General features: G+C 31.1%; 2 protein-coding genes across 15 annotated transcripts; one reads left to right on the forward strand and one right to left on the reverse strand.

The window, feature by feature from the left end:
* Positions 1-7,983: 7,983 nt before the first annotated feature.
* Positions 7,984-35,208, reverse strand: LOC143048438 (centrosomal protein 43-like). Of its 14 annotated transcripts, none has more exons than XM_076222117.1 (17): positions 35,096-35,208; positions 29,289-29,342; positions 28,580-28,634; positions 27,696-27,784; positions 26,463-26,597; positions 24,149-24,205; positions 23,250-23,320; positions 22,765-22,826; positions 21,406-21,515; positions 20,735-20,910; positions 18,144-18,212; positions 15,581-15,705; positions 15,320-15,337; positions 13,737-13,805; positions 11,979-12,012; positions 11,411-11,555; positions 7,984-10,373 (listed from the first exon to the last, which is right to left on the reverse strand). In XM_076222117.1, exons 1-17 carry the CDS (start codon positions 35,174-35,176, stop codon positions 10,296-10,298), a joined length of 1,428 nt encoding a protein of 475 aa, XP_076078232.1. In that variant the 5' UTR covers positions 35,177-35,208; the 3' UTR covers positions 7,984-10,295. The 14 variants fall into 14 exon arrangements, with proteins under 14 accessions (XP_076078232.1, XP_076078235.1, XP_076078230.1 ...); XM_076222120.1 differs by having other exon boundaries at positions 13,764-13,805; positions 18,135-18,212; XM_076222115.1 differs by having other exon boundaries at positions 18,135-18,212.
* Positions 35,209-35,573: 365 nt separating this feature from the next.
* Positions 35,574-48,908, forward strand: LOC143048437 (importin subunit alpha-1-like). The gene is made up of 11 exons (XM_076222114.1): positions 35,574-35,648; positions 38,664-38,750; positions 39,001-39,132; positions 39,619-39,806; positions 40,611-40,783; positions 42,000-42,082; positions 42,968-43,178; positions 44,665-44,951; positions 45,160-45,342; positions 47,010-47,159; positions 47,578-48,908. The coding sequence occupies exons 2-11, from the start codon at positions 38,691-38,693 to the stop codon at positions 47,671-47,673; spliced, it is 1,563 nt and encodes a 520-aa protein (XP_076078229.1). The 5' UTR covers positions 35,574-35,648; positions 38,664-38,690; the 3' UTR covers positions 47,674-48,908.
* Positions 48,909-51,141: the final 2,233 nt, after the last annotated feature.

A 51,141-nucleotide genomic window follows, 5' to 3' on the forward strand; every position in this document is an offset into this window, starting at 1 on the left:
GGGTGTTTTTAGGTGGAAAAAACAGGGAATCCCCCTAGAAGGACATTTCAAACCAACAAAAAGTTATGCTTTTTATGACTGTTGTTATTCATACTACTGTTTCCCTCAAAAATGAAATTGGTTTAGTGTGTCCTTATAACATAAAAAACAACACTTTGAAGAAAAAATTGTAAGATCGATAAATTGTACCGATATAGCTTTTTAATAAGTGTGATAATGATAAGTATCGCGGTAGCTCCATCAGTAGAGCACAGAACTATAAAGATAAAAAAAAAAAAAAGAGCACAGAACTATTAATCAGTGATGGTTTTGAAGAAAGGGTTCGAATCTCGCTCAGAACACTTGCATTTTTTGTGTTGTTATATTAAATTTTAATGTTTCTATTATATTTTTTCGAATGTTTGCTTAATTCATAGAGTCATTCTGGTTCATTTTGACTATATAGTTTACTAGTATATCATTTTACATGTATCAAAGAAAAAATAATGTATCGCTTATTGTGTGCAATCCTATGACTTCCATACTCTTGACTTACTTTCTGTTCATGTGTTTACATTTATTACATATATTCAAGGAACAACTGCCGTCAAACTGATGTAGGTGCCTATACATAACCAATAACACGAGAATTAATTCTATAGAAATGAAGCCTACATGTTGCGGGTGTAATATACACATAACTTAAAATAAGGCCATTGTATACAAGTATCAAAACAACAAAAAACAATTTTCGAAACCTTTTTTGAACATGGTATTATATGTAACAAATGCAGCCAACAACAATTTTGTCGCCAATTTAAAAACTGTATAGATAATATATATAATAGTACTGAATTTTTTACCACCGTCCCTACACCGGTACCTAAGTCATCAGAAAATAAAACAACACAACAGAACAATTAAATCAGTTACACTACAAATAGTAATTGTAGATAAAACATCAAGAAGCTGTTGCATCTGTATCAAAACGAAGGGCCGATTTGTTAAAATGACAGAAAAGGCAATATAACATGTGATAGTAACACAGGGTGATCTATGACAAACTGATGTAAGATGTTCTCCGGTTAAAATATATACATGTGTTATCTTATCTTATCTTATAGACGACAAATTCAGATATACATATATGGCACTGGCTACGGTTACATGGAAATGTAACAATAATAAAAATATTATTGTTACATTGGAGACTAAATGCCGGAATGCAAAGTCGGGTAAGGAACCGATTAATTACGAATGTAACAATAATTATTGAGGCTACGGTTACATTGCGTTATGGTTACATGAAAAACAGCAATATACGATGGGTCTATTAAAATGTACTAGATAATAAAAACTGAAGACATTTATTTTATATTTATAATACATACAATTATTAAATATAAATTCTTTAATTATTTATTTGCATGACATTTTCTACATATCCAGTAAGTGTTTTTTTGGAGCATTTCTAAGTCCGACACATTTTTGGTGAAACCACTCCAAGCAGCCATCACACCAGTGATGCCGCACTGTGAACGTCCGTATCACATACTGTACAGTTCCATTCTGCGATATCCCGTTTTGATGATAAGGCAACCTTTAATGTTTTCCATGCTTCCGGTGAGAAATACTTTTTCACTCTAGCAATGTTTATATTCTCATCTAATATTTTGGTTGGAAGCATGTGATGTAGTTTTATGTCATCTTTCAGTATGGTCACATTGCCGTCCATTACGGATGTAAAGTTTACCTCGGATTTCAGTATCCAACTTAGCATAGCTGAAAAAAAAAACAATAAATTATAAAAATGCAAGTCAAAAGTCAAAAGTTCATCAACTACTAATCAATAGTGAATTATTTTCCATTATTCAAACTTACATCGCCATGACATTTAAGTTTCAAGGACATTTGGCATTTCATCTGGAAAGTGCTAAAAATATAAAAACAATGCTTTAGAGCAGGTTTTAAGAAATAATTTAAAATTTCACAACAAAAACGAGGCACGAGAGGTCCAAGAGGCAGAGGCATACATACTACATTAACTGAACTACTCTGTTAAAGAAGATGTGAGGCTGTGTTTGAATGCTATTTGGGCATAGCTAGTCACAAAACAAACATTTGATTTTAATTTCATATACAAAAATGTTTTTAATGAGCACAATATTGAATGACTTAACTTCCGTAATTGGTGTTAGACCCTTTGCATTTAAATGATGTAGATGTAGCAAATATGTCGTTGGAAGATGGAGAGAAAAAGTTGGACACTTGGTCTGTGTCAATTCAAACTTTGAATTATGAATGTAATTAAAATCTCGCATGAATATTATGACCCATTGATATTCGTTTATAGGTTAAAATAACTTACCTTTGGTTTGGACGAACTCCATCTGATTTTGAAACGAAATTACGTCCTCCGTGGATACATGTATACAGAAGTTCACAGTATTTTACTTCACAGTTGGCAAACTTTGCTATAGATGAATCAATTTTTTTAGAACTGCGTTTGTATAGCTGAATGAAATTTGTGTCTTGATATTGTTTCAGTTTTGTTTCAAACGAATCCCAAGTTTTAAATTTTTCACCCAAAACAAAATCGGCCGCAGGAATCTCTTCATCCATTGTGCAAAGTATAATGACAGTAATACGAGTAGGTGTGCAGTTAAATACTTAAAGTGAACACTTTTCTCAGCCCGAGTTCTCAACAACAAACCATTGGACTATATTTTCGCCTTTGGCACTACTTATCTAATATCTTTGTAGGCACTGGCTACGGTTACATGGAAATGTAACAATAATAAAAATATTATTGTTACATTGGAGACTAATTACCGAAATGCAAAGTTGGGTGAGGAACCGATTAATTACGAATGTAACAATAATTACTGAGGCTACGGTTACATTACGTTATTGTTACATGAAAAACAGCAATGTACGATGGGACTAGTAATATGTACTAGATAATAAAAAATGAAGACATTTATTTTATATTTGCAATACATACATTTATTACATACAATTTATTTACTGTAATATTTTATTTACAATGACAATTTCTACAAATCAAGTAAGTGGTTTTTAAAGTCCGACACATTTTTGATGAACGAAATTGCGTCCTCCACGGTTACGTGTACATACAGAAGTTCTTAGTATTTAAGTTACAGTTAGCAAACTTTGCTTTGGATGTATCAATTTGGGTCAAGTTGTATAGCTGTATGAAATTTATGTCTTGATTTTGTTTAGGGTTGACATCAAAAGATCGATGTAGGATAAAAAACTTAAATCAAATAGTTTGGGGGTGGGTGGGGTCAACATTGCTGCAAGTTTTGTTTATCTAAAATCGATTTTACATATATCCCTATTGGTCAATCAATTTTTTCCAAATTAAGTTAAGAGGGGGGTGTGGGGGTCAGTGAAAAAAACTATGTGAATTAAGTTTTTTATCCTTCATTGAACTTTTGATGTCGTCCCTTAAGTTTCGCCGGTTTAAAACGCATCACAAATTTTTTTTAAAGTTTTTCACCCTAAACAAAATTGGTTCAAAGTATAATGACAGTAATAAAAGTAGGTGTGCAGTTAAATACTTTAAAAAAGAATAACCATTGAACTATATTTTCGCCTTTGACACTCCTAATCTTGAGTAGTATCTTTAAGAACATCAAAAACATTAATACGTAAAACTATTCAAGTTAAACACCATTTGATTGTTGAATAATAATATTTAATATTTATCAGTATTACAAGCATTGTTTAGTACATATGAAAGAATTAAGCAAAACAACTATAGAAGATTCAAGTTTAATAAATCTAGCGTACATTGCTGTTTTTCATGTAACAATAACGTAATGTAACCGTAGCCTCAGTAATTATTGTTACATTCGTAATTAATCGGTACCTCACCCAACTTTGCATTTCGGTAATTAGTCTCCAATGTAACAATAATATTTTTATTATTGTTACATTTCCATGTAACCGTAGCCAGTGCCATCTTTAAAACACCAAACGTGACCATTTATACGTTAAAAAACCCAATTTAAACACCATTTGTTAATCGATAATATTTATTATTTATCAATATTACAAGTATTATTTCGTACATATGCAAGATTAAGACAACAAAACTATAGAAGATTTAAGTTTAATAAATCGCGCGTACATTGCTGTTTTTCATGTAACAATAACGCAATGTAACCGTAGCCTCAATAATTATTGTTACATTCGTAATTAATCGGTTCCTTATCCGATTTTGCATTCCGGCATTTAGTCTCCAATGTAACAATAATATTTTTATTATTGTTACATTTCCATGTAACCGTAGCCAGTGCCTACATATATTCAGAATGAGAAAATCACTATTTGAATTTGTTCGATATTATTTGGCTCCTTGACAAGTTACGTGGTATGGCGATGTTAATAATAAAATAAAATCAATATTAAATCAAAGAGCAGATTGCTCTGAGGGATACGATTGCTATTGTTTTCATTGACACAAGTGTACATGTAGCTGGATAATATTATTTTCAAAACTAATCCAACTGCACATGTAAAATGTAATTTACGTAATCTGAATAGTAACAAAATAGCCAATCCCGGTTAAAAGTGTATGAACAATGTACTTAGGCCTATTGTGTTTTATTTTTGTGCTATCAATTCCAAGTTTACTTTCCACAGCAGTCACTGAGACTCAGAGTGAAAGAAGTATTTCACTTCGTATATTATCACCTATTTTCCTACGTTAATTCTAGGAGGAACCCCATTCCTAACTCTTTAAATATTTAATTTCCTTTGGGTCAGTGATCATGACTCCTTCCCGTACACATTCCTCGGTTTAAATTGCGATCGTTTTTGATACAATACGACGTTTATCGATAGAACGAGTTAATTTTTCTCAACGTAATGTTTTGGTTGAGAATTCACGGAAGTGACTTCCGGAAGGGAGACAACTCGAAATGATAATATGGAAGACTCCATTTCGCCTGAAGGGGTGTTGAAAATAAATCTTAACGATGTGGACTAATTTATTTTAATTTAAATGATGCATATGATTTAAAATTATGCAACAACAATAACCTCAATAGCAGACATACATAGAAAGGATCCCATGATTTATAAATTAATCAATCGAGTGGGGAATCCAGAGCAACCATTTAACCTAGTACCCCTTGAAGTCAAGAAAACTGTCAGCATTCACGTTGATGAAAACATCTCAAAGGCAAGACGAACTATGTATAGCCTGATGGGGGCTGGTCTGCATGGAAAGAACGGGCTAAACCCACTAACATGTCTTCACATTTTCAACGTTTATGTTCTTCCAGTTCTTATCTATGGAATTGACATTCTTCTTCCAGACAATAAACATTTAGAGCCACTAGAAGTATTCTATCGAAAATCAATCAAACAAATCTTGTCGCTTCCCAATAACACTGCGGATGCAGCAATTTATACTATAGCAGGAGTTATACCACTCCAAGGCATTATACACAAAGCAGCCTTAAACATATACAACAAGATTTGTGGTATGGAATCATCCGTCGAAAATGATCTGGCAGAAAGACAACTCTCGATATCCGGATTTAACTCCAAAAACTGGTTTTCTAAAATACGTTGCTTACTTGCACAATACAATCTACAATCAGCTCATGAACTTATACAGAACCCAGTCAGTAGATACAAATGGAAAGCAAATGTTAAGAAGGCAGTGGACAACGTTTGGCATGAACAACTCAGGACAAAAGTATCATTATTCAGCTCTCTTCGCAATTTATCTGCAAATAATATTCTATGGCACAATACTCATCCATGTCTTGCAAGTGTTGGTACCTCTGCACAAGATATTAGCCGCCTACAACCAAAATTAAAGCTATTAACAGGAACTTATTACCTGCAAAGCAATAAGGCTGCATTTAACCAAAACTCAATAGATCCAACTTGTCTTCTCTGCAATGAAAATTCAGAAACTGTTGAACATTTTATTCTAGACTGTAAACCTCTGAATAACACTCGTATACCATACTTGCATGAATTAGACTGCTTTCTTCGTAGCATTAAAAACTGTGATAAATGCTTTAACCTAACCAGCTTAGTAATAAATAAACAGCTTATTTTAGATCCAAGTAGATTATTATGCGCATGTGGCTGTAGATGCAAATGTATGGACAACTGCTTCAAAGTAGAGTATATAAATAGAAAACTGTGCTATGCTTTACATACCAAAAGAAATGAACTTTTGAAAGCTCTACCGTCAAACAAACGAAAGGGCCATTGAATGTAGCCAACATTCACCCCACGGGCGTAGATTTTTGCTTTTCTTGAATACCGAAGACCCCTGTAAATATAGTCCTGTAAATATATATTGTGAACTTTTAAACCGATTCTGAAAAGAAGTGCTCCTTTAAAGGAGGGAATTCCTTACACAGATACAGATACGCATGCGCATAATAAGCTAAACAAACCCTGTAGTAAGAACGTATATTAAACCTAAATGGTTCTCTATTTTTTATGGAAGTACAATATCAAATATCAGTTTAATAACGGTGACATATAAGTAAAACTCCACTTCAGTTCTTATATGACAGAAATAGATTCATCGGAATTCAGAGAACTCTCGCATTTTTATCACAACTGGGGAATTCCCTCTGACGTGTTTCTAATTTTATAAAAACACTAAATATAAATACTGCTTGATTCTGATTTTCCGTGTTGTTAAAAACACGCATATAAGTCAAGGGAAATATCAAACATGAAGATTATGAAAAGAACATTATAGGAAAGTTGTTTAAGTTCAATCCCTTTGTTTGTTTTTACCTTTTAAACCAAGACAATCATAAGAATCTGAGACGGTCCTTAATGTTTAGAATAAAACGGTTGATGTGAGGGCATTGTCCTGAACCACTGGTATAAGTCTACAGATTGCTTGAAAGCAATCGTATCCCAAAAATCAATAGTCTTGGCCTTGTTTTTGTAGGAATACCTGTTCAAGGTATGAAAATAGATGATGTGACGTATTTTCATGTACTATAATTAACATCTATCGGGCTATTTTAAACATGATTTTACCTATCTTATCGAATGAAACAAATTGCAGGCAAATTGGCTCTACCTCTTTCAAATAACTTTTAATCTAAATTTTCAGATTTTTTTTTCAAAGAAACATGTTTTCAAGCTAAGAATATTTTGCTTTTGAAGTTATCTTCATATAGAAATATCAGTATACTTCAAAAACATAACGACCTGAACATAAACTGCTGAAAACATGGAAAGTAATGGCGAAAATGAGCACCACACTCTCATTTGGCCTTATATAAATAATATTGTATATTTGTTTTAGCTGTTGTAGACCAGGCCTAATGTGCTAAAAGATAGAGCACTACTATTATATTAATACCTAGGGGACAGTGTAAACTACAATGAAACAGAGGGCCCTTCAAAAAAAGGTATAAATATGTAATTTTATAATCTATCAGTAAAACAGCCATTTTCTGTAATTATCTTGATTTTTTTTCTCAGTATAAGCAATAATGTTAAAAAGATAAAGTTCAAGGTGAGCAGAGGCTTAAATGGACATCAGCAAACATCTTAATAAATACTAAAATTAAAACTTCCCTAAAAAATGTTTTCCTCTTTTCCAAAAACAAATGATGATGGATAGGTTTAATATTCAGTGACATATTACATACATATTAGGACTAGAACCTTGGAAATGAATCTGAACACTGCATTGCTCAAAACACTTTAAGCAGTATTCTTAAGATGTTAGTTAACAAGACAACCATCTGCACAGGAAGACAGGTATCCTTTCCCAGACAAATTATTTTAAATCTGGATCAACCATTCTTTGCTCATAATTTGAGCAGAAGCAGCAAAGTCCAATTTTTGAGTCTTTGGTTTGAGTTGGACTGGCGTAGAACCAACTACCTCCCAAACTCAAGGTAAGCACCTAACCATGAAACCACCAAGGTGTGCCAAAATTGATAGTGATGGCATATGCAAATAGTTGATTGAAACTAATTTGTGTATATATTTTATTATAAATATATTCTCATCATAAAATAGTTAACAAATTAAAATGAAGACATATATACAAAATGTTTAAAATCATCTGACACACTCACACACATCTACTCATGATTGTGCTGAATGTTAGTAAAACAGGTTTCTGAAGTTTTTATGCTTAACAGAACAACAAATTAACTTTAGAAAACAGTTCTACAAAAAAATATCAAGAGTTTAAGTATCGTTATAAGTAAAAACATTGTACATCAATTCAATGTTTACCTTCTTAAAAATTCAAACTAAAAGACTGGCATTGCTCTCTGATATCTAAGGGACGACATAAAAAAATCAATGAAGGATAAAAAAATTAATTCAAGTTAAATTGGGGGTGGAGGTCAAAATAGCTGCAAGTTTTGGTTAAATAAAATTAATTTTTATATATATCCTTTTGGTCAATCAATTTTTCCCAACTAAGATAAGAAGGGGGTAGGGGGGTCAGTGAAAAAACTATATGAATTAAGTTTTTTATCCTACATTGAACTTTTGATGTCGTCCCTAAGACAACATGCACATTGAAATTTCTAAAATTGAGTTACACAGATGACTGTTGTTCATTATCTTATAAAAAAAGTTCTTACGTATCACAATTAGAAAAAAAAACTTAGCATAATAGAATGAAACAAATTTGAAAATTTCAATACTTTTACCTGATGTAGAAAACTGATAATTTCAAAAAAATCTACAACAAAATTTCTGTCTCAGCACACAATTCTCCCTATATATTTAACAAAACCAGAGAATGTAAAATTATTGAAATGTACACTATACATGTATATTCATGTGTTGAATATGTGTGGACGGATGAAATGCATGCATGAACATTCTCAAATAAATAATGTAATTATGGCATTTATTTCTCAGCTGCACAATACTCCATTAAAGATGGCATCATATAGAACGTTAGCACTTTGATAAAACTATGTGAAGTTATTTGAAAGATAGCTGATTATTAGTTATAAATCATACAATTTCTAAACTAAACTAAAGTTAATTCAAAGATGTACTGTTTATTGAAATGATTAAATGACACAAAAATAACTGATTTATATCTGGTTTGTGAGTTTTTACATTATCAAAGTCTTCTTTTTAGAGAAATGAGTGCAATTTTGACTGATTAAAGGACTTTAAGTATGCTAATAAGAATAAGATGCTACGTTGAATGAAAATTTCCTGAGTATTCTTTTGAGTTTCACAGATGATTTTTTTGTATTTATAAATATAAATAGCAGAAATGATTCAAGAGAAAAAACAACAACAATTGTACATGTATGAGAAATAAAAAATAGAGAAATTGAACTTTGAATGACAGCTATAAATCCTTTGTTAATTTTTTTCCTCAAGACAATCAATATGCGTTCACATTTTTTTTTAAGTAAACATAATTTTATCTCAACCAAAAGCTGACATTTTACTACAATGCAAAAATTGATAATCATAGAGAAAACATTATCTTCAGTGGTAAATTCCAAGCAGGAAATGATAATTATAATAATTGATTTATAGATTGGTATACATTCACCAAAAATTCTACTTATTAAAATGAATTATATCTTATAATTGTATAATTTTCTATTGCTGACAATGGATCTAAGATACATAACTTTGGCTATTGACACTATGTTAATGTACTGGCCTTCCCAAACATGAAATAATTAGATATCAAATTATGATTAACAAAGATGTCTAGTCTATTACCAAAATAGGATAATTTTTCTACCTTATATCATTTTCTAGTTATGTCAGGTAAATTTATACTACTTAAAATTTATTAGTAATACACAAAAATAAAATCAATATTTTCTCCTTAATTGTTAAATCTATCACTAATTTTTCTCAATTTATATAAATATTTCAATTCCTAATCCAACTGCATAGACATATTTACACTTGTCTGCCACTTCAAATAATCACACACGATTCTGTAAAATTTGACAACCTAATTAAAAATGATTGTTTCTTGATGTCAGAAGGTTATTGCTGGACAGATATATATGAGGTCAGTAGGAGATAAATTTGGAAGTGTTAATACGTCAATTGAATTTCATTTATGAATCATATGTTGCTAATAACCAAATCAACAGAAAAAACTATATTAATGTATTAACCATCACCAAATGGATTCATATGATGATAGTTTTCTTACATGTAAAATGTAGTATGATGTCATACAGGGCAGAGTGGCTAAGTTACATTAAACAATAAGTCATATTTTGGCCCGTGTGTTGAGACGTTATAATAATATCACAGATTGTAAGACTAGTTTCTCAAGGTGATTGGACGTCCTCCATATAATCAAATCCATCATGTTGAGATATTGTTCTGTCTGTTGTTAAATCATCACACTGAAAAATAAACAATATTTAATACATATTGAATTTTGAGATAATCAGTGGTTTTGTTTAAGTGATGGTGAACAAAGTGTATACTTTCTGATTGACCAATGACCTATCTGTTGAGGCAAGCCCATTCTCATGATTTTTATAGTTTGTTCACATGTGTTGTTATACTGTAGTCCCATGTTCAGGGGAACCCACATGCTCTCCCAAACATGATTAACACCACAACATTTTATATGTGCCTGTCCGAGCAAAGATCAGCATCCTGTCATCTAGTAATTGTCTGTGTTGATGTCTGTCTTAATTATTTTTGTTTATTGTTTATTGTTTAAGTGTAGACTAGGATGTTTGTTAAATATCATTTCAGTGTCTTTAATAACATGATACACTATGATTTATGCTCATTGTTGAAGGCCATACAATGATGTGTAGTTGTGAACATCCTTGTACAGTAGTTTTGGTAACCATCTCCTTAATTCTATATGGATTATAATTATGATTAATACTTTTACACATGTTCATACTCAAGATAAATGATATCTTTGGCAGGAATTACCGAATGATGATATTGAACAACATAAAATTTCTCGTTTAAAAAGAAAATACAGAGATCTTCTGTTGTTTTTTTTTAAAATGTATGACCCCTGTTTATGACCTTTCTTTTTCTAACCTTTCTTGACGGTTTCATCAGATGAATTAAACAGTCACTGTAAATTATATTTTTGTTTGTTTGAAAAATAAAAAGTAAAAATATAAGTGAACCATCACCTTGAGTGGTGATTGTGCAGTAGGGTAAAAACGAATTTTGTTTGTTTGGTATGAATCTTTGTGTTTGGGTAGTACTTTAATGCAGAAAATCTATCATTTGCTTCTACCAAGGTATTTATAATTTGTATATAATCAAATCTTCTTATTTGTAAAATTCCAATAAAATGGTTTCATGGGATACTGTTGAAAACACAGTAACTCAATATCAAATGATTAAATGATTTAGGACAGTTTAAATTGATCATAATTCCAACTACATCAACTTTTTTCCTTACCCCACTTCTTTCACTTCTTAATAAATCATCAGCTTCAATAGAGACGTCATCATCATCATCTATCTCTTCCTCTATTTCCTCTACAATACTACCACCATTCTGTTCAGATCGGGCTGTACGGGGACTATTCTTACTCATACTATGTCTGAAATCATATAAGTTATATTAATAAACATAGTCTTTCTACAATACTACCACCATTCTGTTCAGAACGAGCTGTACGGGGACTATTCTTACTCATACTATGTCTGAAATCATATAAGTTATATTACATGTATTAATAAATATAGTCTACCACCATCCTGTTCAGATCAGGCTGTTCTCAGACTATTCTTACTCATACTATGCCTGAATCATAAGTTATACATTTTTAAAATCAATTGAATGGTTGACCCAAAGACATGATCATTTTAACTTTACTTTATGTATTGTATGTTGGTCACTTTGTATTGAAATTTAGATCTTAAAGATCATGAATCTCCCTTTTCCTTCAGTTTGGATATCTTACCTCTGTTGCTCTTTAAAGCTCATTACAAAATATACATTTGTTTAATTGGTTAATACCTACCCTGAGCTTTGGAAGTCATCATCATAATCAAAATCTGAAAAATATATATGCATATAGTGAAAATATGAAACCAATAAAAAAAAACATGGATGTCATTGCCAAATAATTTAGACCAACCTATTCAGAAAATATTCAGAATACTTGTCTTTTATTACTTTTAAACAGTTTGAGGAAGGTGCTTTTCTTTTTCCAATTTACTTGGCCACTTCTATTACTGGATTAATGCATTTAAGAAAATTTGCTCACATATTGTCCTTATAAGCATATCCCAACTCATAATTCAAAGAAATGGAAAAAAGGAATTTTAATTTGATGTCTGAGAGATTCTTAAAGTAGTCATTCCTATCAACCTGCAGACGAGATATGTGAAGTTATTTTGGTCAATGTTAGACATGAGTATTAAATTCTGTTAACATATTGAAAAATTTCAGTAATCAGCTAACTGAAAATAGGTGTCTGATGGATCAGAAAAGGGCTGTAAGGGGACTTATAGTTGTTTATTTCTGTATCATTTGGTCTCTTGTGGTTAGTTGTTTCATTGGCAATCATGCCACATCTTCTTATTTTCATAACACATTACAACTCATCACAATCAAGCTGCTGGCCAAATATGAGATCATTTTGTTAGATAGAACCTGAGAAAACTGTTACTAAAATATGTGACAAACTCACTGAAAAAGGGATTGCAATTTAATCTTTTGCATAATCTTTTTTTGTGGTGTAATTATTTTGACTATTAAAGTTTTAGTGCCAGATTAAAGTTATTTCTTTTGAAAGAATGGAAAAACATTCAGAAATTGTTATATTGAGTGTCAAGCCAATTTTGTTGATAATCTTCATACCATTTGTTCAATTGAAAAGTGGGACAAAGATATCTTTGAAAAAGACTTTTATGGTATTCAAACATTTAGAAATAATGCACACAGCATAATTAAATTTAAAGAAAAGCTAGAGAAACAAACAATTATAATAACATTATTATTGACCTTTGAAATAATTTTGGGCTGACCTTTCACACTAAATATTTCATAGAAAACTATGATACCATGACAATCAAGGGTGTGTTAAAGAAGGTGGAAGAGTGAACAAAAAAATTCCTTAATTACACAGAAATGTTAAGAATAAAGAAATTAGGTTCAAATTGTAATAGAAGTTCCATTCAATGTTTTTTTATTCAAAGTTCTTCATGAAATGGTACAATGGATAAGTTACCGAGAAAATTAAGTGTCCTTTTATTAACACTAAAAGCTAGTGAATCTTCTAAAAATAGTATGCAATATGAAAATACTAAATGTTTCAGCAAAGTTTTTTTTTGTTTTTTCTATAAGCCCTGGTTTTCTACACTACTTTGCCATTGGGTCTGTAAAGGTAAATTTCTAGGAATGGAAATATAACTAATAAACTACCTAAAAATTCAGGTCAATCTGATGACTTTTGTTTTAATACATTTTCTGAGGATTTAACATATTTAGGACCATACCTCTCTTCTTTGCTCATATATGTTGAAATTCAGAATGGTAAAAAATTGATTTAAAGAAAGAAAAGAAACACAATCAGATCTTTTGTTTGATTAAATTTCAAGTTATTACAAGTCATATCAATTACTTTTCTTAAAAGACCAGAGTAAGCAACAATAAATAATAAGATATTTTGTATCAGCGATCATTTTCATAGGTTACAGGTGTGCCAAACAATTTGGGTGAATGTTTGTGAATTATGTGTGCTATATTAGAGGCTAGACAAGTTAAGTGCACCCACCACCTTCTAATCCCAGATCTGCCATACCCCGATCCATAGCACGTAAGTTTTCCTCTGTGTCACTCTCCACTGCAAAGAGATACAAAAAACAGTGCTACCACTAGCCACATACCACAACTCTACTCATACAATGTGATCTACTCATACAATACAATGTATGAGCAAAAGCAATATGTTTTACCATTCTTCCATTTCTAGTGCAGTCAGTCTTTAGCAAACCTCTGCATGAATGTTTTTTCTCACAAAAGATGAATTAGAATTTTTAATCAATACTTCTTTTATAACCAAAATGTTTTAATATAGTTAATATTTTCTGGTTAAGTCTCAATTAATAAAACTTTTACAATATCATAAAATCTAATACTAGAATCATCATATTTTCCATATTGTATTTTACATTGATCAAGTTAAATCAAAGAGCTGTTAACAGAGACATGTTACACCTGACATGCCTGATATGCAGCAAAATTAGAACTAGAAATTTATTAACTGCCTTATTACTTTCTTCTGGCACTCATTTCATTATAAAACATAACAATGAAATAACTTCATTGTAGCAGGAGCAACATGCAGTTAAGCCTCACAATCTCCCATAATATTGTTGTTCTAGGACTTCAAATAGCATTAAAGGTATATCAGAAATTATTCTTCATAATTAAGAATTTAAACTTCATAATATAAGTTCTTGAAGTTTATATATTGTTTATACTACTATGTATATCAATGCTTATGTAACCATATACAAAATACCCATGGTTTGTAATAAATCTTCCCTCTAAATCAAACCATACTGGAAACATTACATTTTATGACTTTATCAAATTCAATTTGTTTTAAATTTCAGTCACTGAAGATATGTGGCCTACTGAATCAATAGTTAACTTAATGTACTGAGCTGCTTGAAGCTGAAATACAGGAATTGCAACCAAATTCCAAGTATCAAAGAACTGCATATAAATCAGAATCCTAGAACATAATTAAGGGAACTTGGCCTTCAATACTACACGGAATTGTGTTACATTGATGCTTAAGCAAATGGACCCCTCAAAATTATATATACTGAAATGGACCTCACCTGAACACTTAAAATCAGGAGAAGAAAAAAACATTTGATAGTAATACCACTGCAGAAGCTGAGACAAATTTAGTAATTTTGATATAAAATATTTGAACTATCTTATTGTTGGCAATCTAACCCTTTCTGGTCCCATTGTATACAAAAATTTAATCAGTGTGTGTTTGCCCATGATCTCAGAAGATAACTGGATAAATCAAAATGTGTTCACAGGTGTTGATGCAATTGATAACTTTATGGAATGTGGAAGGTAGTTGAAAAGATTTTCGTTGATGAAGATAAAAGGTTTAAAGCACCCAGTGTATTGTGAATGTGATGGACATGTGATATATTAACTGGAACTTGTGTACAAACACCTAAATTCAACAATGATCTTATGTTCCTATTATGATTGTCTGTTACCATAGTGATATAGTTAAATATATTGTTTTCACTTGACTTAAAAGCTGTGCAAATCATAGTACATTTAGCAAGCAAACAAAAAACAAAAGTCTAACTAAATCTTTACTTAATTGTTGAACTCGAGCTGTCAAGAAGAAGAAAAATCCAACATTACTTAAAAAACATAACATATATCCATTACAGATGACATTTTTTAAAAAATTATTTGTAAGTAAAAACATTAAAAACAATATATATCATGAATATGGAATCTTTCTTTTTTGTTCAAAGAAATCTACTTTTTCTTTAGTGATAAAGACTAACTGGAATAAGAAAATTGTCTGGGATAATGAATGATACTAATTGAATAAGTATAATTTGCACTTACGAGACTTCCGTGGTGACTTTTGATTTAATGCAGGAAGACCTTGAAGTGAAGACAAAGCACCAGTTCCGTAACTAGGAGATTTTGTTCCATTTTGTCGAGTATCTTTACTTTTAGGCTGTTCAACGCTAAAAATGAAGTGTTTGTAGAAGGTTTTAATAAGATTTTTTAAGTATTCATTTAAATTGTGATCAAAATGATGTTACTATAAGGGGTTTTGACAGAATTATGATAGAAATTAATTGAAAATATATGACCATTCAACAAGATATTTAATTACAGTCTGGATTATATACATTTCTAACGCTGCAAACAAATGTGCAAATAAAATCATCATAGATACCAGGATTGAAATTTTGTATTTGCACCATTTGTAATTGACACACATTTTGGCTACAAAAGACTCATCAGTGACGCTCAAATCAAAAAGATGTTTTTTTCTAAATAAGAAATGACACACATTCCAAATCATTGCTATGAACAATACATACAGAACTATTTTCACACTTATTTTAAAGATATGTGAAAAAAACTTTTTTGTGTTAAACTAAAAATTTGCTGAATGATCATACAAATTGACAGTAAATAAAAGAGGAAAACACTGGGAATAAAGCAACATGAAACTCAACTCAAAATGAGTAAGAAATTACAAAAATAGATTGCTTAAGCAGAATCATAAGGAAAAATAAAAAAAAATCACTTGTTATTCTATGTATGTGTTATTTAACACCAGTACAAGTTTGGAATTAATTGATTTGTAAGTCAATGAAAATCCCATAAATACAAAAAAGTTATTCTTTTACATGCATAAGGCATTAAACATTTCTGCAAGCATCCAAATAAAAAGAAAATCAGTTGCACCCAAAATATCATAAGCTTCTGGGTCAAGGTTCTTCTTTGGCACATGTATATGCCTGGCTTGTGATTTGTTATATGTGTAAGTAATATACATATCTGAACATTAAGGACAAAACTTTAGAGCGATATTTATATTTAGGTGAGAAATTTACAGTTTATAAAAACAATCTTGTGTTAAAGACATTTGTCAGTTTGTTCCCAAAGACAAAAAAAACCTTCAAACATTGATCACATTCTTTAAATCAACTCTAGATTTTCAAACAAACAAAACAAACACATGAAATACAAACTATTTCATCATTCAATATGTATATACTAACATCACTTAGAATATGGGAATGACTCATGCAATATTATAAACATGTACTGGTTGTAACATGACACATATCTTTGTTAAATACATGTATATACACAAACATTAAACATGATATGTAAGATTTATTAAATACATATATATATATAACAGGTTTACTATCTAATGAATATCACTGTTATTTTGCATAAGCATATTATTTCAAACTTGTATAGATCTCTCTTGTACCATCTACATGAATTATTCTTCATGCCCAAACATGAAAAGTACAAGAAACACTACAGGTAAATGTGGATCCACCTAAGAGAGACAGTCAACTAACAAGCTCCATTAAAAGTGGTGATTAGAAGAATGTTTTGCTAGAAATACAGATCCTAATGATAGTTACAAAATTAATTATAAAAATCCTGTTTACCATAATAGAATATGCAATTCAAGAGAATTGATTTATTCATCTCTTGCGAAAATTCTTAAGTTGTAATGATTGCTCTTACAAAATGTAAGTATCGTTAAATTTCAATGTATTTTTATACATATCATTTTCAAACATTTAATAAAAATATGACAATGAACCAAAAACGTATATGGGATGATATATGAGGTCAAAATCAGTAAATTAAACCACACTATGGATGTAGGGCAATGGACACCATGCCAGTTCTTTTGGAAGCAAAACCTAGAAGGGAGTAGTTCATTGGAATGAAAACATATAAGTGGTAAAAAGCATTAACCAAGAAGAAAGTATCTGTATGAAAAAAGAACAAAAAAGTAATAGTCTATAGCATTCTCCATTGTGTAAGGATGTGTAAAGGGCTAGAGTGTGTAGTACAAATTGATTTAATAGCACAAATTATAATGAAAGCCTCAAGCAAATGAAAAATCTAATTGCAAATCAAAAAAATTCTGGGCAAGATATATCTAAATTTTCTACTCTATATAGATATGTTAGCTTGGGTTAATGATTCAAACAAGTGTTAAAATGATAGAGCACTGATAGGCCAGGCTTACAGGCAAAACATTCCAACCACCACTTAAATTATTTATTCATAACCAAATATTGTAATATTAATTTATTTCCCCTTGGGAAACTAGGCAGAATGTACTGCTACATTTTTTAAATCCAACATGTTTGCCAAATATTCAATTCAAAGACTGGCTTTGAAAATACTTATCACCCATATATAATATATTTTAATAAAAATATTTTTTTTTCTCTTGCAATATAGTTTTTCCAACTCTAGTTGTTTATAAATTTGAAATTCCCTGACAATTTTGAAAAAAAAAAGGTAAGACAAAATTTAATGAGCCTGGCCTAACTTGACTGCAAGGAATGACAATGGAATCCGTTAATACATGTGAAAACCATGGCTTAGTGGGACCACATACAACTCAGACCTCCTGAAGTTTGAGTAGACAGGGATTTGAGATGGCCTTCCAATTCCTCTTGGCTCCAGGTCTGCATGTCTGTGTAAATGTATTATTCATTCATTAAAATGTTCCAGACAATTATGAATGTTACAAGGTTGAAGTTCAGAAAGAGAGGGAGAGAAAACAATCTTTAGATCAATTCATTACGAGATTACACCTCAAATATTTATAGTTTTATAAGATACAAATTAACATTTATCATTTACTGTATTTCTCTAAAATCTTGCTAAATAATATTTTAAGTAAACAACACCAAAAATTATGAATAACCTTTTAGTTGTTTTTTTTAATGAAATAAGCCATTAAAAAAAATGAAATTACATCTGAATATCATAAATTTAAAAACAAAAAAAATATCAATTAAATCATTGCAAAAACATCATGCAATTAACATGATTAATTTGTATTAAATTGATACAAGTTCATGCTATTACTAACGAAATTTAAAACACAAAAATTAAGTTCGTCAGTTATTCTTGACTTGGTTTTTTCAATACAGATGCTTACATTTACTGTGCTGCTTTATATTTAGATATCTGTGCAGATTCAGAATACATCAAACGACATACAGCATGCAATGTTAAAATTCCAAAACATAACAAAAACTTTATTGCGTAAAACGAAACACATACGGCTTCAGGCTTCAAAATTTATACTTTTTTTTATCTTTAAAGGGTAATAAAAGAGGTTTCTGAATAAATGTAGCCAAAGAACTTGAAATAAGTCATATGAATTGAATTTATATTCAATAAAAGATTTCTTGCTGTTGTGCAATACACTGTGCTGTTCGCAATAATTAGTAAATCTGTTATAAACAAATAAAGTTCAATTAATTCTCAATGTCACAGTAGAAATTTATGAAAATCAAAAGGGAGCTTACATCAAAAGATATAGTTAATTCACCAAAGATTCATTAGAACTGCTGAAAGTATTTTAGTTTTTGTCTGAAAACTGGAAAATCCCCCTTTTTTTTATGAATAAAACCCTGCAACTTAGAAACCTAAAATCTAAAATTTATAAAAATTGAAACGGAGCCCATGTTAAATAGATATAAACAATTCACCACAATTTCTTGCAAGTTGGTAAAAGCATTCTCGAGTTATTGTCCGAAAACTGGAAAATTCCCCTTTTTTTAATGAATAAAACACAATAACTCGGAAACGTAAAATCTAAATATTCTAAAAAAAGAAAGGGTGCTCATTTCAATAGATATAAACAATTCACCAAAGTTTTATGCAAATTGGTTATTGCGTTTTTGAGTTAATGTTTGACATGTTGATGACGGACAACAGTATACCAGAATAAGTCCCGTAAACGGCATATAAAGACTTTAAAGATTTCAAAATCCTATGCAATTGAAACATGGCTCTATAATGGCAATGACAGATTAAGATGAATATAAAGCGTTTAGCTGATACAAATACTTTTTTTTAGCAGAGGTGTGAAATGATATAAAATTTTTATGAAGTAATATACTTGATGGATTTCATATTTGTGCATGGGTATTACACCTATTGTACATTGTCCTACATCATTAATATGCACATATAAAATATTTTAGAAAGGAATGTTTTTTTAAATACTGATTATTTCTTTTTTTGATTGGGAAAATGTACATCTGAATTTTTCCAAAAATTATTTATATTAACTGTGACCCATTCTTACACCCTTTCAATTTGAAACATATAATAAAATCAAGTACTATTTTATGAATATACCCCACACACACATAAACAATGAAATTTTACTGTAACTTCAGAGTTGTGAGATCATTTATTGCTATTTCATGCAAGCTTCATACAGATTTTTTATCACATTGCATTATTCACATTTACCAAAACCTCACAAAAATTTTGGATTTTATAGCACTTATATATGGGAATTTTCACTACCAATTGAATAGCTTTACAGCCAATTGCATTGAGTGTGTAGGTAAAGGTAATATCTTTGGTTTTATTAGGTTATGCATACTTCCCTCCTTTAAGAGTAGACTAGTCCGACAGATAGCCAATCTATATGTCTGTAGACTACTTAGAAAGGAGGATAGTATACCTTACCTAATAATAACTTCCCGGTATATGCTTTATCAGTAAATAAACAAACATTCATAAAACGGTTAACCAAAAAAAACCTGTTTAAATAATTCTATAAAGTAATCCATCAAGTACATATTAACAGATTCTGAGGCAGATATACACACAAAACACACAAGATTAATATACATATTGTGAATTGATGTTTAATTATATATTTAGAGTGACTATGTAAAAAGCGAAAACAAAGAGATACATATTTGCTACAATTAAAATAATACAATGTTAAAACACATTATTTTCTATTAACAAAAACAGCTATTTATGTAGATGAAACTTAAACAAGAGAAATTTTTGCTATACACATATCTACAGGAAATTATACACATCATTATTTTCTTATTTGTTGATGCATAATAAAACTCAAAATTTGTGAACATTAAAAAGTAACAAATGACAAAGTGTATTTTGTTTCTAAGTCAGGTCAGAAATCTTTCTGCCAAAAAGATTATGATTTTTGTTTACCTTCTGTTGTATGATTTATTGGATGGGACAGCATCATCAAAAAAAGGATCTTCCTCTATATCACTACCATCAGAACCAAACCTAGGGCCATTCCTCATGTCGTTCTGTTTACTGTTCTGTAAATTCTTTTGGTTTTTCGAGTCGACATAACTTCTGTTTTCTGAGATACTATTACTCTGTAAAAATAAGGTTTTTTTTTATAAGACACAAACATTTCCCACTGAACATCATTGGTGCAATTGACTGTCATATTCCTAACTTAGTGCATAGTTAACAAAGCTTATATATGTATCTTTAATATGAATAATATAAAATTACGGAGTTTAAGATTAAGACAATTGATGACTTTTTCGCCTTCAGCGACAAATTAAATGCATATTCTGAATGAGAACAAGTTAAAGCACCATAAATTTGAAGCGTGCTTTATAGCAGACTTAAAAATTGCTAATTATGATGCAGAGGCATTCAGTATTTGCTATTACTCCTTAATGCCAAATGCTTATTAGAAAAGCAGCAAATTTCAAATTGAGCATTTCTTGTTACATGGCATTAAAATCTCACATCATACCATATTCAGGAAGACCATGTCACCAATCTAGATACTACTTAGTTTTCCAACACATAAGAGATAATTATCTTATTGCGTATTTAATACTTAAATTTACTATTACCTTTTGTGAAGATTTCTGAGGTAAAATATCTGACACTTCTCCCGACACAACCGTTCGACAAAGTAAAAACAGGCGTTTGTACATATCAATAAATTCATCAAAGCTTATACCTGAAACAAAACCATCAGGGACATGTTTAATCATGTTAATCTTCGTACAAGAGATTTACATGACAACTTAAACAATATAATCACATGACAAGTTTGATATCAATTATACCATGAAATTAAAGATATTTTGATTTCTCCATTGAAAGTATAGCAGACAACTTTTATGTTTTTATGATTTAAAAGTATCAAACCACTAGATGGATGTAAAAGGCTTTAAGAATATTTGCAAAACATGACACGATCATTTATATATTAGCAGCCTACTTAATTCATATAATTAAAGGCTTTCCAAGGAACTCATTGCAAATAGCAAATTATAAATTACAATGAATTTGTCTTTTGATGTGATAAATATCTTCAGAATTTGACCTACAAATGCATACTTTTTATAAGCACATAAAACTACAAGATTTGACAATTATAGCAACAATTTTGCATTAAAGAATCACATACACCTGTGTAAAATACATAACATATTTATGTTAAATGTTTGTTATTATGTGTGATCAATCATCCATGTAGACAGCATCCTTTGAACTAACAATTTGTAGGTTAAAAACAACAAGTACATTTTAAGATCAAGTTCTTTAACATGTCTGACATGATCATGACATATGTAAAGCATTGATGGACAAATGTGTAATACACAGACATGCATTTAGCATTCAAAATAAATGACACAGTATTCTTTCTATGCAAAATGCAAGAGCTATATACACATTTTGGAAAATCCATGCTGAATTTTCTACAAATCTGTTACCAATGAAAAAAAGAAACATTCCCTTTCACAAAAATGACTGATAGATCATTCATTAAAGATGAAGAAAATTCTTAGTCTATGATCATGCAGCAAGATGCTACATTCTTTGTTTACCTTGAGGCATAAGTGAAAAGTATCCTTAAAATACATGTACCATATTTATCAATATTGAAGAAGTTTTGAGACACTCACAAAGTTGCAACTGTTTGACTTGCTTAGAACATTGTGTAGAATGCTTATTGAGTAGGGGTATTATACACATGATATGACAAAATGTAAAAAGCTGAGAAAAAAAGGAAGTAATGTGCAAAGGATAGAACTGACATCTGAAATTCAGAAAACTATAATATAACTGTTATAAGGTATATATCTGGTAATTTTTCATAAAAAGAAAGTGACACATAAATAAAATTCAAATGCCAACCATGATACTAAAATTTTACATTTTTCAAAATACATAGAAAGTAAAAGGAAAGATAATCAACTTACTACTACTAAAATTTTTATCAGCTGCCCTAAATTCATCATTCACGTAACGGTCTAACATGTTCCTGAAAATACAAATTCAGTTAAGTGTTCATAATTTCTTTATGGTATTTAAAAAAAATGGTTTTCCTTTTATGTTTTAAAAAGAAGCCTGTTCAAACAAACAAATAATTTTCAATGATATGATCCAATGTGTCATTTTCTAAGTCTTAATGGAAAATATATTTGAATACAAAAAAGTATTTTCAATGAACTAGAAGTACATCCTATCAAATGCATTAAAACCCTTAAACTCATTGAATATTCAATTAGTTATGATTTCAATCCACAGTTTTAAATTTCTTCAGCCAAATGAAATATAAACCTTTTCCTGTTGTTGGATATATACTCATTAACACTATTAGATGACTGGAACTATATTGGGGGTAAAAAAAAATAAAAAATATATACTTAAAGTGATTCTAAGTTCTTTTAACCTATAAGTATACCTATTGAATGCTGGAAAAATATCTATAAATAAGTCTCTGAGTTCATCTTTGTCTATTTCACCATTACCATCCTGGAAAAATATAATATATTTATTATTAAACATCAACATCATATGTGCATTTGATCTAATTTCAAGCTTTCAAAAAGAATTCTATAGAACACATCCATATTATTATGTTTTATATGAAGTATCGTCTCTTTATAACATAAAATTATAGACCTATATGCCTGTTTATGGTATAAGCTACAATTACTGATTTGTAGTATTAGACATTCCCTTGGACCTCTTAAAAGCAAGCTATCTTTATTCATTGAATAAGTTTACATTAATAGATTGCTAAGAATACAATCTAAATGTATAGTGGTAGTGCTGGTCATGACAAAGCAACTGAGCATACAATATGGTGAGGACATTCTCATCTTCAATACATATATTGAGTTGAAACCTATCTGCAAGGCCAAATCTTAACCATATGATATGATCGTGTCTGATAAAATTACTTTGCTATCAAATTACTCAAGACTAGTTTTATTCCTAATAGAGCTGGATTTTTTTTGCATTGATTGCAGGGCTTCATTATGCAATTTAAATTTACCAGTTACCTGAGGAAAGAAAATTCTTTGGACAAGAAACAGATTATCTCCATTATTATTTACGCTATAGTATATAGAGTTTTTATCATATTTTGTATCAGTAGTGTTCGAGTTTGCTTGTTTATACACAGAAAAATTGAAACGTGAAAAAAATCACTTCAATGTTTTAAAATTTCTCAGTCTTATACTGAGGTAAGATTGAGGTCACTTCATAACTGAACAGTTTCCTAAAAAAAAATCATTGAAAACAACCAAACAAAAATAAATGTATACAAAAAAGATATATTCTAATTCTTGAACTCACCTTGTCATAATATTCAAATTTTTGGTGTGCATCTTCTAACTGTTTACTGGTTAAATCCTGAAAAAAATTAGACATACAATATTAATAACAGGGAAACAAAATTGGTGTTTGCATTACGCTGCATGAGCACAAAAAGGTGATTTAAATTAGATGCAACACCAGTAATCAATTCTGCCTGTTACCAACTTTTGGTTTAAATTTATCAAAATACATTGTTTATTCTTTGGTCTATGGTAAATGGTTGTCATATTTGCAATCATGCAACATCTCCTAATCTATATTGATATTATATATTACTTGTGTGGAAACTATCTGTTATGCAAGGAAGGTAGGTTTAATTGATGGAATTAGCTATATTTTTTAGAATGATTATCCCTGCATTAGAATTAAACAATGATCATTAAAACATCTTGTTTTGTTCTTTCAAGTCTCGTAGCTAATATTTATTCAGGATAGATGACTCCACATTTTTGTGATGACAAATGCATGTTTTATGGATGTTGTTCCATGAAATAAAACAATAAAGCTTTATGATATATTTGATGTCTATCACATTCATTGTAAAAGTCTGTCACATGCATATATACATGTATAGTGTATGGTTTGTCACTTGTTTAGACTTGTTTGTAAAATATACTTATTTCTAGTGACTGTATAATGAAATGAATCATGATCCTATATGATATATAAAAATTGTTGAGTTAGATTGCTGACATTTAATAAATACATTGTGTATGAAAATAATAATATAACATCTACACACGCTTAAAAAACACGTGTCTCATGTCTATCTCTAGATTCACCTTCCGTGACAAGGTAACACTACGACTATTGAAGTTATATTTTTATATAGCGGATGTGGTCGAGTGGTCTAGAGCGCTGGACATGAGGCTAAGCGATTGGTGCTGTAGTGTATCAAAGGTGTGAGTTCGAATCCCGCTGAGGGACGGACAAAAATTTGTCAGTATAAAATCTAACTCTAACACTGTTTGGTGTAATTTTCAGACTTATATATATATATATATATATATGTGCACTTTATCATTTACAAATCTTAAATATATCATCCCTCTCTTTTTCTTCCATTGATGACTATCATAATGTAATTGAAACAATGACTTTGAGAGGCTAATGCAAAATTAGACTGTAGCCATAAAATTGGCTGAAAACAAATTGATCATCTGTGTGGAGATCCTTATGGAGAGATCATCTAAAAGTAAGCCATTGTGTGTGGAGTTACTATTTAAAAAGGGTAATTGCAAATGTTTTGAGACAGGCAAGTACAGATTTTGATATAGCCCAACATATAAAATACAATTTAAGCAACATGTTACTACAAGTCCAGATAAGAAGATCTACAGTTATCTTCATCAATCTAGTATGCACTTAACAAAACTCAATGTACGCATTTATTTTCAATATGAAAAATTGCAGTTCATTAGCCAGAAACTAATATAAATACTACAGTTTACCTTAGGTATACACGGTTGCCCTTCCTCAGGACTGATCTGTTAGCCAACACAAGGTGCATAAATAGAGATAAAGTGATGTTAATCATAAAACAGTGTTAATTATAGTTAAAGCAGGTTAGACAACTCTGAAATTATAACTTGCTGAAAATTTTAATAGCTGATAAGCATGGTAAGTGCAATAGAACATTTTCAACACAAGATATTATTAAAAATATGCTATTTATATACCCACTTCAAACTACATTGATGTAAAAATTAAACCCACTTCAAACCACATCATTGTAAAAATAAAATCCTTTTTCCTTAGAACATTAGACATATCTAATCAGTGCCCTGTTTAAAACACTACTGAAACCCCAAGTTATATTTACCCAATAATATTGCTAAAACATGATATATAATAATGATAATCATACATTTATATGACTGAATTCTTTAATCTTCTAATTGTTGAATTTTAAATATGAAACTTCGTAATTTCTTAATTGTGTGTATAAATCGAAGACTACCACAGGTCTGTGAAAGTCAGGAGCAGGAGATCAATGCAACTTTTTTACTTTTTGGTTTTTGATTAAGACTAATGTTACAGATTTTTCTTGTATTTTTGTTTATTATATTAGGACACATAAGTTAAAATTTAATAAGAGAGTTTTGGTTGGAAATAAAAAACTTCAGAATTGCAAAATTCAATTTTCAAACTTAACAGACAATTATGATTATTGATGCCTTAAGGGTACTACTACTACACATTTTAAAGTACAATGACATATGCTCATCCATTTATTTCTCTAAACTGATATAAAACACAATCTTAAAAAGACCTCTAGCTATAACACACTTACATGTGTAGGGGTTCTAGATCTAGGTGATGATCCTTTCTGTTGAACTAATTCTGCAATGAGAGGTCCAGCTGACTGGCCAGTATCTGCTACATTTAATTCTTTGGCAAGTGTATCTCTCGACTCATGTGGTATGTTCTGTAATACATTAGGAGTATACTGAGTTTAGTTCAGTACTAACTATACACAAGAAGTGGTTTAAAATTTAGATTACAGATTCAATGAACTTGAGACAGGAATTGACAAGAATCAGTGGTTGAACGATCGGCAAAAGTTGTGCACATGTACATATTTTAAAATTAAAGAACCTTTGTGAGCACGCTCACATACCCCACGTCTTCATATTGTCACTGGAGAAACAAAATCTCACTTCGCAAGTATTTTGGGGGAATTGAAATTCCAAGCAAGAGGAGTCAACAGTATAGTGAGGCAAATAAGTTCAAAGGGGCGCAAGTCCTAGAAAAAAATTGAATCCCAATTTTCCGTCGATATGCACAACTACATAGTATGACCTTATAATCTGAAAAGGTTTCGTGAAATTCTGTTGTGTGGTTTGAGAGGAGTTGCGATGACAAACTGTTGCAGTAGTACATTAAAGTAAATAAGTTCAAAGGGGCGTAACTCCTAGAAAAAAATTGAATCGCAATTTCCCGTCGATATGCACAACTACATAGTATGTCCTTATTATCTGAAAAGGTTTCGTGAAATTCTGTTGTGTGGTTTGAGAGGAGTTGCGACGGACGGACAGACTGAAGGGTCAAAAACATTATCCCTCAGCAACCCGTTGCGTGGGGTATAATTAAATCTCAGTATTCATTATGGAATGAAATGGTAAAATTAATTGATATACTGCTATCGAATATAGTTTCATTACTGCAGTTCTTAAGAAACCTTAATGCTTGTCAATGTTGGTAGGTTCTTAAATTTACATAATAATATCTTTTTAAATTCCAATTTAATAGAAGAAATGTCAAAAAAAAGAGAGGTTCATCTTCTTGTTGTTCCTACACAAAAACTGGAACAAATATAGATCTGTAACAAACTTAGATCATTTCCATGAGTGTGGATTGAAAGTACCAAGTAAAGAATAAATCAATCATCTGAAAAAATACTGAACATATAACTTACTATTGAGGTTAAGAATTGTGTATAAATAAGGCATAACATATCAAGATAAAAGTATCTATAAAGATTGCTTAACAGTCTTCATTTGCATAAAATTCTCAAAACATTTACCAGTCCAGCTTCAGGTTCAAACACAGCTAGAGTATATTCTAACTGGAAAAATTCTAGGAATTCTTTTATCAAACCAGCTACAGCTTTTCCTGTAAAGTAAATAAATAATATAAAAATGTTAGTTTATCCTTAGAAATGGATTACAATTAAACAAATTTTTCAATTAAAGCAATATTTATAGCATATTTCTAATCACCCCAAAAACAGAGTTATCTCCCATACAGATCTTCCTAACCCAAACATGCCAAAGTCCAAATTAAATGATAAAGCATTGTTATGCATTTTTTGGTGTCTTTATTTAATTCCTTGATAGCCATTTATAACAGAAATTAATGTGATTTCTGAAGAATCCATTTTTTTTCTTATATTGTTTAAGATGTAAGAAATGTACTCAAAAGTACTGCAGTCAGCATTAGAATGTAGAATACACTACAGGCTCAATACATGTAATTTGTATCTGTAAGTGCAATCTTTTTTTATTTATCATGATATGTTAATGTTTTCCTTGACTCTGCACTTTTGTTGTCTACCAAACTATAATTATAGAGTTAAGTGTTTCTTATAAACTGAACCCCATTGCAATTTTCAATTTATTTTTTGTCACTGATGAACATTTGGTCTTTCAAATTGCCACATGTTCCAGTATCTGTTTTAGGTCAAGAATTTGTCAGAATTTGTCTGTTCTTGTGTCTGTCTTAAGTCAAGAACTTTGTCACAATTTTTTTTTTGGGGGGGGGGGGGTTTGAAGGCAGATCTTTGAAAGTGTCAGTTGAAATTTTCCAATTTGTTTTCTAAATTCAGATGATTTAGAACTACGCATAGTTCAGACAGACACTGGTATATCACTGAAGATTGTTTCATTTATGTCATCCAAGATTATTTACCTTCCTTTGTACCAAGAAATTTCCTCAGGTCATGGTTTGCAAATGGAGTCTTATTCTACAATAAATAATTAGATGAATAAGTTAAGATAAACCTCTGTTATTGCATAAACAAATGACAATTAAATATGAACAAGAAGATTTGGTCTGAGTGCAAATGCGACAACTTCTTCAATCTCAAATATGACACAATTAAAACTTTTATATAATCTGTATGCATACCAAATAAGGATGATATATTTGATAAAAATTAATATATACACATGTAGCCAAATTCAAATCGTGCTAGTTTACAACTGTGTGTAGGATGACATGTCACCTGACCTGTTTTGTAGTATACTCAAGTCTTTTTTAGTGTATATGAGACATAATTCAGATCACATAAAATTAAAGTTAAATATGTAAATGTGATATATTTATAACTGCTTAAAAAACTTTTTCTGTGCAGTCTTGATATATACAAGTTATAGTGCATTACAATTGTGGAAAGAAATGATTGATTCTTAGCAATTGATTAAAAGGGTAATATCAAAGGTTTTAAGCAAAGAGTAATTTAAGCTAATAGAAAGTGTAATATTTACACCAAAATTGTATATGTCCACAGGTCTGTAAATCTTGTATCTCTTTTTATCAGACTAATAGTAAATGACCCTGTTTTTGACAAGTTCTTTATTTAAGGACTTTTGTCCATTTTGGCATACAACAATTATACCTGTGAAGATTCTTGTTCTTCTAAAGCTAGGAACACACTGGCCCTCAGCTGTGCCTGAAAAATAAATTAAAAAAAATTAAGAACCATTTTTGGGGGAAAGTTTAATACGCCTCTCATCTATAGCATCATACATGTATCTATTGTAATTCACATTCAAAATCTTTTAAACTGTAACATTGTAAATTCATCAGGTTGAGAAATCAAAGAGCAGAATGCTCTGAGGGATACGATTGCCATATAGTTTTCATTGACACATGTATAGCAGTTCTGCCAACTTTTCATTAAGCAAATTCGTGAGATTTGGCCAAAATAGAAAAGATCAAAGAGGAAAAAATTGATCTAAGGATACTGCTGCAAAAAAGCATGAACATGCGTGAGTCTCACGCATTTTTGGCAGCCCTGGCCTTGATAGTCCAAATAATTATGACGTCTTGGAAGGCTATTATATTTTTTTTCTTTGAAGCCTTAATAATGATGTCTTGAAAGGCTACTATATTTTTTTTTCTTTGACGCCTTACTTCGACGTCGTTATTTTCAAAACTAATTCAACTGCACATGCAAAGGTAATATAAATCTGAATAGTCACTCAACTTTAAAAATAGCTAATCCTGGATACAAGTGTATGAGCAATGTACCTATTGTGTTTTATTTGTGTGCTATGAATTCCAAGTTTACTTTCCACAGCAGTCACTGAGAGAGAGAGAGAAGGTATTTCACTTCATAGTTCGAGATTACTCTGATGTCCGACGGCTGATTTGCCAGACAAGCTGGGACCGTGGGTGACTTTTATGCTAGTATACTTAAATTACAAACTTAAATAGTCCCAGTCCCATATATTATATCAAGTATTATATGATGCCGAATTGAATTTTAAATAGGTGTCGATTTGACTAGATGCCGATTTAACTAGGTGCCGATTTGACTAGATGCCGATTTAACTAGGTGCCGATTTGACCAGGTGCCGATTTGACTTGTACCCAGTAATCTTGGGACTATTCACTTCGTATCTTATCACCGTTAATTCTAGAAGGAACCCCATTTCCCAGTCCCATATATTATATCAAATATTATTGGATGCCGAATTGACTTTTAAATAGGTGCCGATTTGACTTTTTCTATGGGTGCCGATTTGACCAGGTGCCGATTTGATTTGTACCCAGTAATCTCGGACTATTCACTTCGTATCTTATCACCGTTTCTAACTCTTTAATTATTTATTTCCCTTGGGTCAGTGGGCATGAATCCTTCCGTACACACTCCTCTGTTTAAATTGAGATTGTTCTTAATATAATACGACGTTTATCGACATCTAACGAGTTATTTTTTTCTTGACGATTTTGACGGGAAATACTTCTGAAAGGGAGACAACTCGAAACGATAATATGGAAGACTCAATTTCGGCTAAAGGGGTGATATAGGTCAGTGCTCTAGCTAGAAATCAAAAGGGGCAGGGTGCCAGTGGAGGGCAGGGCACTTTTTATGATAAGAAAAGGCACTGCTCATTTTTTTGTCTACGTTTCTGTGTGTATCACAAGTTAACAAATAATTTATTTTTTTTTACTGAATATGTTTGGTTTTTTTTTAAATAAAGATGCTTTTCAACTATAGTCTTTATTTCATTGTTTGTGTAGTTATGAATGATATAGTCATGATAGTACATCTTCATCAATATATTATGTTTTTACAGTTTAACTTCACCCTACCCATTATCAAAGAATATGTTTTTTTTATATCCATGTAGGAGTTATAGCTTTTAATACATCATATGATCTGAAACTGAGAGCATTACTAATTTAACAATGTTTAGAACATGGATTGCTAAAAGTATAATTATCAAGTAGAAATTGCAATATATATTTTTTAATATGTTCAAAGACAGTTAATATCTTTAAGGTAACATTATTATGTTATTATATATTCAATTGGTAATTTATTCCTTTTTTTGATACTAGATAATATTTTTAGAGCACAAATTTGTAATAAGCTAAAACAGGGGAAGTAACTCCAAAATCAATTTCCACCACGTTTGGGTTAATTAAAAACTGTGCTTGTCGCTAACAAGTTGAGATGGAAGGCATTTCTGTAAAGGCATAGTTTTATTTTGATGACTTAAATTCAATTCTAAAGTCATGAAAGTCTTCATTTATATACCTCTTCCATTGTGACTTGGAGATCGAAAATGCCGACCTAAGCTAAACACACTCGCTGACACAGTCATCAAAATTATGACAAAAAGATACATTGTCTTAATTAAATTACCTAGTTATTAACACCTTTGAAGTCTTTATCATTGTAATTGATTGTAATGACATGATTAACCTGGGGACAATCACACAGGTGTCATATATGTAATTAACTTGGAGATCAGAAATCGATGAAACAAAATTTTACAAAAACGGCACACGATAATTTTGGAAAAAGACGTCAGGGCAGAAGGGCGGGGATGAAGGCACCCAGGGCGCGGCTGAGGGCACCCAGAGCGCGGCGCCCTTCTATTTTGGGCTAGCGAGACCACTGTAGGTAAAACTTCATTGATTTTAATTTAAATGATGCATATGATTTTAAATTATGCAACAACAATATTAAACCCTCAATAGCAGGCAGACATAGAAAGAATCCAATGAGTTTCAAATTAATTAATAAGCAGGGAATCCAGAACAACCACTCAATCTGATACCCCTTGAAATCAAGAAAACTATACGCATGCGCATTAATACATAAAGAAACCCGCGACTTGAGATTTGGAACAAGAACGTTTATTAAATTTATCAAGGATTTGTATAGTAAGTCTTACTATACAAATCCTTGAATTTATGATATGATGAAAGAGTCTCAATTTCTTTATGAGAGTACAGTATCAGTTTCATAACGGTAAAATATAGAAAACTCCACTTCAGTTCTTATATGACAGAAATAGAATTATCGGAATTCAAAGAACTCTCGCATTTATCAAAACTGGGGAATTCCCTCTGACGTGTTTCTAAATTTATAAAAACACTAAATATAAATACTGCTTAATTCTGATTTTCCGTGTTGTTAAAAACACGCATATAAGTCAAGGGAAAAATCAAACATGAAGATTATGAGAAGAACATTACAGGAAAGTTGTTTATGTTCAATCCTTTTGCTTGTTTTTACCTTTTAAAGCAAGACAATCATAAGAATCTGAGATGTTGCTGAATGTTTAGAATAAAACGGTTGACGTGAGGGAATGAGCCCTGAGTCAACGGTAAAAGTCTACAGATTGCTTAAAAGCAATCGTATCCCAAAAATCAGTAAGTTATATAGTATTTTTTTAATTTACTATTTCAGTCATAGAAAAGAAAAGTGTTGTTGGCTTAAGGCCAAATTAAACTGGAGACTCTAAAGAGCCTTTGTAAATCACCTGGATCTATGTGCAGGTGATCTTAATTAATGTCCATGGCCTCTTTCCAACATACAAATGTAATAGACATGAAAATAATTCATGGGCAAAATATCATTCCTGTTGATCTTTTATAATTGTATTAATGATCACATTTAATGTTTAGTTTTTTCAATGTCACTTTAGGTTTCCAAAATACAAAGAATGTGACAATTTTGATTAAAGACAAGCACTGTAAAAAAATCAACACTTTTAACAGGCTAGTATAGTGTTTTATGTCATGTACTGTTGTTTATATAATTTGTTATTGGCGTATAACTTCAAGTAACATGTGCTGGTCCAAGTATAAGTAAAAACTTCCAATTTATATACATAACTTTTATTTTCTTATTTTAAAGAACAAACATTCGATGTTTTCTAAGAAATAATTTGTCTTTCTACATGTAGTAGACCTGTACAAGAAAGAAGCCACCTTATCTCTATTCCCGGCTGACCCGCAAATCTGCACCACTAGAACTATTGACGTCATAAAACAATCACTTTTCCATTGTGGTGTCAGATATTTTGAATTATGATGTCAAAATTTTCTGGGAACCTGAGAGATGTCCAGTAATGGTGGACAAATAGCGATAAGGTGTATTAATAAATATAAATACCTAGGGAATATTTTGTTATCAATATTTTTGCAGACTATGTCTTACAATTTTAACTGAAATGGATTTATTGTGTAGCGGAATCGGTTTTTATATATCTAAAATTATATGTTAGATGGCTTATTTCAATTTACAATTCATTTTCATTGTTATTATTTTGCTTACATGTTCGTATCCAGGGTAAACTAAAAAGTGTAGTTGATTTCTATTGGTTAATCACTAAGGGTTCTCGGTGTTTTACATAAGATAAATGATAAAAAGCTTTTCTTTCCTTCTCGGTAGTAATCAATAGTTGTTTGGATTAAAATATATTCGAGTGCACCTTTATATACAAGTTTGTATCAAAGTACGCGGTTGGTTAAAGTTGTTATTTCTTCACCTGTAATAAGTATATAAAGTAGATATTTTATTAATTCGGACGCTTGATCGTATAAAGCCAAGGTCTGTATAAGACATAATCGACATTTGGTTTGAATAAAACGGCCGTTGTTTATCTTTATTATTAAGGGCTTACGGGTGTATTATACCCCGATGTCTGAATAAGACACTGCAACTTGGTTTGAATAAAACCGATATGCTTTATTTCTTAGGGTGATACTTCGTTGCTTTATTTTGTCAGGTTTTAGTCTATAGCGTGTTCTAGTAAGAATTGAGTAAAGAAGCTTTTATATTTTTGGGGTTTGAATTTAAGATTTAATGAGATTACGATGGAGTTTAACCGTTTAGGGTATTTACGGTAAAATGCCATTTGTTTAAAAGCCGAAACTTAATATTCATTTTACATTTTTGATAGGAGCTTTTACATTAATATTTTACAATGTAATATTTTATGTGACTTTGATACTTTGTATTGTTATTGCAATATTATTTACATCTGTTGATATTTTGAGAGACCTTATTAAATTATATAAACTTACTTATCTCGATATCTTCAGCCAAGGAGACTCAGGGCCCAGTGGTTCAAACCTTTACATAAGGTTAACAGACGGTTTCATACAATTTATAATTGGAAATATCAAGTAGACTTGTGTTTCGGGAATTAATTATTTCCGAACCATAAGATCAATTACGCTTGATTTAATATAATTGTCCGATTACAGGTGTTTCAATTTGTAGTTAACTTAGATATATTGAGGTCACTGTCAAATATTGATTTGTCGGTGTACTTATAGGTAAAGGTGTGTTCGAAGAGTAGACACACATATTTACGGTATTGTTGATTTAGACACACGATAAAAAGGAACTCGTCATTACAATGTAGAAATACCTATAGTTTTAAAGGCTGAGTTAACATTATAGCTGACTTTAACAAATAAAACACACAGATAATAAAAGAAAGATATTTTATACATAGAAAAATAATGAGGTTAAACCGTCTCCTGTTACAATTGTTATCCCCTTAAAATGTGATAATCACTGTGTTATGCATAGTACATGAATTTGCTTTGAATTCAAGGGGAGATAATTTGAACAAAAAGTTTGAATATTTTTTTTTTACAAATTTTTAGTTTAACCAATTATGAAGAGTACAATATAAACCAAGATTTTGGACAATTACGACATAAAATAAATAATTTTGATGCTCATGCGTTGATAATATTTGTAAACATGTCACAAACATTTCTACATTCCGTGGTAACTTTGCCAACTTCTTGTCAGTACATGCATCATGGATGCAAAAGCGTCATCAGCAACGTCTTAAAATTCAAATAGAATGGCGTTCTGAATATATGTGCATTATGCAAGCTTATTCACCAATAACTTTCAACATTATGTATGGTTTAAAATACCCTGATTTTTCCTAAAACTCCATTTGTCTCTAAAGTCTGAGCTACCAGATCACGAAGCTCGGTGTCTTCGTCTGCCGACATGATTGTTTTCGGAAATAGATATTCAGCGCATGAACGGAAGTCGGACAATATTTACTAAAACAATGTTTTATTAATGAAGCTTAAATAGTAAAATAAAAATCTGCACTTCTGATATTTCTTTAAAAAATATCTTTTGAACAGCTTTTCATTGGAAAAAACAGATTTCCGTAGAACAGGTGCTTGTTTCGAAACACTCTAGACTTTCCATATAGATAGAGAAAAGTCTTGAAAATATACCTTCGGCTTGTTTTGTTGCTAGTGGCTACAACCAATGAAAATTATCTTTATTTTCTATCATCCAATCAAAACGAAACGGCAAAATGACATTTTATATTACCCGGAATTTTTAAAAGGCAGTTTCAATATACGCATAGAGAAGAAAACAAGTATTGGCAAAATTGTACCAGACACCAATATTGCAGTAAAGAAATATTTCAATCTTATTGAAACGGTATTAACGAAGATATCAGTATTTCAGGTAAAATGAAATTCAGTATTTTAAAGGATAATTTATATTACAAAGAACCTAAACTTTATCAGCTTTATCATAATTAAATTTTAATTTTAAAGTTATGTCTGTTAAAATTTAATACTCTAATCCTTTTTCAATTTGATAACCTATTGTTATAACTATACAAATACAATACAATTAATCATTGCATCTTAATTTGGATTTTAATGACATTCATCACTGCTTTTGTCTTTTGGGATCCTGTGTGTGTGATTAGTATTTTTTTTTTTTATGAGACTGCCAACAATATAATTTCTACAGTGCAGTTTTTTAATTCAATCTTATTTCTTCATCCTTGTTTTAAAAATTGATAGTTTAAATGCATATTACAGTTAACCAGTATTAATCAAGCTAATTTATTTACCCCCCCCCCCTTTTTGTTGAAAAATAAATTATGTGGACATGGTTGGAATCCTCTTTTTATATGACTTGCATGCAGGCTTTAGGTAAATGTTCACATTAATCAGCTGTAATTGATTTCATTATTTTATGAAATCATTGTGATCAGCCATTTTTTATACGACCGCAAAATTTGAAAAAAATTTCGTTGTATATTGCTATCACGTCGTCGTCGTCCGAATACTTTTAGTTTTCGCACTCTAACTTTAGTAAAAGTGAATAGAAATCTATGAAATTTTAACACAAGGGTTATGACCACAAAAGGAAGGTTGGTATTGATTTTGGGAGTTTTGGTCCCAACATTTTAGAAATTCGGGGCCAAAAAGGGCCCAAATAAGCATTTTCTTGGTTTTCGCACTATAACTTTAGTTTAAGTTAATAGAAATCTATGAAAATTTGACACAAGGTTTATGACCACAAAAGAAAGGTTGGGATTGATTTTGGGAGTTTTGGTTTCAACAGTTTAGGAATTGGGGGCCAAAAAAGGGCCAAAATAAGCATTATTCTTTGTTTTCGCACAATAACTTTAGTTTAAGTAAATAGAAATCTATGAAATTTAAACACAAGGTTTATGACCATAAAAGGAAGGTTGGTATTGATTTTTGGAGTTTTGGTCCCAACAGTTTAGGAAAAAGGGGCCCAAAGGGTCCAAAATTAAACTTTGTTTGATTTCATCAAAATTGATTAATTGGGGTTCTTTGATATGCCGAATCTAACTGTGTATGTAGATTCTTAACTTTTGGTCCCGTTTTCAAATTGGTCTACATTAAGGTCCAAAGGGTCCAAAATTAAACTTAGTTTGATTTTGACAAAAAATGAATCAGGTTGGGTTCTATGATATGCTGAATCTAAAAATGTACTTAGATTCTTGATTATTGGCCCAGTTTTCAAGTTGGTCCAAATCGGGGTCCAAAATTAAACTTGGTTTGATTTCATCAAAAATTGAATAAATTGGGTTCATTGATACGCCAAATCTAACTGTGTATGTAGATTCTTCATTTTTGGTCCTGTTCAAATTGGTCTACATTAAAAGTCCAAAGGGTCCAAACTTAAACTTAGTTTGATTTTAACAAAAATTGAAATCTTGGGGTTCATTGATATGCTGAGTCCAAACATGTACTTAGATTTTTGATTATGGGCCCAGTTTTCAAGTTGGTCCAAATTAGGATCTAAAATTATTATATTAAGTATTGTGCAATAGCAAGTCTTCAATTGCACAGTAATGCGCAATGGCAAGAAATATCTAATTGCACAATATTGTGAAATAGCAATTTTTTTTTTAATTAGAGTTATCTTTCTTTGTCCAGAATAGTAAGCAAGAAATATCTAATTGCACAATATTGTGAAATAGCAAGATTTTTTTTTAATTGGAGTTATCTTTCTTTGTCCAGAATCAACTTAAATCTTTGTTACATACAATATACAATGTATATTCACTTTTTACTACCAACTGATAAATTAAAATAATCTTTACTATTCAGTGATATAAACAAGCAGTTTTTTTACATCTTAATATTTTATGATGTATTTAAATGAGTAGTTATTGTTGCAAACTCCATTAGAAATTTTAATTGAGATTAGTTTTGGAATAAGGGAATGGGGGATGTGATTAAAAAAATTGGGTTCAATTCTCATTTGAAATTTCATAAATAAAAAGAAAATTTCTTCAAACATTTTTTTGAGAGGATTAATATTCAACAGCATAGTGAATTGCTCAAAGGCAAAAAAAAAATTTTAAGTTCATTAGAACACATTCATTCTGTGTCAGAAACCTATGCTGTGTCAACTATTTAATCACAATCCAAATTTAGAGCTGAATCCAGCTTGAATGTTGTGTCCATACTTGCCCCAACCATTCAGGGTTCAACCTCTGCGGTCGTATAAAGCTACGCCCTGCAGAGCATCTGGTTTTCATTTGAAATTTCATAAATAAAAAGAAAATTTCTTCAAACATTTTTTTGAGAGGATTAATATTCAACAGCATAGTGAATTGCTCTAAGAGAAAACAAAAATTTTAAGTTCATTAGAACACATTCATTCTGTGTCAGAAACCTATGCTGTGTCAACTATTTAATCACAATCCAAATTTAGAGCTGAATCCAGCTTGAATGTTGTGTCCATACTTACCCCAACCGTTCAGGGTTCAACCTCTGCAGTCGTATAAAGCTACGCCCTGCAGAGCATCTGGTTTTAATGTTAATCAGTTACTTTTCAAAATAGCATTCCTGATAACATTTTGATCAAAGTTGTGCAAGATTCAACAGCAACGGCGACTTATAGGTGCATGTTTCATGTTGTTTAGCAACGATAATATTTTCTGACAAAAGTTGAACACAAATATTACAGAATAAAATATCTGGAAAAGTTTGCTTCACATGCATGACATGTATGCGATCTAATCAAATTAAAAACATAAAAACTTGCTTTCATGTTTACCAATCAGAAAATGAAAATGACTCATGAAAATCTTTAGGATTGTAAAATTTAGTTTATATATTAATATGTTGAATGACACGGTTATTGTACATCTAAATCCAGATATATATTATAATTACAAATGATAAAAGTTCTGTTGATTTCAGATTTAAAAGAAAGCTGTAAAAGATGCCTTCCAATGAAAATGCTCGTATTAAAACCTACAAAAACAAAGGAAGAGATGTTGATGTAAGTAAAGAACTGAGTAATTATAATAAATATTCATTATACACATACTAATAATTAATGAAAAAACAACAACCACTTCTCTTTAGGCTTCCAACTTAGGACAGACAAATTAAGAATGTGGTGGGGTTAACATGTTGGTGAGCGCTAAAGAGGTATTTTAACTGCTGTCATTGATTAACATGGTCAATATTCAGGTATTATAGGTAAATTAAAAAAAATGATTGATAATTAATAAGAATGTATATTTCAGGAGATGAGAAGACGTAGAAATGAAGTTTCTGTAGAACTAAGAAAATCTAAGAAAGATGACCAGCTGTTGAAAAGGAGAAATGTGGCCATCGATGAAGAACCTACCAGTCCTTTAGGAGATGCCTCAAATAAAGTAATTGTTTTAATCCCATATGAACATGATGAACTTGTCCCAGTTATCAAATTACTTCTTGCTTTGCTTTATTTTGAATCATATAAAAAAAGATGTAGTATGATTGCCAATGAGACAACTGTTAACTAGAGACCAAAATGACAGATTAACAACAATAGTTGACTTATTTATACGGCTGGTTTTTGATAGGTAAACATGCAAATTTTAAAAGACGTTTCATTGAAGGACAAGTACATGTAATTACTCCTTGCAAAGATTTCTGAGTTCCCATACTATTTCCATAGTGGTCCTTGAAGAAAATCTGCTTATCCTCACTTTTTCATAGAAATTGCAAAATAAACCAAGCAAAAAATTTCTATCTGATTAGTTTCTCCCAAAAATATTAATGTTCTGCAACCAGTTTTATGAAACCCATCTAAACATTTGATCTTCTGTAGAAACAGTAACTTTCATGTTTATTTTTTTTTTTTTTTTTTTTTTCTTCAGACCAATGCCTCAGGACTGACGTTAGTTGAGATTATAGCTGGCATTAACAGTACAGATGCTGCTACACAGCTGCAGTGTACACAGGGAGCCAGAAAACTGCTGTCAAAGGAAAGAAACCCTCCTATTGATGATATTATACATGCTGGTGTTATACCTAGAATGGTGGAATATCTTGCTCACAATGACAGGTTATTTTTTTTTTGTTCTGTTTTTTTTAATGCAATGAATGAGAAACCAACAAATTATGTGAAATAAATCCTGTAATTTCAATCCTGATGTCATGCAATGGATTTTCAAACTTTGCATCACAACAAAACATGCAATATAGGCAAAAATGAAGTAGGACAAGCAAGATATGAACCTAATTGTTCTCTTGTTCTTCCCTAAGGGTGGGTTAGTATCAGGAGTTCATCTAAAATTAGACAATTGATCTGCAGATGACCTGTCAAAGTTCTAGATCTGTTTACAATGTTTTTGAAAGTGAAAAAGGCAAATGATTCTTGTCTTGAAAATAGACTGAAATTGTTTGTTTTCTATACATATATGCTAATAAGGCCGAGAAAAAAAAGACCAGTGTTTCCGGTAACCCGACCGACCCTGTTTTTTAGCCCCGACCCTAACTTTTTTATTGGATCTTACAAAAAAAAAAAAAAAAACTATTTTATCAACCGACCCTGTTTTTGACCCAGGCTTCTGATAGATGACATAATATTTTTTCTCTCTTGCTTCCTCTTGAATAGAAAGCCAGTAAAACATTTTATTAATGTCAATAGGTATTCCAAATAGGTTAAAATCCAAGAAATTTGCACTGTTGGTGCTTCAAAAACATTGCAAATGGCACACTTCCGGTTTTTGAAACTATTACAGATCCGGACTTGGAAAAACCATGATAATTTCCGGATTTCAAATACGATGTAAAAAAAAAAAAAGGATGTTATCGGAAACACACATCTTTTTTTTTTTAGGCCTAATTGAACTTTATAAAATTTCAGGCCAGATTTGCAGTTTGAGGCTGCTTGGGCTTTAACCAATATTGCCTCAGGAACCAGTGATCAAACTAAAGTTGTGGTCAAGGCCGGAGCTGTCCCTCCATTTATAAAACTTTTAGAATCTTCTCATCATAATGTTTGTGAACAAGCTGTCTGGGCTCTTGGTAATATTGCAGGTAAGCATGCTATGCGTTGTCAGGATGACAATAAAAGAACACTTGAAAACCATATAAAAATTTCAGACATTTTTGTCATAATTCTGTCCTTTTGTCACAAGTTTATTTTTACTTTTATAGCTGTTTTTGTTTAATATCATATGTTGACCAATAAAAGGACATGAAGTAAACTTTTTAATTGTATACGTTAAATATATAATTTGATATTTCATCAGTCAGGGATATAACTCTAGGGTTATTACAGGAAAATAACATACATTTGTTACTGTGAACCAAAAAACCAAAGAACTGTGATAACATACGTATGTTACATGTTTCAAAGGGACAATATACATCATAAGTTTAGTTAAAATGTTTACAAGTTCTATTGATATTACTATTGTCTGTGTGTATACTTAACTATTGAAAGATGTAACAGTTCATAGTATTCTAATTTTGGATAGTACACCTATATGTTATCACAAAAAATATGCCTGTAATAACTAAAGGGTGTTATTACAGCTTCTCTTTATCACTTAAACGCATTTGCTCAGACATAAATCCTGATAAATTACAATGTAGTTTAATCTATTTTAAAATATGATGACCAGAGCATGTAAATGAGGTTCTGCGCAAGTTTCTCAGTAATTCCCAAGTGTCTTATATAATAAGTTACATTCCTTCAATAACTAAGCCTTGTTATCACAGCTAAGTTAATTCCTTAATAGCCTTGTCTCATTGATTTACCATGGTTAATCAAAAATGTATTAATTCAATTTAAAAATTAATTATCAAGGCTATGCATTTAGTTTCTGCGCAAAGTCTCGAGAGTTCACTAGAGTCAACTATAGATTAAATAATTTTACAAATAACAAACATATGTTATTACAGATTTAGAAAATTTAAGGAAAAGTATCTGTAATAACACACACAAGTTATTTTCTGAAATAACCCTATAGAGTTATATCTCTGACTGTTCATGCTTTGAAATTTTGAATTTGGGTTTGGAAATTTTAATTCTACATCATTTTATCTTGACTTCCAAATTATATATTGGCCGATTTGATCCTTTAGGACTGTATAAAATATTGGCACCTAGATTGTTTGTCCAAAACTATTACAATGATGAAAAGAAACTACTGAATAAATTTAAACCAAACTTGATGTACAAATTTAAGGTTGTGAACTATGTTTTAAACAATATTTGATTTGTAATATCTAAAATGTTTGATTTTAGGTGATGGACCAGAGTTGAGGGATTATGTTACTGAGATGGGAATTGTTGAACCACTGTTAAGATTAATAAAAACAGATACACCAGTAAGTCATTTTGTCATTGATAAAACAGAAGTTCTACAAGTTGAGCATCAAACTTCTTAAAAAAAAATGTGATCTTATTGCCAATGAGACAACTAGCCATGTTTTAACATTTAAATAAAAATGGTATAAGCAACTATTGGTCACTAGTAGGCCTTTAACAATGAGAACAACACCTACCATTAAGTCTGCAATTAAAATTGACATACAAAATGTGGAAAATTCAAAGAGAAAATTGGTCTAATTTATAAACCAAGATAATTTACAAAAACAAATTTCTGACATGATCCCACCATTCTACTGTAACCAAATGCTGAATACAGGAACATGAGTTTGGACTGGAAAATTAGTGTGTCATAGGGTTAGAAATTTGTTTGTACCTTGCCCAAATTTGGTAAGAACACAATTTAAGAAACGCTTCCAGTTTTAACTGTCATGTGTTATTGGTGACCATTATGAATATATTGTGCTCTGGACCTGAAATAGAAAGATTTAGTCTCTGAAATCTCATTGCTGTTCACTTCTGATTATCATACTTATTATTTAACCCTTTCCTCCATAATGACGCCTTTTGACGCCACCCCCCCTTACTCCATAATGACGCCTGTGTAGTAACTCAGTTGAAACACTTTGACTACAAAGTGTCTGTAGTTGACTTAATAAAATTTATATCCAATATGAAAAGGAATATCATAGAATATCCGACTTAAATTTATTTGATGAAATAGTTGTTTTTCGCAATGCCTTAATACTTTAAAGCATATGTTCAGCATTTTATCAAAAAATCCTATGCACATCAAGTATGCAAAAACAAAAATTCAATGGAGGAAAGGGTTAACTAAATTTTGAACAAATATATTTTTCAAACTATTTTTTTCTCATTTTCAGCCTGCATTTTTGAGGAATGTCACATGGACTTTGTCCAACCTTTGTAGAAACAAGAATCCCCCACCAAAGTTTAAGATAGTTCGTCAGTTTTTACCAACATTAGCCAGACTACTCCATCACACAGATAGAGAAGTGTTAACAGACACATGCTGGGCCTTGTCCTATCTCACTGATGGTACTAATGATAAAATACAGGAAGTTGTAGATAGTGGTAAGTTCAGCAGCATAGCTATACTGTAATTGTAGTAATTATAAAAAGATAGCATTATTAAGTTGTGTACCCCTTTTCCACTTTTACTATGATCAATTTATGAACATACCCAACAGAATGACCAAAGCAGAAGTTCAATCTGATAAAGGTGATATATAGTCATGACAGTAATGTTACACATTTATGACAACCAGATTTCTTTTTTCCCAGACCAACCAAAACTACCCATTAATTTATGAATCATGGCATAAATATATTCTCTGATTTTAAAAGCATGTATAGGTTTCAACTTTTTCACATCTGACCGTTTTTTTTCACATCTGGCAAAGAAAAGTAAAATTTAGAAGATCTATAACCATGGCATAAGTTTACAAACAAGTGTATTTTATTGTCGAGCCTGCAACTTTTGTTGCAGAAAGCTCGACATAGGGATAGTGATCCGGCTACGGCGGCGGCGTTAGCTCACTTCTTAAAAGCTTTATATTTTAAAAGGTGGAAAACCTGGATGCTTCATACTTTGTATATAGATGCTTCATGTTGCGAAGTTTCCGTCAGTCACATGTCCAATGTCCTTGACCTCATTTTCATGGTTCAGTGACCACTTGAAAAAAAAGTTCAAATTTTTTGTAATGTTGAATTCTCTCTTATTATAAGTAATAGGATAACTATATTTGATATGTGCGTACCTTGCAAGGTCCTCGTGTCTGTCAGACAATTTTCACTTGACCTCGACCTCATTTCATGGATCAGTGAACAAGGTTAAGTTTTGGTGGTCAAGTCCATATCTCAGATACTATAAGCAATAGGGCTAGTATATTCGGTGTATGGAAGGACTGTAAGGTGTACATGTCCAACTGGCAGGTGTCATCTGACCTTGACCTCATTTTCATGGTTCAGTGGTTATAGTTAAATTTTTGTGTTTTGGTCTGTTTTTCTCATACCATATGCAATAGGTCTACTATATTTGTTGTATGGAATGATTGTTAAGTGTACATGTCTAGCGGGCAGATGTCATGTGACCTTGACCTCATTTTCATGGTTCAGTGGTCAAAGTTAAGTTTTTGAGTTTTGGTCTTTTTATCTAATGCTATATATGCCATAGGTCAACTATATTTGGTGTATGGTAATATTTTATGATCTTTATGTCAGTCGAGCAGGTTTTATTTAACCATGACCTCATTTTCACGGTTCATTGCACAGTGTTAAGTTTTTGTGTTTTGGTCTATTTTTCTTAAACTATAAGTAATGGGTCAACTATATATGTTGTATAGAAGCATTGTTAGCTGTACCTGTCTGCCTGGCATGGTTCATCTGACCTGGACCTCTTTTTCAAGGTTCATTGGTCTTTGTTTAGTTATCTTGGTTAATGTTAAGTTTATGTGACAGTTGTCATAAAGCTTAGCTTTATACTTAGGACTATCAACATAATATCAATGATTAGTATAGAAGGCGAGACATTTCAGCGTTTGCACTCTTGTATTTTTAGGTGTGGTGCCAAGACTTGTTGAATTACTGGCCAGTAATGAAGTCCCTGTGATAACTCCAGCTTTACGTGCTATTGGAAACATTGTTACTGGTGATGATCACCAAACACAACTTGTTCTGGATCACAACTGTCTTGACCCCTTCCACGAATTGCTCAAACATCCCAAAATCAATATACAAAAAGAAGCTGCATGGACAATATCAAATATAACTGCTGGAAATACAGCTCAAATACAACAAGTTGTAGATAAACAGTTGTTACAACCTATACTGGAAATACTCATCAAGGTTTGTGTTGTTGTAGTGCCATAATGTCAGAAAACCAACTGTTTAAACAGGATTATATTGATTCTTTTGCAAGAAATGTCAAATATTTCTGTGTCAGAAAGTGTACACTAACCGTGATTTGAAGGATAGAACAACATAATTATATTTAATAGAGATGACACAAAAATCCACATTATTTTGAAAACTATATATGCCAATTTTGTTTCAGGGTGATTATAAGAGTCAGAAGGAAGCAGCCTGGGCCATTACAAACCTGACATCAGGAGGAACCGTTGAACAGATAGCATATCTAGTACAGTTGGGAGCTATCAAACCCCTATGTGATTTACTGACCGTCAAGGAGGCTAAAGTCTCACTAGTCATTCTGGATGCTGTTAATAATATTATAACAGTATGTACTTTATGAAGTATTTAGAATTTATCAATGATTAGGAAAGTTACAGTATTGTCAAATGTGGACATCTTGTGGGTTATATGCACATTTTTCATTATAATTTGTTTCCATTTTCTTGTTTTTCATTATGATAACAGATATATTGACCCTTAGTCCAAATGAAATATGAACTGAAGAAAATAGGGTCCATACAAACTTGATAACTGTTTATGGCCTTTTATTGTATATTTTGGATCAACATTTTATTTCATCAAGTTGATTCAATACTAATATGAGGCAGGCATTACCTGTAAATGGGGACGAAGTCTGTATGAATTATTTTTTTGTAACTTAAATATTTGTTTAAAAAAAAAGAAATGGAAATACCTTAACGTTTCCGATTTTGGTTCTGTTGTTAGGGATTTAGTTGTGACGTTATTTAAATTGACGTCATATGCAATGTAAACAAAGAAACGCTTTCATCAGGTAACGTTTTTTTCATATCAAGGAATTATTAAAAATGAAATTGGTATTGCGCGTTCCTTCCTATTTTATACTAGACTGATAAATATATATTTTACTCAAAGTTTCATACAAACGAGACCGGAAAAAGGAAGTACATTGTAAATTTCAGCGCAGGTCCGGGATTTCAAAACACGACAAAAAAAATTTGAACGATTTTGAGTTCATTAGTACAATGAAAAATTCAGGAAATTTTCCCGTATTTTTTATGCCCCATTTATGGGCATTATGTTTTCTGGTCTGTGCGTCCGTTCGTCCGTTCGTTCGTCCGTTCGTCCGTCTGTCCCGCTTCAGGTTAAAAGTTTTTGGTCAAGGTTGTTTTTGATGAAGTTGAAGTCCAATCAACTTGAAACTTAGTATACATGTGCCCTATGATATGATCTTTCTAATTTAAATGCCAAATTAGAGTTTTGACCCCAATTTTACGGTTCACTGATAGAAAATGATAGTGCAAATTTCAGGTTAAAGTTTTTGGTCAAGGTAGTTTTTGATGAAGTTGAAGTCCAATCAACTTGAAACTTAGTATACATGTGCCCTATGATATGATCTTTCTAATTTAAATGCCAAATTAGAGTTTTGACCCCAATTTTACGGTTCACTGATAGAAAATGATAGTGCAAATTTCAGGTTAAAGTTTTTGGCTTCAGGTTAAAGTTTTTGGTCAAGGTAGTTTTTGATGAAGTTGAAGTCCAATCAACTTGAAACTTAGTATACATGTGCCCTATGATATGATCTTTCTAATTTAAATGCCAAATTAGAGTTTTGACCCCAATTTTACGGTTCACTGAACATAGAAAATGATAGTGCAAATTTCAGGTTAAAGTTTTTGGTCAAGGTAGTTTTGGATAAAGTAGAAGTCCAATCAACTTGAAACTTAGTATACATGTTCCCTTTGATAAGATCATTCTAATTTTAATGCCAAATTAGAGAATTTATTCCAATTTCACAGTCCTTTAAACATAGAAAATGATAGTGTGAGTGGGGCATCCGTGTACTGTGGACACATTCTTGTTTTATATTGAATTTTCTACTGTTATTGGGGACTCCGTCCCCATATAAACCATGTTTTCCAACTTATATCTGGTGGTAGATGTAGGGTTGAACGGCAGGCTAAATTTTTCTCATGAAATTAAATTTATGGATGTTTATCAATTATTGAATAGGCAGCAGAAAAGATAGGCCAGCAAGAGATTGTATGTGTAATGGTTGAAGAGAGTGGTGGTCTAGATAAGATAGAAGATTTACAGAACCATGAGAATGAACATGTGTACAAGGCAGCTTTAGAATTGATAGAGAAATGGTTTGGTGGAGAGGTTAGTAATTCAGTCGCTCAAATTTTGTTTTTTAATTCAGAGACATTTTTCTTTTTCAAAGAAAATATTATTGGGGAATAACAACATGAATTATAAAGCTGAAGATGTAAAAATTAACTGATACATGTTACAAACAAAACTATTTGTTCAGTGAATGTTATAATCCAGAGTTTATAGGGTCAATGCATTGTGTTGGTACAGATAACTTACTGTATATAAAAAGCCTTTATTTTTTGAAAGTGGTTATTTTAATTTCACTTACAAACATGAATTACCACATTGCAAACATATTTTTAATTTTCAAAGTTCAAATTATTTGTTTTTATGCCAACACATTATTTAATTGTTTAAAAATAATACCTTGGTCTTTAACTAATCTGTTCCACTGATATTAATGCAATATTTTGACGTTTTTCAGGAAGAGGATGAGAGTTTAGCTCCCACATCTACAGATGGTAATGCCTATCAATTCAATGCAGCAGCAACCATTCCACAACAAGGTTTCTCTTTCTGATCTTAGAACATTGTAAAAGTAGACTGTGATATCAATTAAATGATTATGATGATGTCTTGGTGAGATTGTATGCTGAGAAACATTTTAAAGAGAACAGAGAAGCATAATACTGCAGTGAAATTATAATAGATTACAAAGTGCTATCACTGTTTCCATGTTATGTCTATTTGTAAAGTGCTCAATTGTACTAATATTTTTAATATGGAAGAATTTATGATTTTGAAACTGTTAATATATTATTTCTTGTCTAAAAAGAGGCAACATATTGTAAAAGTTTAAATTATATTATTTTTAATACCATGTGATGTATCAGAAATTAATTCACTTAGATGCACAGAGTTGTTTAATATAAAAATGATGGGGGGAAAATTTTGTCAACTGAGAAAAATAAATTGACAATAGGGTTGCAATGATACAAGTATAAATCTCTTATTTGAACCAATGCTTTACAAATAGTTCTATATTCTTTAGAAAGAAATAATCAGTGTTTCAACCTGTTCTAGCGAGGTAAAATTAAAACATCCTTTATTTATTTTTACACATATTTTGTCCAATTCTAATTCTCATGTATTGTGGTTATTAACATCATTGCAATCCTAGTCTAGATCAGAGATAAATGTGCAATAACAAAATGTAAATGCTCAAAATGCCATGTCGTGTGTATAAAGTAAGCATATTATTCATGGGCTATTCCAGAAAAAAATGTGGGAATTGGGGGTTTGAAGAATGCTTTCTTCCAAAAAACTGGTTCTAGGAGTCTTTTCATGTACCTATGGGTACATTTTAGTGCCTTCCAGTCGATTCTCATTTAAAAAAAAAAAAAAAAAAAAAAACATTTCTGGAATAACTCTCAAAAGATTAATGATCTCAGTTTTACTGTAACATTGTCTCTAATGCTCAATTTTGAGTTATGGGTACAGTATTGTAGTCACACATAAGACCACTGAAAGTATGTCCTGTCAATAGAATAAACACATGGATACACAGTAGCTTTGTGAGTGAGCTGTTAAACTGTATCTATATCAACATTTACTCCTTCATGTGAAGATGCTAGTTAATTATAGTGCTATTAATTATTTTGAAAGGAGTTCTGGCAACTTGCTGTTAATGTATGTGAAGTATGAAATTTTATTCTCATTTTTGTATGAATGTCCTTTCATCTAGTCTTTCTTTCGATCTTGTCTATCATTTTGTACATTTCATTCATATCAACAGATAAAAAAATAGAAACTTAATTATTGTGTTCATATCAAAATATCGCCTTCCTATTATAGAATGTCACTAGTTTGTATTTGTTAACAACTTAATCACTCGGACCTTGACCTTTATTTTTATGGTTCATTGATAATTGTTTAATTTTCTTTGTCCATGAAATAGGTCCGCCATTTGCACTCCCCTACCAATAAAGTTGAATGTGGCTTTAGGTTTGCACTCCCTCCATCCATCATTACTGCAAATCGTTTTCAAATAATTTTTTCCGTGGTTGAAGATATTGATTTGTAACGGGAAGAGGACTATGTATTGCCATCCAATACTCTCAGAATGCTTATTTATATATTTCTTGTGTACACATGTTTGTTTGGCCCTGGTTCATTGTTGCATTGACCTTGATCTCTAGATTTTCAACCTATTTCAATCATTTGAAGTGCCCATGGCTGTATGATAAGAATCCATCTGACCTGTAACTCTTCCTGAGAATAACTGGAATTACCAAAAGAATAACGCTACAGGACCACCAACTAACTCCTGAAAAAACATGTACAAACATCATGTATTGGCAGAGAAAAAAATGTTGTGGATACACCAAGTTTTACAAGCCTTGGACTCAACCATTTCTGAGAGGTTGACCAAACAGAAATAAAATTGCACATGTCAATCATTTGGAAAATTCAGTTTTCACTCTTCAGTGAATTCAAGTTTATCTCATTTGAAGGCGTAAATATTGGAAATGAGATGCTGACCTTACCTGTTCAACAATCAGCTGGTTTAATTCGTTTCCATTTAATTACAGGTTACAATACTTGAATTCTAGAGTTTGCTAAGTAAACTACCTCATTTTCATGGTTCAGCAATTAACATATATGTAAACAGATGCAGTATCAAAGACCTTTTGATATGTTCTGCCAAGCCAAAGTTTTGGATATTACTTTCCCAGTTATTATGCTGTTAATTTGCTAACAACATCTTTTCCCTTTATATGATACTTTGAATGCAGTTGTGTAATCATAAGCAAAGCAACATTGGATACTTTGTAACCCACTAGTTTCTGATTGTGGATTTTTTCTCTTTCCAGACTTGGGGAACTTCATTTTTAGCTCACCGGTTTGGGCCCCATGTGAGCTTATGCCATCACTTGGCGTCCGTCGTCGTCGTAAACTATTTCAAAAATCTTCTCGGAAACCACTAGGTGAAATACCTTCAAACTTTTACTAAATGTTCCTTAGGGTATCAAGTTATGGCCCTGCCACTAAGTGGTCTGGACATATAGTTTTACCCATGTCCGAAATTCCGTCATTCCACAACAAACCATTATACAGATATTGTTTTTCAAAACCGCTTCAGATATTGGGCTGATCTATGGAATGTAAGTTCTCCATAATGAGTTGCAGATCAAGTTTTGTTCCACCCGGCTAAGCCAAAATTACGGGCTTTGGACTTTGATAAATTGTTGAAAATCAGTTGTACAGATTTTTTTCTAAACGCTTTCAGATATTGGGATGATTTTTGGCATGTGAGTTAACCCAGATGAGTTACAGATCAAGCTGAAGTTTTGTTCTGCTCGCCTAATTTTTGCCGAAATTACAGGCTTTGGACTTTGATAAATTATTGAAAATCAGTTATACGGACCTTTTTTCTAAATGCTTTCAGATATTGGGCTGATTTTTGGTATGGGAGCTAACCATGATCAGTTACAGATCAAGTTTAAGTTTCTTTCCACTCCGCTAATCTTTTCAAAAATTAAGGGTTTACAACTTTGAAAATTGTTGAAAATGACAGTTACACAGACATTTTTCTATATGCCTCCAGATTTTGAGCTGATTTTTTAATATGTGAGACTACTATCATGTTTGTATCCATATGTGTTATTGAAATTGCAGATTTTAAAACTTTTGGAGACGGGCCATTTGTGTCGCTTTGACACATCTTGTTTATAAATTGTATCCGATATTTTGATCCATCGACAAACATGGCTGCCATGGCTAAAAATAGAACATAGTGGTCAAATAGTTTTTGGCTTATATCTCAAAAACTAAAGCTTTTACAGCAAATCTGACACGGTGTAAAATTGTTCAACTCGTCAAGATCTATCTGCCCTGAAATTTTCAGATGAATCGAACAACCCATGAAGTGGTAGTTTAAACGAAATTTTGCATTTCATTTATGTTATCTTGAATATTATTATAGATTGATATAAACTGTAAACAGCAATAATGTTCAGCAAAGTAAGATCTACAAAAAAATTAATAT

The sequence above is a fragment of the Mytilus galloprovincialis genome, chromosome 10 (assembly GCF_965363235.1).
Source record: "Mytilus galloprovincialis chromosome 10, xbMytGall1.hap1.1, whole genome shotgun sequence".
Classification (NCBI taxonomy): domain Eukaryota; kingdom Metazoa; phylum Mollusca; class Bivalvia; order Mytilida; family Mytilidae; genus Mytilus; species Mytilus galloprovincialis.

Bases quoted from the DNA above. Each gene is read 5' to 3' on its own strand.
- LOC143048437 (XM_076222114.1), top strand. From the start codon at position 38,691: ATGCCTTCCAATGAAAATGCTCGTATTAAAACCTACAAAAACAAAGGA. The intron at 42,083-42,967 runs GTAAGTCATTTT...TCTCATTTTCAG, and splicing joins TAATAAAAACAGATACACCA to CCTGCATTTTTGAGGAATGT. The intron at 45,343-47,009 runs GTATGTACTTTA...ATTATTGAATAG, and splicing joins CTGTTAATAATATTATAACA to GCAGCAGAAAAGATAGGCCA.
- LOC143048438 (XM_076222115.1), bottom strand. From the start codon at position 35,176: ATGTCGGCAGACGAAGACACCGAGCTTCGTGATCTGGTAGCTCAGACT. The intron at 29,343-35,095 runs GTATTTTAAACC...TTTATTTTTCAG, and splicing joins GAGTTTTAGGAAAAATCAGG to GCACAGCTGAGGGCCAGTGT. The intron at 24,206-26,462 runs GTAAGTGTGTTA...AATTTTTTTCAG, and splicing joins GATCTAGAACCCCTACACAT to GATTTAACCAGTAAACAGTT.